Here is a 72,089-nt window from a genome sequence, read left to right as displayed (position 1 = left end):
ACCCTGGTCGGTCAAGATGGCATGCATGTGTTAACATGGTGTCCGTGTTTCCGTACTCAGAGTTTCAACATTTTCTGATGTGCGTTCGAGCAACATAGTGAATTTTCAGAAGAGTTTCATCTTGACTGGAAATTCTTGATTTTTGTTGGAATGAGCATGTATGCTCAATTGATCAATATTTTGTGAATATTAAAATAGAAATATTTTAGTATTTTTTTCGTGAGTAGCCTAGTCGGTCATGTGACCATGTTGACTTTTGGCTTTTTCATGGTTTGCGCAATATAGAGAAACCATGATTTTTGCTAAAACTGGGGAGTTTCACAAGATGAGAAAATAACAATTTATGAAAGATTAGGGATTGCGAGTGTGGGACCAGCCATGGCTAGGGCATGGCCGGCCGACTATGTTGCCCGGTCCCGCAACACCTTTCCCTATTTTTATTATTATTTTCGTGAAACTACAAAAAATTTGGGAAAACCACCAAAATATGGAGAAACCATGAGTTTTGCTCAAACAAGGAAAGTTGATGAGATGGAGGAGTCTTCATGAGTTTATGAAACAAAAAAATAAGGAAAAATAATGGAGGAAGCACGGGACCAGCCACAGCTAGGACACGGACGGCCGGCCCGGCCCATGGGCGCTTCTCCATTATTTTAATATTATTATTTTCTCTCTCTTGTTTTATGCGGGGTTCCTCATTTTTTCATATTTTGGATGTGCGTTTGTGCAGTTGGGTGCTCAGTCGTGCATCATTGTCGAGTACACTTGCACCATTTTGGTGGGGCTTACTCAGGGGTAGTCCAGACGCCCGGTTGTTGAGTATTTATTACTAATTTATGAAATTCGGTGGAGAATAATTCGTGAAATCAAGTAATAAAATGAATAATTGTTTATTATTAATTCATAGGATCAGCTGTGGATTCGACTACAAATTCAGGATAATAAAATAAGTATTACCACCCTATGGGATTGTAGATTCGACCATAGAATTGGAGTAATTTAAATTATCTATCACCCTTTCATAAGATCAGTCGTGGATTCGATCATGAAATCGAAGTAATGAGATAGTACATTTGTTTTATTTCCATTCTATGAGATCAAGTCGTGGATTCGATCATAGAATCAGAGTAATTGTTATTGCCATTCCATGAGATCAGGCCGTGGATTCGACCATGGAATCAGAGCAATTGTTATTGCCATTCCATGGGATCAGGTCGTGGATTCGATCATGGAATAGGAGAAATAATAGATTATTCTGGGAGTTCAGTACTGAATGTCACAACAGAATTAACCTATTGCAGAAAAATGTTAGCCAGTTAAAGCGTCACAACTATTCTGAATGGTACACGGTCAGGGAGTCACGATGTTGTTTATGACCTGAAGGCGTTAGTGTTCTCAATCTACGGAGAACCGCCTGTATCTATGCACAGTCTCTCCACATAATCAGGGAACGGTGAGTGTCACCGACGTCCTGAAGGCGTCCGCCGCCCAACTATTCTTCTATGTGGAGGTGGGTCTCTCTCATGCAGTCAGGGAATAGTGAGTATCACTGACGTCCTGAAGGCGTTAAGTTCTCAATCTACTAAGAACCTCCCAAATGCGTTATTCTGCATAGAGGTCATGACGAAATACCAGGGATCGAACGCTTAGCTAGTGGAGGCTTTTCGAAAACATATTCATCATGGCTTCGTAAAATATGAATCGTTGCATGCCTGAAAGCCGTGTCAAAAACATGCCTCATGATTTTATGGTTTTTCCCTTTGTTTAAAATCCACCATCTACACGTGGCCAAGTCTTGGCGCCGTGGAAGGATTTGGGCGTGGCCAAGTCTTGGCGCCGTTGGAAGGACTTGGCATGGCCAAGTCTTGGTGTCGTTGGAAGGACTTGGGCGTGGCCAAGTCTTGGCACCGTTGGAAGGATTTGGCGTGGCCAAGTCTTGGCGCCGTGGAAGGATTTGGGCGTGGCCAAGTCTTGGTGCCGTTGGAACTTGGGTGTGGCCAAGTCTTGGCGTCGTTGGAACTTGGGTGTGGCCAAGTCTTGGCGCCGTTGGAAGGATTTGGCGTGGCAAGCTTGGTGCCGTGGAAGGATTTTGGCGAGGCCAAGTCTTGGCGTCGTTGGAAGGACTTGGGCGTGGCCAAGTCTTGGCGCCGTGGAAGGATTTGGGCGTGGCCAAGTCTTGGCGCCGTTGGAAGGACTTGGGCGTGGCCAAGTCTTGGCTTCGTTGAAAGAATTCTTCGTGGAAGAATTAAGGTTTGGTGTGGCCAAGGCGTCGTGGAAGAATTTGGGATTGGCGTGGCCAAGGCGTCGTGGAGTCGGACCCACATGTGGCTTGAAAACATTGGCCTTTTTGCCACGCCAATCCCGTTGCTCTGGGAACGTTATTTGGCTTTGGTAGAAATTTGTTCAAATTAGGGTTTGCCGAATACTCTAATTAGTGCACGTGGCGTGCGGCTGCGGCATGGCGCTAATTTTGTGAGAATGGCGCCATGGCTATGCCAAAGGAACCATGGAAAGGCCATAATGTGGAAACGTCCACATGAGTTGGAATTGCCGTGTGGTGGCTATTTAAGGCAGGTTGCCACGAAGTTGGCATGTTGCGAAGTTGCCGCGGTAGGGTGCGTTTGGCCTTTAATGTATGGTGGCAAGTTTAGAATAACCTGATTGGACACAAAAGGGGGACGACCAAACATAAGGCGCGACCACACTTCTGGTGAGGGTGTGGCGCCTTTAGGGCGGCCTGATTGGTTAATGGGAAGTGGGGCCGGCAAGCTAGGGCATGGCCGCACTTCCAATGCGCTGCGGCGTATTTAATTAAATTTGACAAGCAAGGTCTGGCGCATTGGGCGAGGCGCGAAACCCTAACTTTTGCAAGTTAGTCAGTACGATTAACTGAATTCTATGTGTCGACACAGAGTTTTTATAAGTTCGTTGCTAGAGAGCAACATGTTTTTCTGATTGAATACCTTATGAAAAGATCTTATTCTTGATACTTGGAGATTCGTGCTACTCTGCTGTGAGTGAACACAAATCTTCATGCCATATCAACATTAAGAGTTCAGCCGTGAAACATAGCATATAAGGCATTCAGAGGAACTTATATTAAGTGAATATACGCGAGTCGCCGAAATTTACAGAACATCTGGGATTTTCCAGTCTTGATAAATTTCATGCAAGTATATTGAGCGGCTCAATTTTGCAAGTGGAGAGGTTAGCACATGTGGCTCTGTTTCCTTGCAGAGTGACGTCACATCAGATGCAAGGTTTTACGATTTTGACCCTAGGCTAAAAACCACCATCAACACCAACCTATAAGAATGAATCCAAAAGATGATTCAGTTAACGTAAGTCAAGATAATGAGAGTAAGATCTCAAGGAAAACCAATGGAAATTGGTCTCGAAAGTCTTTACGAAAATCAAAGAAAAAGTCTATGAGTAATAACTTGATTGCGAATCAGGTTCCTGATCAGAAAGGAATGAGTCCGAAACTCACGAAACTTGTTTTGGATCCGACTCCAATTCTTAGTGAAAAATTGTCTGAAAAGAGATTCGATTCACTGGCCTGCCCAAGCTCTGAATTTCGTAAGGTGGTGGAAAGATTTTTCAAGCATGCTGAAAACTATTCAGAAAAGGGAAAAACCATTGACTGTCTAGATGATGTCACAGAACTTATTGTTCAACTAAATATAATAATATGTGAAGGAAAGCGAGAAACACTCAGTCTTCAAAATAATCTGGCACATTATATGGAACAAAAATTGGCCTTGTGCAATGAATTTCATCAACAGACTACTGAGTGTGAAATCCTTACTCAATCGCTAGAACATTCACAGTTAAGGAATAAAGTCATTATTGAGAAACTTCTTACTATAATATGTCGAGAGGTATATCTAAACCAATGTTTAGAAAAACATTTCCAGCAAGGAATGGATACCTTAAGAGGACATATAGAGCGTCTTGAACAAGAGACATTAGCAAACTTCCGACTAGCAGATCTAGACAAATCGGGTTTAAGTTCAAGGAACATACCATCCTGGGCTCAAGATGTAATTGAGGATATTGCATCTCGCAATTTTCCTAACAAAGAGGATGGGTTCAGAACCCACGATGAAAAACATGATGATGTTCAAAAGGGAGGAAGATTTCCTCATGAGGTATATGATGAGGAATATCCTCATCTTAGTGCGTAACTGCATTGGACTGTGCATCCTTACAATGCCCAATCTTCGGATGTAAGGAAGCACATATACCTGGGTTGCTGGTATCCTACTAATATCTCTTATTCAACATAGAGATATTACACAATCTACCTTAAGGATATTTTAAACATCTTTATATGTAGAAAGGTTGTCTTACAACAACTTGTGTAAAAGGATAAGTTAATTATTTAAGTATCTCTTGATGACTATCTTGGAGATAATCTCTTTGGAGAATATTGTGTCTCTGTAACACATTAGATGCGAAAATATTTTCAAATCTTGTCAGAATTATTTATTTAAGGCTGATATCTATGTTTGGAATGTGTTAAATGTATTTCAAGTATTTGTACTCAACGTGTCTGAGAACTTATACAAAAGGATGTATTATCAAACCAGATCTCAAGCACAACTTCTGAAAGCCTTGAGTGGAATGACTTCTAAGGAAAGTGTTCATCTTGATAATACCTTCAAGAAATCTGGTTGTGAAAATATCGATAATGAAAAGGATGATATGAGTCATCTATTTGTCCAAAACAGTTCGGATGCTAAGGTTGATATTATCAAATTACGTCAAGTCCTCCTCAGTACCATCGAAACTCATCATAGACAGGAAGCATTACTAAGAACTGTTATCCGTAACCAAAGTAAAGTGATTAAACTTGGAATCGGTAATAGGGAGTATGATCGGAATATTAATCGAAAGGTTAATGCTTTAGCCTGTGAACATAACCAAGGTACTGTGTGCAGAATCTGAGATATCAGTCGAGATGTTGTTGATGAAGATCCTGAAAAATTTGAGGAAATTGAAGATGGTATTTGAAAAACACCTTTCTGAAGGTTAAATAGAGATTAAGTTATTTGCTGTATTACTTAATATAGAATAATAGACATAAATTTTTGATTTCTTTCATTGATTGTATTGGCCTATTATGAATAAAATTATTTGATTGGTAATTTTTCTTGTGATAGTTTTCGGTTTACATAGCCTGTGCTTGAATGCTTTTATCTTATTGCTATGTATGTTTATGGGATGTTTGATTTCGGTTTTACTACCTTAATATTCGATCTCATATATTGTGAACCCTTGTGGTTTGGGTGACTTTTTAATTTAGCAGGATTAAGTTCTAGCCCATGTTGGTAGGATTTATCAAAGAATCATGAGGGGTTCTGGTAGAAATAATATGTGAAAAAGTCACAATATGTTGAATCGGTTTTGGTTTAGCATAAAAGCATATGTGTTTCGACGGGTTTAAACTTTGCTTGCAATTGTTAAAACCTATTTTCAACCTTTCTCTAGTAAAGGTTGGTTGTTGTTATTCTTTTGTTTATGCCTAAGGATGACAACATGATGATATTTCGATATCAATTCTCCTTGAACGAAGATGCAAACATATTGGAGAAGTGGATGCGAAATTTGAGGTAACAATCTTGGTTAATTATTTTCCTGTTTAAGAAAAGCCTGAGTTTATATCATATATATTTATTGCTTTTGCTTAACAAAATTTCGGTACAATTGATGTTTCTCCATGATGTGTGTGTGGATGTGTGTGATTCAATTGGTTCCGGTTAAGAAAAACTATTCTTATCTTGCTTTATTGTGTGGTATCAATTGTTTAGGCTTACAAAATTTCGGTATATTGATGTTTTGTGTGATTCAATTGGTTCCGGTTAAGAAAAACTATTGTTATCTTGCGTTTGTATGGTATCAATTGTTTAGGCTTACAAAATTTCGGTGCAATTGTGGTGCTTTAAATGCCTATGTTGTTTCAATTGCTTCCAGTTGAGGTGAATAATTATGCAAGTTGATTTATGTTAGTTTGTATGAATTATTTATGGCTTAACGAAATAAAAGGTGTACGGGATGAGTTTTTTAGTCCAATTCGATTCCGGATAAGAGAAACTAAGTTAATTTTGATCTTAGTTAGACTTATCGAAGTAAGGTTTCGGTTATTCAAGTTTAATCGAATGCATTAACAAGAAATGCTAGTTAACTAACCTAGTACTTGTCTTGTTTAAAATTGAAAGGTCTAAGTTTATGGATAATTAGAACCTGGTGAGAAAAATAGAGTTATCTTTATTTTGGTCTTATCGAATTAAGCGGTTGTTTTTGAACAATCGGTTTAGCAAAGGGACTAAGATGCTTAGTTGATTTGTGTTTTTCTAAACTAAAGTGGAAAAAAAAATCGGACAATTGTTTCCTTGGTAACATATCAAAATAAAACTACTTGTAGTTTCGGTTTTGATATTGGTTATCAGAACATGATGTGTGGAACCCTCGTGCCTAACTCTAAAGGTTGCAAGTATATTGAGATTTGTAAGATTCTTTTCGTGTTGTCCTTTATTTTTTCGTTTCTTTGTCATTTTTGTGAAAAAAAGAGGGAGAAATATATGGAATAAATAGGTGATACTGGCATTGATTTTATATTGATTGGTATCACTAAGGAAAAGAACAATGGTGCTTGAACGTTTATCTAACGAAAGAGTGAAAGCACAGACTAAGGGGGAGTAACATGTCATATGAATTGGTATAACAAAGACGTGCGAATTGAATATCTACCTATCTTCCTTAGGGGGAGTAATAGCTTTGTTATTATAATGTCAACAACGGCATTTTCAAGGATTGAATGTAAGCAGTTTATTGGGATGTTGAATTCGGGAATCAAGCGTATGTGTAATGAATTCTTGTAAATTGTTTATCCATATGATGTAAGAGTTTTGTCACTAAAATTGACAAAGGGGGAGATTGTTAGAGCATTGCTCGGTTGAACCCACCAAGCGTTGGTATGTCAAGTTTGGTTGTCATATTTTAGTGAATCAAAACTCATGTTAAGAGTCGCTTGATTATGTACTAGAGTCAACTTCGTATAACTTAGCTTGAAAGTATACTTGAAGATGTGAAGAAGCAAGGAGTTAAAACGACAACAATCATCCTTCCACTTGAGGTTACTGATATTTGACTTCAACTGTTTCATTCCCTAACGTATCTTTCAAGTCGTGCATATTTAAAACATAACTGCGAAGCATATTTGAACTCTAGATAGACATAGTATTAAGGAATACAATATGAGGTTTATTTATTAACCATTAAACTTTGTAGATAAGACATCGCCATAATCATTTGAATGTCATTGTGATTATGTATGGGTATGAGGTGAGGATTTCATCCTAGGGAACAATGTTTACATGTGTTCTAAGGAAGTAAGTTCATAAACTTGTTTGTGAACTGAAAAGGAAATTGCCACGTGTTATTGGTTTTGTTATTCATTGCATATCTTATGAACAACCAATATGTGTGATTGAGTATAACCGCTCACAACTTGTTTGTGTTCTTGGTAGAACTATTCACAAAGGCCTGACTTATGTATTGGTATGACTTTTATTTGTGAAACCGATCTTAAGTAATCACCTGAGATGGTATGTCTGACCAAATTTGGGAAAGGGGAACCGATCCTAGTAAGAGGTGCAATACATCACAAAGGGGAACCGATCCTTGTATGAGGTGCAGCAAGGTTTATAGCAGAAAGGGGAACCGATCCTATGGACATGTGCAACAAGTTTTTAGGCAAAGGGGAACCGATCCTATGGACATGTGAAACACATATATGTTAGATACCATATATATGTGGGGAACCGATCCTAGTACCTAATCAACCGAATTTTTGGAAATCTAGTGTGACTAGGCACAGTGCTCACATGGAGGTAGAACCGAAACTTGTTTTGGTAGAACCGTTAAACCCATGATTGTGATTGAATGTTTGTTTGATCAATCACATAGTTCTTGAAAGTCAGATGAACCAATTCTAAACTTGTTTGGAAGTGTGGCAAATCAGTTTCAAGGTTGTAAGTGTGAAAGAGAACTTACAAAGTAAGGATGTCGACATACTTTGAACACGTGCTGTGAATTTTTATTTCTTTAATTGTTCAAAGTTATTCCTTAATAGCTAAAGGAAGAAAACCCCAGGATCGAAACATAAGTAAGTTAAGAATCTTTTAATTAAGGTTATTAATTTCATTTTATAGGGAAATATAAGAATTAGTAATGTGCATTTACTAATTAGATTTTCCGAGACATTTCGATCGTTATTTTTGGATAGAGCATTTCCAGGAATTATGGAAACCGAATTTGTTTTTTAATGAATATCTTGAGAATATTTTAGATGTTGGAAATTCCTTGGTGTCCAAACTTCCTTGTATATAAATGCTTGAAGTTTGCCTTTCTAGAAAACTAATCCTTCGTAACAACAAACTTCCTCTTTTGTTGTTGTTACTGGTGTAGCCGCCTATTCGGGGAGGAGAGTAACCTAATTAGGCGAAATATCTTACGGCCTCTCAGTTTAAAGTCTTCTTTGGGATTGAGAAGCTCTAGCGTGTACCGTTGGTGGGAAACTAGATAATTGTGGTTTATCTTTTGTTTTCGATTGATTTGATTGACTAACGGTGGTTGAAATATGATTGCACCTAGTTTGTTTATGCTTGAGGATCTTCTATTCTGATATAATATTCACTCAAACTAGTTCAGAGTTTCAACAAGGATCTTTAGACTGCTGTTAGTTCTAAAGACGATCTTGTGATAATCCATTGTTAACATACTCTGTTCTGCGTGATTGATCACAAGAGATTCAAGTGATTGTGTGCAGGTTTTTATTGAATATTTAAGAATATTTGAAGACAAAGAAGATATTGAAGATCTGACTTGGGTTTATAATCTTTGGTGTGCACAATACTTGTTTGGTAAAAGAGGATCCAATTAATAATCGATTTATCCTTGTGGTAGATTGGATTGATTAATTGAGTAGATCGGCATCAACACAATTCTTTGGATTAAGAGTGTTGTTGGATTAATCTTAAACGATTACTTCGGTAATTCAACATAAGATAGATCTAAGGACCTGACTAAGGAGTTTATGTTAAGATAAACGGAAGCGCCTTTGTCCGACTCATATCACTTGGTTGAATAGAGTTGATACCAAACAGATTTGTTGTTCCTTTACTGTTTGGAATACGAACCAAAGGAATTGTTCCAAGTACGTGACATATTTATAAGTTGGAGGCGTGGGAATACAGACGGAACTAGGTGAACTATAGGTTTAGTTGCTTGGTCTCAACTACACGAAGTTAGGTGTAATTTTGTGTAGAGGCTTAATCCTGAGAGTATTCAATTCTGGACAAGGTCCTTGGGTTTTTATGCATTTGCGGTTTCCTCGTTAACAAAATCTTGCTGTGTCATTTACTTTATATTTCCGTATTGTAATTGTTTTATTATAATCAAAGTAAATTACACAAACGTTAATTCTTATTTACTTGATAAGAACTATTGTGTTTGGTTAAGTCCGAACCTTTGTATCAAGTAAATATACTTCATTGTTGTATTGTATCGATCCCGTATCCATAGATGATCACACGAAGTGTGAACCGATTAGCTGTATTGTCTCGACTCAGTCCATAGACAATCACTTTCGGAGAAAGGACTTATAGGTAGGAAAAGTTTTATCTTGAGGTATATTTGGGTACCCTCGCCTTTTCAGACCATACTGTATATTCTATTATGTGATTCAAGTTGAATTTCACACATGCTTATGTGAAAACCTTAACCAGTGTTTCATCTAAACATAAAAAGTGTTTGCTTGATTCCCAAGCTTCCTTAGATTGAATTTTAAGCGACCTTCGATCATGAAATTCCTTAAAATAGAGAGACTCAAACAACAAAGAAATTCAATTAATCCCTGACACTTACGTGTGCCCTAGTTGTATGCTATAGTCGTCCTATACCAACTTACGTTTCCTATGAGAAACATATTTAGGTTAACGCGTGATTTAAAGAATTCACTTAGGGATTCGTGAAGCCAGGTCCGACTATCTTTTACCTTGATAGTTCGTGTATCTTGATCTAGATTTTATGTTATCAAGGTTTACATAATCTATTTCAAGCGAGATAGATAGAAATCGTAAAGTTCTCTCCATCTCAGACTTTGTGAATCCACAAAATAAATATCTAATAACGACTCCTAATTGAACTCCTTTAAGATTGTTAACGAGGAAACTGCAAATGCAGAAAAACCCTGGGACCTAGTCCAGGTTGAATACCAAAATGTATTAAGCCGCTACAGACACTAGCCTACTACCAATTAACTTTGGTATGTAATGTAGTTGAGCCCGAACTCAGTCTCACACCGATTCAGGTACATTCGCGCTCCTTACGCCTCTTGAATCCCAGCAGGACTCTTGGCAATTGATTCCCTTAGATGACGTCACATCAACTAAGAGTTGCTTCAACTCAATTGAAGACTTTAAACCAAATATGCCTCCCACATATTAGGAATATATAATTGATTTCCTGATTTACGATCGAAACGGATGACCAACTCAAACTTAGATCAAGGTGATAGCAACTTATAGAAATTTGATAAAATCCTAGATATCCTCAAAATCCAGACTTATGCAACCCGAAGTGCATCCTAGATTATTATTCACCTCACAAGTATAAAACTTGCGGAATCACAAAGTTGAGATGAAGATAACTTTGTGATTTCTATCTATCTTGTTCAGGTGATAAATCAACAATCGAAAAGATCAAGATACTCAAGTTATCAAGATAAAAGATAACTGGACTTGGCTTCACGAATCCCAATGAAGTCTTTGATAGTCGCTAAACCTAAAAAGGTTTCTGGAGAGGACGACTCTAGATACAACTAGGACATACCAAAAAGTAGTGTCAGGATCCAAGTTGCCAAGAGTGCACCTTATATATACATTCAAAGCATAGGTTGATTTAGGTTTAAGCTAAGATAGCTTTGGAACCAAGCAAACAATATTCACCGTTAGATGAAAACTTTGAATCTTATTCTTATAAACAAGATATACATTCTGGTTAGGTAAAATGTAACCGAACCGTGTATAAAGACTATGTCCAACATGGTTAGCCAAAAATAGACGGTTTGAACTTAATAGCTTAACACTCATTTTCATGAACACAAAGACATTGATCTTGAGTCACAATCATGTGATTAAATAAGTTTACAGTTTTTATAGAGAATTGATCAAATCAAAATTACCTCACAGAAATAATTTAATCGCAATTGAATCATAATAGATATAATTGGTAAATGCACAAAGTAAAAATACATGAGTCGTTTGTGAATCAGCTGAGTTATGGTACTCGGACTGGTTTGCATACTTATAAGTAAATCTGAGTTCCGGAGTTGACATAACTTTTTCAGTTCACGTACCAATTTTCAAATTAAGGTGCAAAAATGAGTTCCAGAGTTGACAAAACTTTTTCAGTTTGCAAACTGGTTTGGAAACCTTAAGACTTTACCGGTTTCGGAGTTCACATAACCTTTTCAGTTTGTGTACCAGTTTGGGTACTAAATTGGTTCAAGAACATAGCATTGTATTGGTTCGCATATCGGTTTGAACACTTAAACCCGGTTCCCTTACCAAAGTTCCAAAATGGTTTGCATAAGAATATGCGTACCTATCCGGATCACGAAACAAAAAGATTTTTCCATGATGTGCATACGAATATGCGTATAACACAAATCTGTAAGTCGATACATAGCTACTCTGCTACGTGTACGAGTACATGTAAGTCTTCAGGCGTATAAAAATTATCTCAGTTTGTAAGACTAATAACACTGTCTTGTATTCCGAACATAGTAGTTCTATATTTCTCTAAATCAATTCGAAACATTCCCGACTAACATCAATAACACATATCACTGTTCCAGGCTATTTTCGAATGATAAACTTAAATCATGATTTGGTTCTGAATAATAAATTGTTCTCCGCCGAAATTGATCAAGTATGAACACATGTTCATTAAGCTTAGTCATTATATTTCCAGAAATTCGTAAACTAAATAATTAAATTCTCGACTCTAAATTATTTTTTATGCAAGCTAGTCTAATTAGTTATATGACAAACGTCTCAAGGATAGAAAAGTGAATATAACTTGAGAAATAGGTGGTTTAGTCTTCACTTACCTTTTGTTAATGAAGTTCTCCAAAAGCTTCGGTTGATCTTCGCCTTAAAACGGTAGAACGCAAATGATGACTGGTTCGTTTCTCAACTACCTCTATCCTAGACCGAGACTTAACTAACTATAGACTAGAAATCAATATATAGTTTTGACAACTAAACTTGACAACAAGCTTGAGATATCAACACTTGTGAGTTCGACCGAGAAATGGTCTAACAATTATTATCAAAGTATCAAGGAATTATATTGAATTACGAAGTATAACGCTTATCTTTTGAACTTCGTAAATACGACAACAACCTAATCTATATTTATAGTTATTTGATTATGTGTGAGATATAGAAAACTATGTATTATTACATTGGTTTAAGGAAGTGGATGCATGAACTTGTTTCATAATCGAAAGGGAGATCACAAGTGTGTTGGTCCGGTTTTTTCATTGAATAATATTTGGATGACCAACGCAAAATGACAAGGTAGAACCAATTTCAACTTATGTTAAGAATCAAGGTAAAACCGGTCATAGTCTATATTGTGTGACAAGGTATAAGCGATCCTAACTAGTATTTTGAGACAAAGTATAACTGGCCATAGCCTATATTGAGTGACAACCTATATTAGGAGTCATGGTATAACCGATCATAACTTAGTTTGGGAGTCATGGTAGAACTGGTCTCAAGAACAAAATCAAGTTTCCAATATTCACATATTTCTTTATGTTGTGTGTGTAACTTTGGAATTAGGTTTGCTAAGGTTGAAAACTTCTGGATGTCTACATTATTTGAACATGTGCATAACTCTTATTATTAATTGTTCAAAGATATTCCTTAATTCTCAAGGTGATCCCAAACCAAAATATTGAAAAAATATTAATTATGATTTTCGATTATATATGTTTTAATTACCAGCAATTAAAGCATATACTCTAGAAAAGAATTATTGATTAATGTGCTAAACTAATAATAGGAGAGATTTTAGAAATATTGTTTGACATTAGTTGTAAATAGAAAAACCGAAATTAGGTACTTTATTGCATATTTTGAGAATATTTTCGGTTTTGGAATTTCCTTGTTGTCCAAACAACCTTGGTCTATAAATACTTGAGTTTGCATTTCTTGCAAACTATCCTAAGAGACCTGCAAAATTCATTCGTGTTGTTTCTGGCAGAGCCGTCTATCCGGAGAGTAAAGTATCCAAATTAGGCGAAATATTTTATGACCGCTCGTTTAAAGACTTCTGTGGGATCAAGAAGCTCTACGAATACCATTGGTGGGAAACTAATTTCATTGTTATTTTAGTTTTTGATTATTGATTTGACTGACTAACGGTTGTTGAAACTTTGATTGCACCTAGTTTGATTATCCTTGAGAGCATTCTCTTCTGACATAAGGGTCACTCAAACTAGATCAAAGTATCGACGGGATCTGTAGAACTGTTGTTAGATCGAAAAGCATCTCGTGATAATCTATTGTTAACAGAATCCGTTCTGTGCGTGATTGATCACAAGAGGATTAAAGTTTTTGTGTGCAGGTACTTTAAAGATAATCGAAGATTTGAAGACGAACAATATTTATCTAATTAGTTTTCTTATCTTGTGAATTTTGCGCAGACATCTTGATCGGCTGGGATCCAACTAGATATTGTTTGTATTTGATAAACTTGTGATTATCTAGTTGACAATATCATCATCACTTTATAGTTTTTCTTTGATTTGTATATTATTTGGTTGCGAATCCGAAAATTTATTATTTCGGTAATTAAGATTCAAATTGATCTAACCAGACAAAGGAGTTTATTAGATTAAACATAATAGCGTTTGTCGACGACTCAACATATCTTTTACCAAAGATTGAATAGAGTGATTGCCAAACAGAGTTGTTCCTTTACTGTTTGGAATACGATCAAAAGGAGTAAAGCAACTTGAGATAGTGATTTATGTCTTGAGATTCGGCGTGACCAAAAGGTCGAAGACGCAGGGATACTGAGGGAACTAAGTAACTAGGGCTAGTTTACATGGTCTCAACTATACGAAGTTAGATTTTTTTCTTTTTATAGCGGCTTAATTCTGAGAGTATTCAAACTGGTCTAGGTCCCGGGATTTTTTTGTATTTGACGTTTCCTCTTTAACAAAATCTTGTTGTGTTATTTGCTTTATTTCCACATTATAATTATCTTATTATAATAAAATAAATTTTACTTGTACACTAATCCTAATCACTTGACTTTGATCATATAGTCAATAGGTATTGAACTGCAACTATTGTCAAGTGAATATCAAGTTGTCGTATTGTCTCGACTTTGTCCATAAACGATCACACTTGGTATCGGAATTAGAGGTTGAATAAAAAAAATTGTGGTGTATTTGGGTTCCCTCGTCTTTTCACATTAAACTTACCAATAAGAGTATTAACTTTGTGTTTCAGCCTATTGACCTCGGAAGAAAGAATTCTAACATGTTTTAGAATCTCAACGCTTTCCTTGGCTGCTTCCCTTTCTAATTATGATCTAGACTCATAGATAAGATAGTAGGGACAACACTTGTCAATACCGGGTTGTTTTATGGGAACAAAATGTTCATTTACTTTTGGAGATGAAAGATTCGATCTCATTAATAGAATTCATAACAACGCTTCCAAACTGGTGGTACGTTTGTAGAGACCGTACTCTTATCCACAGATTCATATCTCCACAAACACCGACTTATTAGGTCTTAACGTGTTTGTTTGCTCTGATACCAATTATAAATGAGGGGGTACAAAGTACACCTACAACTTTTTGTTCGGAAACCTGTATGGACAAAACCTCAATAAAATTCCAAGTAGACCAACTTAATGATCCTTGAAGAAAATTGTATGAAGAATTTATATCTCTTTTGTTAGAGTATTGCTCGGTCGAACTCACAAGTGTTGTTATCTCAATATTTTTGTTAAATTAAGTTGATAAAAACTATATCTTGATTTCTAGTCTACATTTAGTCAAGTCTGGAATTAGGATTAGAAGTGTGTAGTTGAGTGTCACACATCACTGCATTCTACCGTTTGAAGGCGAAGATCAACTGAAGACATTTGGATAACTTCATCGACAAAAGGTATGTGAAGACTGAATCAACCTATTACTCAAGTATTCACCTTTATATATATGAGACTAAGCCGCTCGTGTGCATATTTGCACTTCATTTCATTTATCAAAAATGGAATTTTGCTTCCCATGTGGGAGTCCTTCCCCAGCACATGTGATTGTCATAATGGAAGATGAACTCCCAATATTCTTTATATATTTGTGAAAAGTATTCTCAAATCCAATCAACTCCGCATCACTACATGCATCAGTCATCACTTCACATGATTTTCTCATCCGAGTGCACAGATCGAACTGCCCAAACCCATCAAATTATGAAACCACTTCGGCCCATCGTCTCCTTAACATATTTCTGCCTCTTTATTTTTATCCCATTAAAATGTTGAGTAGTAGTTACTAGTTAGATATGAACCCATGTGAATAAGACATTCCACTGTACATCCGTATCTTGGGATAGTGGAGTGAGCAATTGAGACTAGCTTTCAATTTTCGTCCATTATACGAATTTTTTTTTTCGTATTTTAGTTCTTTGAGCATTATTTAAGAAAACTGCAAAACTAAACAAAACCATCAAATTTGTACAAAACAAAGAACTAATAAATATAAATTTTAGATGTAAAAATGATGTGTTTACACGCCATCATATAATGCACACATAATCAAATAATTATATATAATAGATTATGTCGATGACGTATTTACGAAGTTCCAAAAGATCATCGTTTATACTTCGTAATATGTTTCCTTGATACTTTAATCATATTATTATAACCAAGTATCATCACTAGAGTATTATATATAATATATACAACTTTGCTTGTTATGTTTTCAAAATAGCACGACTTGAAAGATACGTTAGGAATGGAAACAAGATCAAGTCAATATTACTAACCTCAAATGGAAGGATAATATAGTCGTTATGGTCGTTACTTCTTCACATTCTTTAGGTCTTCGGAGTAATACTTGTACGTCTCAACATTCCTAGACTTTCTAGTCTAACCTAAACGAAGTTGACTCTAATATTTTAATTAAGCGATTCTAGATGAGTATTGATACTAAAATATGACAACCAAACTTGACATACCAACGGTTGGTGAGTTCAACCGAGTTAGGATCTAAAAAAGTTTTCTCTTATCTCTTCTAAAAAAAATATGTCTAGACTAAGAAGTTCGTGAACCCGATTGTGTAGAAGAGTTTATGGACGATCTCACAGTTCAATGTCCAAGATCAATCTAGTCGTATCCAAATCAAAAGGATTTGAATTCTGACAAGTATGAAACTTGTAATTTAGCTATATTTCAAGATGCTAATTCAACAAGAACAAGTATCGCCAGAGATCACAATTAATAAATAATTAAACTATCTAGATTGGTTACGTGTTACTTGTGTTATTCCTATTATAAAGATAAAACAATATAAAACTGAATAGGAAAAACATAAGACACCATAAGTTTTGCTAACGAGGAAAACTACACCTGTACTAAAACACCGAGACCTCATCCAACGTTGAGCACCTAACTGTATTAAGTCGCTACAAACACTAACCTACCATCAGACTTCGGACTAGAATGTAGTTGAAACCGAACTAACCTTCCAAGAAATTCGGCTGCAGTCGTTCTCCTTACGTTTCTTGAACCTCGCAAGGCTCGACGCAATTGATACAGTCAGCTGGCGTTCCTTATAGTTTAATGTCATATCATGAGGGTTGCCTCATTTCAAATTGTGGGCGCTTATAGTAGTTAGTCGTACAGCTTAATTAGAAGCTAATCCAGTTATTTAATTAAGTAAGTAATAGTTACGTTAGTCATAACTATCTTTAGTAATAAACGACTAGGATGTAAGCGATCTTCTATTAGGGTTTTGTAGGAGTATTTATTGTATCCTTGTAACTCTTATCTGGGTATGAAAAATGAAAAGATAGAAAGAGGTTTCTCTCGAGTTGAGGCAGATTTGATTACTTTGTATTCATTAGGGTTCATATCAATTTTTCATCAGCACAATTGGTATCATAGAAATTTAGATCCATCATGACAGGACTTAGATTTAAAGATGTTGAGAAAAGTTTTGATAGCCACTCTAAGGAAATGAAATCTTTGTTTACAAAGATTATAGAGGAGGTGTCGTCACTATCAGATCTTGCTTCCAAGGACGTAGAAGAACGTACAACATCAATTAAGAGGATAGAGGAGATGATGAGTAGTATCAAAGAGATTGCTCAACAAAATAACACCATACAAACTGCCTTACCGCAATTATTGAACAGAGATAAGAATAAGGAGAGAGAGGTTGAGTCGGGAGAACATGACTACTCTGAAACACATGATAGAGAATCAAGATTTCACAACAGGAATTAATATCATACATATTTACACAGACCACCCAAGTTGGACTTTCCCGGGTTCGATGGAGACAACCCAAGAGGATGGATCAGGAAGTATGAGAGATTTTTCGCCATAAAGAATATTAAAGAGTCGTGGAAGGTTAATACAACTTCTCTTTGTCTAGAGAGTAAAACAAATTCTTGGTTATGAGACTACCCGATAGGTAAAGATTACATAACCTGGTCTCATTTTTCATTAGCTATTTGTTCTCGTTTTGAAGACTTAGCAAATGATAATTATGTGGGAATATTTAATAAGTTGATTCAAATACCTTCTATGGAAGAATATTTTGAAAATTTTGAATTCCTAAAGGCTATTATGCTTAGTAAAAATCCACATATCACTGAAGTTTACTTCGTATTGAGTTTCCTAAGTGGGTTAAAGGAATAGATTAAGAGTATCATTCAAATGTTCAAACCCACCACCTTATCAGAAGCCTTCCACTTAGCTAAGTGTCACACCTGCAAAGAACGCTAACACTAAGCTACAAGAACTTTCGGTTGATGGTCAGCAAATAAAGGGCAAACTCATTTTCAGATCTCAACCCACTACCACCCATTTTTCATCAAACCCCAAGAGTCAATCAGGTGTGCAAACCAAATCTCCATTCACTACGCCACATCTTCAACCAAGAAACTTCACTCAAAAGCCTAACTACCTACCAATCAAGAGATTGACTTATGAGCAGGTTTAAGAGAGTAGGAGAAAGGGACTATGTTTTAATTGTGATGATACTTACCATCCAGGATATAAGTATAAGCAGCTATTTATGTTATTAACTGAAGAAATGGAAGAGAATACTGAACCAGAGGCTGAACACAGTGATGAAGAGGATAGTGAAGACTCACCAGTTGAATATGACATGGAGAATTCCCTCCATGCCTTAACTGGTAGCACTAGCATTGAAACTATCAGGATTCTCGGCTGCATTAAAAAGAGGTTCATCTTCATCCTGATCGATACATGCAGCACCCATAACTTTATAGACACTAACCTGCCTCAAGAATTGGGATGTAGAGTTAAGCCCGCAACCTAACTTTTGGTAACAATGGCCAACGGGGACATGACCATTAGCTCAGGGGTGTGTAACCAACTTCAATGGTCAATGCAGCACCAAAAATTCAAGGGGGAACCGAGGCTATTACCTTTTGGAGGTTGTGATATGGTGTTAGGAGCAGAATGGCTCGGGACTTTGGGTGATGTAATGTTCAATTTTGAGAAATTGTGTATCATTTTCATGCATCGGGGTAAGAACGTTACTCTATCTGGGGATAAAGAGGATCCTACCTTAAAGACGATTAGTACTAAGGCAGTGAAGAGGTTCTTCAAGAAGGATTCCCATGGCTTAGTAGGGCAGCTATTTTCAATTAATGTAACCCTTACCCCAACTCCAATAACCCCTCCTATCAAACAGATCCTCCATGAATTTACTGATGTATTTCAAGAACCTAAAACCTTACCACCACAAAGGTCTCTTGACTACACCATTCCCTTGATTCATAATTCCTTACCCACTAACGAAAGGCCTTACAGATGCCCATATGTGCAATAGTCAGTGGTAGAATCTTTGGTTAAGGAGATGAAGACTGCTGGGATCATACAAAATAGTCACATCCCCTTTGTATCACTAATATTATTGGTTAAAAAGAAGGATAATTCATGGAGATTTTGTGTTGATTATAGGAAGTTAAATGAGATCACAATCAAGGATAAGTTCCCAATACCAGTTATAGATGAACTCTTAGATGAATTACATGGGTCAGTTGTGTTCACCAATCTAGATTTAAGGTCAGGGTACCATCAAATCAGAATGCATGGTCTTGACATTTACAAAATAACATTCAGAACTAGAGCGGGTAAACGAGCCAAAAACCCGCAAGTTGGATCGGCCCGACCCGTGAAAACCCACTCCCGGCTTGGTGGTTTCTAAACAAGTCAGGCGCGGGTTAGAGAAATGTTGGCTTGTGGAGAAATGGGTAAACCCGTCCCGTCCCGTAAAACCGCAGGTTAAACCCATAAACCCTCTAATATCAAAACTAGAGATGGCAAACGTGCTGTACGGGGATGGATTGTTATGGGTTACACGGGTTCGGGTTAACACGGGCCAAACCCCGCGGGTCGATATTCTTCACGGGTGGTCATTTATTCAACCCGCGTCCGTAACGGGTTAAGCTTGCGGGTTCACGGGTTAGCCTGTAGAATTGATGTTAAAAAATTAAAATTTAATTTATGACATAATTTATTTTCAACACAAAGATCTGTGACAGATCCATTCAATTTCAACAAAAAAATCAAACACAAAATCACAGATACAACACAAAAATCAAAACCCATCTTCAAACACCATTCAATTTCTGAAACTCCATCTTCTTCTTGGATGATGCACAGTCACAGAGCTTCAAACCACCACCTTATTTCCACCAACACCAACAGTTACAAATCCATGAGTCATGCCCATGACAATCGCCAACACCAACACCAGATCTCCATAACCTGCAACACCTCATGCCTGCTTCAAATACCCTAGCCCATTCAACCACCAACATACATACACAGCAACGACATATGTCATTCCATGAAATTCTTGTTCTCAGTTACAAGTATGATTCAACTTTCATTCGTGACCTAAACCATCAATAACATCTAATTTCTCTTACTGTAACTCAATTAAACCAAAAACCCTAATTACAAAGACCAATTCCCTTAATACTTTACTTCTAAAATCTACAATTTTATTCAATCATCAAGAACCCTAATTCTAATTTCGAGAAGAACAGAAAATCCCAATTCTTTTAACTTAAATTAGGAATAACAATCTTAAAATTCGTATAAGAAAAATTAATTCAAAACTCATTGATTTACCTTTCCCCGACTTCCAGATTTCAGAGTTCAATCAAACTAAACACCTCTTCTTCCAACTTTTCTCTGAAATCTTCAAGAAACCCTAAATCTTTGATTCGTCATCAAAACAACTCCACATCGTCAATCAAACATCAACCCTCTTGATCTTCATTCATCGAAAACTCAATATGCTTATCAAATCCAAATAATACTCAAAATTCAAATCTAAACCCTAATTTTTGATTCTCTCTGATCTATGACGAAACCCTAATAATCCTTAATTATTCTTCTTCTTCTTAATTCACCATCAACATCATCTCATTCTGTTGAAATATCTTCCTCAATAATTCCTCTAAAATCGTCAGAAACAGAAAGGGAAGAAGAAATAAGAGAAAATGAGAGAATAATGGAAATTCTCTAATCTTATCGATTTGGTTTTGATATTAGACGGGTTTACGGGTTTAACCTGTGGCTTTACGGGCTGGGACGGGTTTACCAGTTTCTCCACAAGCCAACATTTCTCTAACCCGCGCCCGGCTTGTTTAGAAACTAGCCAAGCCAGGCGCGGGTTTTCACGGGTCGGTCCGGTCCAACTTGCGGGTTTTTGGCTTGTTTGTCAGCTCTAATCAAAACCAAATCGATAAGATTAGAGAATTTCCATTATTCTCTCATTTTCTATTCTTTGTTCTTCCCTTTCTGTCTGTGATGATTTTAGAGGAATTATTGAGGAAGATATTTCGACAACGATTGAGATGATGTTGATGGTGAATTAATAAGAAGAAGAATTAAGGATTATTAGGGTTTCGTCATAGATCAGAGAGAATCATAAATTAGGGTTTAGATTTGAAGTTCAAGTATTATATGGATTTGATACGCATATTGAGTTTTCGATGGATGAAGATCAAGAGGGTTGATGTTTAAGTGAAGATGTGGAGTTGTTTTGATAACGAATCAAAGATTTAGGGTTTCTTGAAGATTTCAGAGAAAAGTTGGAAGAAGAGGTGTTGAGTTTGATTGAACTCTGAAATATGGAAGTCGGGGAAAGGTAAATCAATGAGTTTTGAATTAATTTTTCTTATATGAATTTTAAGTTTGTTATTCCTAATTTCAGTTAAAAGAATTGGGATTTTTTTGTTCTTCTCTAAATTAGAATTAGGGTTCTTGATGATTGAATAAATTGTAGATTTTTCGAAGTTAAGGATTATGGGAATTGGTCTTTGTAATTAGGGTTTTTGGTTTAATTGAGGTACAGTAAGATAAATTAGATGTTATTGATGGTTTAGGTCACAAATGAAAGTTGAATCATACTTGTAACTGAGAACAATAATTTCATGGAAGGACATATGCCGTTGCTGTGTATGTATGTTGGTGGTTGAATGGGCTAGGGTATTTGAAGCAGGCATGAGGTGTTGCAGGTTATGGAATAGAAGAATTGGTGTTGGTGTTGGCGATTTTCATGGGCATGACTCATGGGTTTGTAGCTATTGGTGTTGGTGGAAATAAGGTGGTGGTTTAAAGCTCTGTGACTGTGAATCATCCAAGAAAAAGATGGAGTTTCAGAAGTTGAATGGTGTTTGAAGATGGGTTTTGATTTTTGTGTTGTATCTGTGATTTTGTGTTTAATTTTTTTTGTTGAAATTGAATGGATCTGACACAGATCTTTGTGTTGAATAGAGATTATGTCATAAATTAAATTTTAATTTTTTAACATCAATTCTACGGGATAACCCGTGAACCCGCAAGCTTAACCCTTTACGGGCGCGGGTTGAAGAAATGACCACCCGTGAAGAATATCGACCCGCAGGTTTTGGCCCGCGTTAACCCGAATCCGTGTAACCCGTAACAAGCCAGCCCCGGTCCGCCCGTTTTCCAGCTCTATTCAGAACACATGAGGGACATTATGAATTTAAGGTGATTCCCTTTGGGATAACCAATGCTCGAGATACTTTCCAAGCTTTGATGAATGATATATTCAAGCCTTTTCTCAGAAAGTTTTTTTTTTTTTGATGATATATTGATATACAATAAATCAGTAGATGTGCATGAGAAGCACTTGTGAAAAGATGAGGGTACCCAAATACACCTCAATCTAAAACTTTTCCACCTATAAGTCCTTTCTCCGAAAGTGATTGTCTATGGACTGAGTCGAGACAATACAACTAATCGGTTCACACTTCGTGTGATCGTCTATGGATACGAGATCGAGACAATATGTCAACAAGATAACTTGTGTGATTGACTATGGATACAAGATCGAGACAATACAACAACGAAGTATGATTACTTGATAATAGGTTCGGACTTAACCAAACACAATAGTATTGCTATCAAGTAATTAGGAATTAATATTTGTGTATTTTACTTCTATTTATAATAAAAAAAATTATAAATGCGGAAATAGAAAAGTAAAAGACACATCAAGATTTTGTTAACGAGGAAACCGCAGATGCAGAAAAACCCCGGGACCTTATCCAAAATTGAATACTCCCAGGATTAAGCCACTATACAAAATCTAAACCAACTTCGTATAGTTGATACCAAGCAACTAAACCTATAGTTCACCTAGTTACGTTTGTATCCCTGCGCCTCCAACTTGCAATAAGTCACACACTTGGAACGATTCCTTTCCAAACAGTAAAGGAACAACAAATTTGTTCGGTAACAACTCTTTTCAAACAAGTGATATGAGTTTGACAAAAGGCTCTTCCGTTTATCCCAATAAACTTCTTTCTCAGGTTCTTATATCAATCTATTAAAACCTACCAAATTAATTGTCTAGACTATGCAATCAATACTTTGAATCACAAAGAAACGTATTGATGCCGATCTAGTCAACTAATCAATCAAGGTTATCACAAAGATAAACCGATTATAGTTGGATCCCCAGCCGATCAAGTTTCGTGCACACCAAAGATTATGAACTCAAATAAGAAATCTTCTTTGTCTTCAAATCTTCTTAGATCTTCAATAAACACCTGCACAAAAAACAACTTGAATCTCTTGTGATCAATCACACACAGAACGGAGTATGTTAACAATGGATTATCACAAGACGTCTTTAGATCTACAAACAGTTCTAAAGATCCCCGTCGAAACTTCGATCTAGTTTGAGTGAATCTTATATCAGAAGAGAATATTCTCAAGCATAAACAAACTAGGTGCAATCAAAGTTCAACAACCTTTAGTCAATCATATCAATCGAATACTAATAATAAACTGCAATTATCTAGTTTCCCACCAACGGTACTCGTAGAGCTTCCTCATTAGATTTCTCCTAATTAGGGTACTTTCCTCTCCGAATAGACGACTCCACCAGTAAAAACACAACTAGGTAGTTTTGCTGGCTCTGAGATTAGTTTTCTTGAAATGCAAACTTCAATATTTATAGACCAAGGAAGTTCGGACACCAAGGAATTTCCAAAATCGAAAATATTATCAAGATATGCAATATATTTCAAATTCGATTTCCATAATTCCTGGAAATGCTCTGTCCAAATATTGACCGAAATCTCAGTAGAAAATCTCCAATTAGTAAATGCACATTACCAATTTTTATTTTCTAAAGATATGCATTTTAGTTGCTGGAAATTAAAAGCATATAAAACTAAAAACCTTAATTAAAAGATTCTCAATTTATTTCAATCCGGGATTCTCCTTTAGTTATTAAGAAATATCTTTGAACAATAAAAGATAAAAATTACTGCACATGTTCAAAGTATGTCGACATCTTTACTTTGTAAATCCTTTTTCATATTTACAATCTTGGAACCGATTTTCCACACTTCCAAACGAGTTTTGAATAGGTTCATCTGACTTATAAGAACAATGTGATTGATTATCCTATCAAATCACCATTAATTGGTTTCACGGTTCTACCAAAAACACAAGGCTTCCCTCCATGTGGGTACTAGGATCTGTCACACTAGCTTTCCAAAAACTGGTTGACTAGGTACTAAGATCGGTTACCACATAATTATGGTATTTACTTTTAATCGTTTGCACAAGTCATAGGATCGGTTACCAATTAATAAGACTTATTATACCTCTTACAAGGATCGATTCCACATACTTGTGATCGGTTTCACCTCTTACTAGGATTGGTTCCCCAATGTCTAGAGTTGGTCATACCAATTACAATATATCATCATACCATCTCATGTAATTACTTAAGATCGGTTTCACTAATAAAAATCATACCAATACAAAAGTCAGGCATTGTGAATAGTTTTGCCAAGATACGTAAACAAGTTATGAGCGGTTATACCAAACACATATTGGTAATCCAAAGATTTGCAATGAATAACAACACCAATAAGCCTAGAGATTTCCCTTTCGATTCATAAAACAAGTTTATGAATTGTACTTCCTTTAAACGAATGTAAAACATTTTTTCCTATGACGAAATCTTCACCCATACCCATACACATAATCACAATAGCATTCATATGACTATGTCGATGTCTTATATACGAAGTTCAAAAGATATACGTTATACTTCGTATTATAATTCCTTAATACTATGTCTAACTAGAGTATAATCATTCACAGCTTCACAACTATGTTTTCAATATGCACGACTTGAAAGATACATCAGGAATGAAACAATTCAATTTAAATATTACTAACCTCAAGAGGAAGGATGATTTCGTCAATGTAGCTCTTTACTTCTTCATATTCTTCAAGTCTTCACGTAATACTTGTAAGTCTCATATCCTAGTAACTTTCTAGCTAACGTATAAGAAGTTGACTCTAGTAAATAATCAAGCAACTCTTTAAATGAGTTTTGATTCACTAAAATATGACAATTAAACTTGACATACCAATGCTTGGTGGGTTCAACCGAGCAATGCTCTAACAATCTCCTCCTTTGTCAATTTTAGTGACAAAACTCTTACATCATATGGATAAACAAATTACAAGAATTCATTACACATATGCTTGATTCCAAGTTTCAACAACACAATAACCTGTATACATTCAATCCATAAATGCCGCTGTTGACATTATAATAACAAAGCTAATACTCCCCGTAAAGGTAAGATAGGTAGATTTTTAATGCGCATGTCTTTGTTATTCCCTTTGTAGTTAAGATAACCACAAGTATCAATTTGATATGTTACTCCCCTTTAGTCTATGCTTTACTCTTTCATTAGATATTACGTTTAAGCACCATTGTCCTTTCCTTAGTGATACCAAATCACTTGTTTACTCCATATATTTCTCCCCCGTTTTGTCACAAAATGACAAAGGTACGAGCAAATAACGGATAAACCGAAAGGATCTTACAAATCTCAAATGACTTGCAACCTATAAGAGTTAAGCACGAGGGTTCCACACACCATTTTAGATAACCAATATCAAAACTGAAACTACAAAGTAATTTTGTTTTGATATGTTACCAAGGAAACAATTTCCCAAAGCAATTTTCCCTGATAGTTTAGCAAATCAAAAATTGACTAAGCATCTTAGTTCTTTTGCTAAACCGATTGCACAAATAAAATCGCTTGTTCGATAAGAGCAAAATAAAGATCAGAATTAACTCTATTTTTCTCATCAGGTTCTAATTATTCGAACAATAACTTAGACCTTTCACTTTTAAACAAGACAGGTACTAGGTTAGTGAACTAGCATTTTCTGTTAAGGCATTCGATTAGACTTGAATAACCGAAACCTCCACTTTGATAAGTCTAACTAAGATCAGAATTAACTTCGTTTTTCTTATCCGGAATCAAATTGGACTAAACAATTCATCCTGAAAACCTTTTTGTTAAGCCATAAACAATTCATACAAATCAAATAAATCAACTTGCATAATTATTTACCTCAACCGGAAGCAATTGAAACAAACATGGACATTATAGTACCGCAATTGCACCGAAATTTCGTTAGCCTAAACAATTGATACCAAATAATAAAGCAATATGACAATAGTTTTTCTTAACCGGAATTAATTGAATCACACACACAACCACACACAAATAATGGAATAAACATCAATTGTACCGAAATTTTGTTAAGCAAAAGCAATAAATATATGCAATAAAATCAGGCTTTTATTAAACATGAAAATAATTATCTAACAAATTCGTTACCTCAAATTCCGCATCTTCTTCTCCCCAGAAAGATATATCATTAAGCGCAAGTTCAAGTTAGACCTCTCCCCCGTTGTGTTTCCATCCTCTCGCAAGACAAAAGAACAACAACAACACAAACCAACCTTTACCAAAGAAAGGTTGAAAACCAGTTTTAACTAATGCGATGCAAAAGTTGAAAACCTCGAAACACATATGCTTTTATGCTAAACTAAACGATTCAACATATTGTGGCTTTTTCACACATGAGTTTCAATCGGAACCCCTTATGATCCTTTGATAAAGCCTACCAACATGGGCTAGAACTTAATCCTGCTAAACCAAAAATTTACCCAAACCATAAGGGTTCAAACCATATGAGATCGAATATTAAGGTTATGAAAACCGAAATCAAACATCCCATAAACACATAGCAAGAATATTAATGGTAATTTAAACCAAAGGAAGCACGGATAGACTGCATTGAAAGGATAAAGCATCTTACTATTACACAAAGGTTCTTAACAAGCAAACCACATTAAAGATTGTTTACCAGACAAACCTACAGTAATATCAAGAATATAAAACAAAGCGTGGACAATTTAGCCTAGATAAAGAGCGTTAACGATGCATTATGGGGAAAGCTAAATCCATGGTTACGGTTTGCTCTAATTAAAATTAATCATTATAAGTGTTATTAATTAGTGTCTCATTAATCTCCCATAATGAATAACTTATTAAATTTTCATCATTAAATGTCCTCTTAATTAATTTAATAAATCAATTTTTACATTTATAATGAAAGATAAATAACATATTTAATGATGTAAACAAAGCATGGACAACTTGGCTTAGTTAAAGGATGGCGAGGATTCAATTTTAGAATAACTAAATCTATGGCTATGGTTTTTTTTTTGAAGCATGAAACTTTTATTTAAATTAGGAAGAAATAACACGGGGCTATGGTTGTTTACATAATTATTGTATCATTAATTTCTCATAATAAATATTTTATTAATTTTACATCATAAATATCTTATACTATCTTCATAAATAAATATTCGTTAAATATTTTATTACTCTTTAATTATAAATATATTCTTACATCATAAATATCTTATAATTATCTTCCATTAAATATTTTATTAATTTTTCATTATAAATGTTTTACAATTATTTTGATAAATATACTTTCATCATTAAATATGTCATTAATCTTTCATTATAAATGTCTTACCATTGTCTTGATAAATATACTTTCATCATAAAATATTTTATTAATATTTCCTTAATTTTTTTTATGATTATCTTAATAAATACTTTCATTAAGTAAATAATAAATTGTACAGGATGACCGCAATTTTCCTTAATAACAACCCGAGAAAAACGATGATTGGGTAATGGATCTACTATTGGGATAATAACAGTTTTCAGTTAGTCCACTACATGTTTCACTCGGTTGGGTTTTCAGGTTGTCCCACTACATGTTTCACTAGGTAGGGCCGATTTTCAGTTGATCCCACTACATGTTTCACTTGGTGGTTTCTTCAAGACAACTATTACAGTCAACCTAGCAATTCTTAAAAGAAAATGAAAAAATTTGTCACTACATATAGAGCCAACAAAAAAGTGACAAGGATTAAAATTGACATAATTTTTCTTTTACTTATTATGATCCCCATACTGATTGGATGTTAATCATGTTAATCGAAAATTGAAGCACACTCGCGTTGACAAAAATACCTCAAATTGGTTGAAACATAAGGTAATTATCTAATTTAATGTACTGCTTTCTATTCTGAATGCCTTATCTGACTCCACCACGCTTATGTAACTCCCACACCTTATAATCATAATTGATATTTATATGACCATTTGGATTTTGAAACGGAAACATGCAGATACATCGTGGCCATTGAATGACTTTCCACTGTCCACATTAATATTAAAAGTTGTATTTAAAGGGATGGAAAGGCAGAGATACCACATGCGACGGATAAGTTTACCACACATTTAAAAATTTCAATATGACATCACAAATAAACTTCAGCACATTAAAATTCATCATGTCCTATCTTAAGAAACAATCACCAGGAAGAGCACAACTACCAGGTATAACAGTTGATCCAAAAAAATTACATTTGAGGATATTTTTACTAAATATTAATCTTCCAAGTGAAACCAAACAAAATTACTCAATATGGAACCTTCTATCTCATTTGCAGGGACAGGCTCCAATGAATCGAACAACAATAGCAACGTGACTACCATCCAAAGGGATCAGGCAATCCATTCAACATATGAACGAAGACACAGGATGTCAATAGCTATGCTATGTGAGAAAAAAATGAATTCTGAGATTGAGATATGAACTAATCTATTAATCTATTAGACGACTCCAAAAATTTGACATGATGTTATTACAGGCAGGAGATAAATTGACTATACTGGCGCAAATATCTCGCTTCGCAGATGATTGGTGTTGCATGTACTGTCCTGAATGCAGCAAGGAATTTGAGGAAACTAGCAACGGGAGACAGTGTCCAGAATCCTTCAAATACATTAGCTTAATCCCAATGTAATATTTATGTTCTTTTATTTTTGCTCATTATGTTTATTAGAAAAAAATTAACATTACATAATATAGACATAAAGGAATTGTTGTACTAATCAACACTTGGACAAACTGCGTTTAACAATGACGGTTACTGATGGGCCGGAATCAGCGATATTCCAAGCGAAAGGAAATGCGGTAAAGGAATTGTTGGGACATAAGGAGGATTACTTGATGTGGGTGAAAGAGGTATAAGTAATTCAATTGTAAATCACATAAACTTTGTTGTCGATCATACTAGCGTAGCTCAATGAAGAAAGCAAAAAGGAAACATAAACCTACAGTAACACAGTGATGTAAAGTTGGTGGGGAAAAATAAATTTGACCCTTAAAATAGAGCTTTTTGAAAAACTTTCAAACATTTTTGTTTCTAAATCACTTGCACGCCATGAGACTGGAAGAGGCCTATCTTGAAAAATACTATTTTAGAAAGCCACAATTCAAAATACCATGTTTGCATAATTTATTTTGAAAAATTATTAGATATTCAACATACAAATGACACATTTTGGCTTAAATGGTAAGGTTGATACTTAAAACATATTAATGTGAAACAGTAGAAGGGAGTTCAAACATGCATTCATGGTTATTTACCGAGTCCTGCGTCGCCAGATTGTATTTCAGGTGCAGCTAGGAACATATGGAGGTGCCAAGACTTTTAAAGTTATAAAAGTATTCGTTAAAAGGAACTGCTGGGCACAATACATTGTTGAGGATTTAATGGAAGAAGTTCTCATATATACTACACCCTCTAAAACGTAATGAGTACACATTTTTGAACACTTTTCAAACATTTCCATCTAATGGGTGTTATAAAAATTGCATGAACAACATGGTACGTCGGAGAGTTGAATCATCTGTTTGATGCCAAAAAATTGTATTATCCACCTATTTGGAGGATCGGCAACATGACAATAACGGATGAGTCAGGTGGAATGAAAGGTTTGACAGATGTAACAGGGAAATGTTTTATGAAAGAGGAGCATGGGGAGACTTCTATAGACGATATCGATTAGTTGATTTCAATGAGAAGTGAGCTGCTGAAAAAATATTTCCTAAAAATATTTAAACTTTCATGTTCATGTAGACCATTAGCTCATTATAACCAATGAACCTAAATAAAATAATGTCACGCAGTTAAGATTATATCTCTTCTTTTTACCATTTTTTCCGTATAGAACTGACGAATGCCTTGCGTCCGGATTGGTACGCGAAGAGTCTGCAATTTCTTTCTCTCAAAAACATACATACTGCAGTTGATCCCCAACCATAAAAATCCATGCAATGGTTATGCCAAACGGCTACCAAAGAGAGTAACGATTATGGAACTGACCAAGGACACTTATTGTCAGGTGTGGCCATAAGTTTTGAGCACACAATATTTCAAAGATGAACAAATTGTATAAGTGACTTGGAAAGGTAGAGAATGGTCTTACCAATTTTTGCGAAATATATTTCCATAACTAAAAATATATTTCAATAATAGAAATTTCATAAAATATATTTGCATGTGTAGAAAAATGTCGAGAATATATTTCCCATAATTTGGTGGAAATATATATTCTTTTATTGTGTTGGTATTTATTGCATTCGGTGGGAATATATTGGGAGACGCATAAGCCTATAAATACGTTTACAATATTAATTATAATTATAAAAAATATATGCAGATTTAATAAACCAGATATGGAGGCAATAATCACGGAGGTATAACTGATATTTTAGCGTAATCATAATTAAAAATGCTCTACAATCTGCTAACTATATAAACGCTGAATGTTAAGCAGAATTGACCATCAAATCTCTTGCACCCAATCTGGGAATAACAAAGAGTGTTCTCAAGGCATGAGGTATTGTGAATTATCTAAACAACTTATAACGAAAATAACACTATTGAATCAATGTGGCTAATGTCTTCCTTTTTTTGGGGAAATTTTGATGATGCAAGTGGGATTTTTTTTTTTAAAGTTATTAGGTTCATATTTCACTGGAGAATGATGGAATACTTTGTTACAAACATCAAACCAATTTGGTGTGGTTGTGCATCACTGTGATATCTTCGATTAGGATCAAGTCCAAACTTTCTCTTCAAACAGGTTTTGACTTGATACTATCGATGATAAACGTAAGTGTTCGTATACAGAACACAAACATAAGAGGGAAAAGTGCTATATGTATTTTTTCTTGCAGAAAACTTACAAAAAAAAAAAATTGTATCAATATCGCTAAGGTCTTTCTTTAAATAATTCTTAGGATTTTTTAATGATACAAACATGTTTTTTTCCCCTTTAATTTTTGGGTTAATAGGTTCATATTTCACTAGAGGATGATGTTCATATTTCACTAGGAGGTGATGGTGTACGCTGTGAGAAACATCAAACCAATTTGGTGTGGTCGTGCATCACTATGACATCTTTGATTATCATCGATTAAGATCAAGTCCAAATTGTCTCTTCAAACAGATTTGAACTTAATATTATCAATGATAAACGTAAGGGTTCATATACAGAAGTATGGGTTGGAAATATCTTCACGGGGATTGAAGATCAGGAATAGAATAGCAACGCCAATATGATTTCGAAAACACAACAAACTATATTTGTAATATTCACAAAACTAAAATAAAATGTATATATATGTAATATATATTTTCTGGAATTGGTTGGAGAGAATAAAAACCTTAGTTGTTTACCGAGAAGATGAAATTTGAGCAAATCTACGTGGTAGAAGGACTGCGGTTTAGCTGCGCTGCCATAATGAAGTTCGATTCATTGTATTTGGTCCCTGCAAATTGGACATAACTTTTCAGGTTAAAACGTGTATATATCTTCTTTGGCCGCTATTTCTCCTAGAATATTAAAATCTAGTGAAAAAGGCCCTCATTTCTAATTTTTTGGGATCAATGGTTATACCCGTTGTTTCTTGAGATATGCCATCATGTTTTTAGCAATGGTGCAGTTTAGCTGCGCTGACACAATGAAGTTGGATGATATGGTATAGGTATGTGTTGCAGGTGATTGTATGAGCGACTTTGCAAGTGAAGTGTATGGTCTCACAAATTGATTACTTAACAAAAATATGATTGAATATGTACGATTTTAGAAATTAACCAACGTCAAGGCCCGTGCCGTTACGGCACGGGTTAAAGTCTAGTACATAATATTATACAATAACAGTTGTAGAAGCTAATCCGAGATGTCCAAGTCAGTATCTTCTTCTGAAGAAGTATCTTGATACTTGTCTGAAATGCTACTCAAGGCTTCATTAAGATCTGGATAGATGTTTCTAGTATGGTCAATCAGTTCGACAATGCAGTCATTCTTCCTTTGTAGTATTCTCTTAAGAGTTTGTGGATCTCCTTCAACTCGTATAGGAGGAGGAGCATTGAAAACTTGTCCTCTCATTTTGTTGAGAATTCCTTCTCCTAATTTCTTTGGAATTTTTTCCCTGGCGTTTGGCCAGGAAATTCCAAAAGAGATGCATATTCTTGTAATCAAACAAGCAAAGCCAGGAGTTCTTCTTTTACCTCTTCGAATTGTGATCATTTGTCTGATCATTAAACCACAGAAATCAAAATTTTTGATTCCTCCGACAAGATGATATACAAGTTTAGCAACATCTCTAGTCCATTTAGTCTTGTGCATATTGCTAGGACACAGGTTTGCACAAGCTAGTTTTCCAAAAACTTTGAGATGAAATTCAATATTGCGAATAAGAAAGGAGTTACCTGACCATGCTCCACCAATTACTGATGAGATAGTATTGTTGTCAACTCTATACCTTTCATCCGAACATGGTAAGAATGTATTTATGTAGGGATAGAGAATCAATTCCGAAATCACTTGTTTGTTAACCTCAAACGATCTTATACCAATCATAGTACGAAAATTATATCCTTCAAAGTTCATTTCATGCATATTAGCATAAAATAGCTTCACAAGGTCCGGAGTAGCCTTGAAAGAGCTTTCATGAATGATGCCCCATTCACGATGATTCACAAACTTCAAATATTTCATATCTGAAACTTTGATAAAAATCATTTCCATAATGGGTTCTTTGATTGAACCGAATTTCATAAGACATTCATTATTCCCAAAATAATTTTGAGAACCAACATCATAGGTGAGACTAGGCATGTTTTCGTAATTGATATTGAAGGTTGAGTAGAGCATAAAATTTCTATTTGATCCTTCTCCTATAATAAATTTTCTACTACTTCTACCTCTATTTGCCATTAAATCAACAAGAAGAGTGAAAAACCACTTACAATTGATCACAATTGGTAATCCAAAGATTTGCAATGAATAACAACACCAATAAGCCTAGCGATTTCCCTTTCGATTCATAAAATAAGTTTATGAATTATACTTCCTTTAAACGAATGTAAAACATTATTTCCTATGGCGAAATCTTCACCCATACCCATACACATAATCACAATAGCATTCATACGATTATGTCGATGTCTTATATGCGAAGTTCAAAAGATAGACTTTATACTTTGTATTATAATTCCTTAATACTATGTCTAACTAGAGTATAATCATCCACAGCTTCGCAATTATGTTTTTAATATGCACGACTTGAAAGATATATTAGGAATGAAATAGTGCAAGTCAAATATTACTAACCTCAATACGAAGGATGATGTCGTCGATGTAGCTCTTTACTTCTTCACATTCTTCACATTCTTCAAGTCTTCATGTAATACTTGTAAGTCTCATATCCTAGTAACTTTCTATATGAAGTTGACTCTAGTAAATAATCAAGCGACTCTTCAAATGAGTTTTGATTCACTAAGATATGACAACCAAACTTGACATACCAACACTTGGTGGGTTCAACCGAGCAATGCTCTAACAACTTGAAGAAAGTCTTGAGTCTTCTAAGGCAACATGAGCTATTTACTAAGAAGTCCAAATGTTGCTTTGCACAAGAGAATCCAGAGTATTTGGGACAGCTCATCACCCTAGAAGGAGTGTCTGCTGACCATCCAAGATTGATAGCATGGTATCCTAGCCAACCCCAACAACTTTGAAGGAATTAAGAGGATTCCTAGGCTTAACTGGTTATTATAGAAAGTTTGTGAGGGGGTATGAGAGCATTTGTAAACCCCTGGCTGACTTATTAAATAAGAATGCATTTGTGTGGTCAAGTGCAGCTGATAAGGCTTTTGCATAACTTAAAAGAGCCATGAGTAGCACCATGTGCTGAAACTACCAGACTTCTACAAACCCTTCATCCTAGAAACGGATGCTTGTGCCAGGGGAGTTGTAGTTATTCTCATGAAAGATGGTAAGTGTCACATGACCATCTAATCGCATAAATTTTCATGGGACATGACCGGAAATACTCTGTGGTTCAGTGAATCAACTTCACCCACAAGTACTCAGACTTTCATACTTGCATCAAAGTATGCATCTTCCTTCACTCTTAAGGAAATACGCAACAAAAGTCTTTTCTTCTTTCTCTCTAACTCTTCATGTCCCCATAAGCATAAGAGGTTGTCATACATAAATGTACTTCAGAAGATAAGGAATATAGTGAACACAAAGATATAACACAATAAACCCATTGTATTTCATTAAGGAAGATTACATAAAAAAGTCCACCACATGGACCAAAACAGGCCATTCACCCTCTTTGGTGAATGCGTAACACTCTCTACAATAATTGGTTCTTATCTCAAATGAGCAACACCAACCTTATTAATCTCTAGGCTATTTATAATGCTAAATATCAGGATAAAACTTATCAACGTTCTTATGCAACTCCCATAACGAAGCACAATATACTTGACACTTAGTTGAATACTTCTTCAAACTGAGGCTATCATGTTTCTTTAGATTTCATGAAGATTTTCTTCAAGATTGACCACATACCATTCTTATGCCTCACCACTACTTTGTCCTTCCTTCTTCATGCATCTACAATTCGCCTATCTTTTATCTCCAATTGCATCATGCATCTTAGTAATGCCCAAATCCTATTTGGCGCATGCGCATATCTTCCATGAAAGTTAACGCCCAAATTCTTGACACAAACTTGTGCACCTTTGCACAACTGGAACAGACTTAACTTGGTGATTCTAAGCATCACCATAAAGTTCAGCAAGCCATATTACTCCATGACTTTCGCTGATAAATCCCTTGGACAATCTTAACAAGGACATAATCCTTGCAAGAGAGAATGAAGTACTTTGCATACATGAAGATGATGGACAGAAGCTTCAGGTTGGATGATATGGTTTACCTTAAACTTCAATCCTACCGGAAACTTCAATGGATGTAAGAAGAAATCAAATACTCTCTGCAAGGTACTATGGGCCCTTTAGGGTCATTGAGAAGATTGTCACTATGGCCTATAAGCTACAACTTCTAGTTGAATCCAAAATACACCCGGTCTTTCACATTTCTCAACTGGAGAAAAAGATTGGTGCTGCTGTTATCCATGCCCCTCTATTATCATTGGTCAATCAGCAAGGTCAAATTATCATGAAGCCAATTGTTCTTTTAGGAGAAAGAGTTGTCATCCGCAACAACTTCTCAGTTCCACAGTTTCTTATATAGTGGTCAAACTCACCCCTGAAGACAGTAAATGGGAAGACGCTAGCAACATCAAGTCTCATTTTCCTGATTTTCATCCTTGAGGACAAGGATGTTGTTTAAGGGGAAAGTATAGTCATATCGCGGGGTTGCCTCATTTCAAATTATGGGCGCCTATAGTAATTTAGTCCGTACAGCTTAATTAGAAGCTAATCCAGTTATTTAATTAAGGAAGTAGCAATTACTTAGTCATAACTATCTTCAGTAATAAACATCTCGGATGTAAGTGATTTTCTATTAGGGTTTTGTAGGAGTATTTATTGTGTCCTTGTAACTCTTCTTTGGGTATGAAAAATGAAAAGATAGAAAGAGAATGTTCTCGAGTTAAGGAAGATTCAGTTACTTTGTGTTCATTAGGGTTCATATCAATTGTTCATCAGGCATCTAAGTGAAGACTTTTGATACCAATATTTCTCTAACAAATAAACCTATTTGATTTCCCTTTTGTTCTTTAAATCAAGGTTTGGAAATCTGTTTGCAATAGATCCAAAACATTATGATTTTGGATTTGCAAGCATGTAAGACGAATGTTAAAGACACAAACAATTTTACGGGGTTCGGTGTTAAAACCTACATCCACAGGGATGATTTCACTATGTGTAGAAGATGATTACAAGTCTTTTATCTCTGTTACAAGAATGCTCTTTCTTTCAAGGCTCAAACTCTCTTTTAAACCCTAAAAACTCTGCCCTCGTTACATTGTCGCTCTTTTTTTTATAGGCGAATTTCAGTAATGGTTTACAGCTCACTTCGCTCGTTGAAGATTCGAATGTATTTCATGAAAGCTTATTCCAATGATATTATATGCGATAGGGTTCATCTTTGTATCACTTCTAGTAATTACATGTGACGAAGATATAAATAATTTAGCACGAACAGTCCCCGAATATACTTAAAAACCGTTATGTGAGTGGGAGAAGTAGGACTCCCTTTGGGAATTGGCAGTGGGGGCATTTAAAGGTGATTTAGGTCCACCTCATGTGTCAACAACGGTTTTGGGGGTAGTTCATGCCTTCATGGGGGCGGTCTGTACAAAACTTTTGCGAAGATATTTTTTGCCTCACGCATTCACGCTGATTTTGACTCTGTGAGTGACAGTGAGTGCAGAGTAGTGAAATACTACAGATACACGTATCAACATTCCCTTCAGTTTCTTCTTCCACAATTTTCTCGGATCTATAAAATCCCGTCTCAAGAATTCATTTACTCCTCTTTGGAAAGCTCTAGAAAGCCTCCTCCTTCTTTCCAAAGAGCCCAAGGCTAACAAGAAAACTTCACAGGTAATTTCTTCTTGAATCAGTCTCAACACATTTCATTTGCTTGATTTCCCTAAAACCAGCAGCAATTCTTCTTGATTTTGTCAAATGGTACATATGCAGAGTTGCAGTTCCATCGATTCTCTTGGAAAGCCAGCAAAACTTCTCCCAGGTAATTACTTAAAACCAGAGCAATAATTTAGGGTTTATGTTTATCTATGTTAAATTTTCTTAGTTTCTGTCTTCATCCCCGCAGCATTTTATGGGTTAAGTTTGTCTTTCTTTGATCTTTAATAGGTATATTTCTTCTTCTTTTTTGGTACATGTTTATATGGAAACCCTGGTCATTGCATTATTAAGCATGTGGACATGGGTCTTAGTTAAACTTAAGAAGTTCGTATTAAGTTTCATACATTTATACCTATCGGCTGTCTTGATTGAATTTAAGTGCATTCCATGCGTTTGGCACTTATGGGTGTTGCTAAAAAAATATGGATCCAGATGCATTATCATATCTTTTTATTTTCTACTTAATGCTCTGTCTACAAAATCTCTAATTACCTTGTGAATTTTTTATTTATCTTATGTTACTACTTGCGATTTCTCAAGATTGAAGATCGATCTTTTAAAAAAAAAATCCTGCTTTTTGGGGTGTTTCTGGTCTGCCCTTTGATGGTGGCCTTTGTTTCGCTGACAAGTAATTTTTCACTGCTGGATTTTAAAGGCTATTACAAGGCGGCCTTAGTTTAGTTGGAAATACGAGTTTAACAAACACTAATACTCAGTGTTGCCTATGTCACCCTGTGGATGAAACATTCAATTCTTGTAGAGAAGGATGATTGAATCTTATTGTTATTTAGCTAATTTTTTATCTCTTTTTATGGTGAAACGCTTATGATTCCATGGAAAATCCTGGGGATGATTAAAGATATTAGAACTGACTCAAGTTTCTTTACCTTCGTGCAGTTTTAGCTTTGTGCATTTCTGCCCAATTTAGTGTCAAATTTTCAATGGACGAATACTCGGTTTCCGCTTTCTTAAAATTCAAGACATATACAGTCAAGCTCCATAGTGGTTGCGTTTTTCCTAATCGATAGTGGCTCTGATCGCAATTTTGGACTTCTCCATCCAAATATGGCTGCTGCCATCTGCCAGCATACAAAACCAGCAACCTAAAGTATACACCATGCCTAGATGAAACATAACAGAACCTAGAATTAAATAATAACCTAAATGTGATTCCTCCTCGCAATAAAATGTTGCGAGCCTTTGTCAACTCCTAATACTACTAATATAATCATATTATATTTCGTATGTATATCTTTATCAGATTCAAGTTGGCTTCGAGTTAGAAAGACAGGAATTCTTTGTGAGATCAGAAGAATAGCATACTGACAGCTTTCATCCAAATAATTTATCAAAGTGAAACACAGAGATAACCAGATACCAGTTTGAGTATTTTAGCAATTGCATAGTCTACTATTCTGAGTAAAAATCTTCACGAAATAAATAAAAAGTAAATAGTACCGCCGTTAATTGAGTCAAATAACAACAGAACAAACTAAACATAAATATAATATTTCAGTATTGATCGATCTTTTCCCGTACACAGCCATCCTGTGGGGATATTATGTTCCACATAAGTTTGAAAACCGTGGTAACCATCCACCAACTTACATGTTCCTCCTTCGGGAATGAAGGTTTTCAGTGAAAGGATGTTTTCAACTTGAGCGTGCAGCTGATAATCCATGTATGGGCAATAAATACGATCATCCTCACCAATCCTGCGTCTTCCAGGGATTCCTTTCATCTTAACTTCAAAAACGGCACGATTTTCCTCATTACAGCAATTTACCACCTCGAAATGTTTCATTTGCAAATTGTAGAAGACAAGATATGTCCCATTAAACCAATACAGTATCACCTGATCAGAGAAACTCAACATTCGTGTAGGAGGGATAGTAGTAGTAGCATCAGTAGCAGTAGTAGAAGAAGCAGTAGTGCCACAGTAACAGCAAAAGGGAACTGGTAGTGATCCTTCCTCCATCTGAATGTCGAAAGACTCCTCCTTTTCCCACACTTGCTGGAGCTTGTTCTTCAAGACATACAGATGAACCTTAAAACAACAACGACAAAACCTCCTCTGAGCAATACATTGATGGTGATGATACCTGTTGTTTATTATTATCTTTTCCGAGCGTGCAACACAAGGATATCCTTTAAATTCCAGAAGATGATGATCAACTTCGACATATTGATGTTCATTCATCGGGACCTGAGTGCATTCAATTGGGAGGTGAATGAAATGAAGCTTCTCATTGTGGATATCAAATGAGAGTAACATTTCAGTCTTATCATCATTACTTGTATTATTAGTTATCCTCCAAAAAAGATTATCCCCACAACGGGTGGCTTCTCTCTGATAATCTCTCGAAGTTCTTGTAATCATCCGCCTAGGAAAAGGAGAGCAACCTGGTGGTGGTGACATTTCAGCAGTACTAGCAACTATCGTTCTCCATGAATTAGTTCCAAGTGTTACGACCAAGCAAATAAACTCATCGTTGTCTTCTGAAGCATGAATAACTACAATCTTATATGCTTGTGATAATGAATCAAAACCAAAACCATGACACAAATATCTGCATGATCCCCCACTAGGTGTGAAATATGGGAGATTAAGTGTTTCACCACGGTTCGGATTAATGACCTTTACTACACCCAAAATATCACCATCTTCACTCACTCCTTTAAAACAGGATAAACCATTACAATAACCTACTAGTTCAATTGTGTTTTTGATGCATAAGGCCATTAGTAATTTATAATCAAACCCATCACTATTCTTTTGTAAATTGAAAAGGTAAGCATTTTCCCAGTTGTTTTGGTTTACATTAATGAGGTTAAAGACTAGATTATAATTATTTTTATTTTGGAAAAAATGTGCCGCAGCAAATCGAGAATCATTAGAAATCAAATTGTACCGTACCTTACTGACGCAGCTGAACACGCCTAGAATCCGAGCTGGTAATCTGGTGAGAATATTTTCGATAATCAATTCCTGAGGAAGATGTGGTTCATCATCTATTTCTTTCACTATTTTCTTACTCTCGTTCTGTTCTTCATCGATATTTACATTTCCTTTCTCTCTCGACATCATCATTTTGTGGAAATCAGTAGTCGATTTTCCAATAGCTCATCTTATAATGAACCTCAAAGAAGAAGATAAGAAAATTGAATCGAGGATATAATTTACGGGCCTAATTAGATAACCAATCAGTGACAAAAAAAAATGGAGGAGAAGGAGAAGAGGAAAACCCAATCTAGAAGTGAATTTGGGAATCACATGAACTAGATCTGAAAAGTAACAATTACAACAACATTCTGTTTAAGTCCACCTGCACCCGTGCAAAACTCTCCTTGTGTCAGAACTCTTTTGTTCGTGATAAATGGTGCTATATTATTCACCGTTCGTAGTGAGCAAGAACGAACTGGTTATCAAAGCGGTCTCCATATATACCGTGCGCATCCCTAGCTAAGGCTGTGTTTGACGTATAGGAAAGTTTCCTGGGAGAGCAAGGAAAAACGTTCCATCGAATCCGATGAAATTAAGTTTAAAACATATTTTGGACTATGTCCGATACATTTTGGACTATGTTTATTTTACAATTTTATGGAAACAGAATTACTCAAACGAAGGTAAACACATTATTTTCATCGAAAGATCGCTAATGCCATAAAATTAATTTCTATCAAACACAGTCTAAGAATCCATGGAAGTCATTTTTTTTATTTTTCTTTCCCTAGAATCTTTATCTGCCAGTTAGTCAACTCACTGATCATGATACCAACCAGGTGGGGTAGGTGCAAGGTTTTTAAATCCTGAATCGTTTTTTGAAATTTCAGAATCGAATCTTATGTTAAATCGTGAATTGTAGATTCATGGTTGATTATTAAATTTTATATTTTCTTTTAAATAATACTAAACTATGCGGAGTATTTAGCAAAGATGGAGGTTTTTGCGAAGTTTTTTAGTCTTTGATATAATATATACTAATAAAGTTCGTTAAACATAAAAAAAAAACAAAGTAGAACAGTGGTTAGAGGGCACTCGTATGACTCAGGAGGTCGCGTATTCGAAGCTTCACATTCAAATTTTTGCTTTAAGAATATAATCAAGAATAGTAGTCAACTTTGTTTGGACTGCACGATTCATGGTCAAAACGATTCGTACGAGCGATTTGAATCGTTTATGAAGAAAATGAGCGGATTTGAATCGTTTATGAAGAAAATGAAGCGAATCGTCCGATTTAAATCGTGAATCGGACGATTTTCAATACCATCGGTAGGTTTATATTAGTTGCATTATTCGACGAGAACACGGTGAATGAAATTCTGATTGAAGCGGATTTGAATCGTTTATGAAGAAAATGAAGTGAATCGTCCGAGTCAAATTGTGAATCGGACGATTTTCAATACCATGGATAGGTGTATATTAGTTGCCTTATTTGACGAGAATACGGTGAATGAAATTCTGAAAATCAAAATTTCATACGATGGTAAGGATAAAGTTAGATGGAAACATACTAAAGACGGAAACTTTTCTGTCAAAACGGCTTACAAGTGTATCCAAGATCAGAGTGGAGGTGTTATTACAAGAATTGGAAAGTTTTTTAGAAAGTTAAGATTCCACCGAAAATTGCTCACTTTCTTTAGAACTGTATGCAAAAATATCTACTAACCAGGGATAAGCTCTGCCGGATTGTTTCTAATATAGATAGCAAATGTCCTTTTTGTTTGACTATTGTTGAATCCATGCAACATCTGTTTTGCGACTGCATTGTCATAAAAGGTATATGGCAAGCAGGTGTTTGGAAATGATGTTTTGAATGCGGTGGATGAGATATATTTTATTGATTGGATTGTGGATGATTTTCTTGTTGTCCATAACACCTCTATGGTGAATGTTAACCTAAGAGATAAAACTGTTTTTGGTTTTTGGATGATTTGGAAATCAGGTTGTTCGCTAATATTTGAGAATGTGCACGCTAATGCGGGTGTGATTGCAAGGAAAATTACCGCATTCTATATCGAATGTAATAACATTATACATAAGTTTGATTTTATATAAAATCATGTTAGAAATCTTCCAAAATGGTCCAGCCCACTAGGAGAAAATCTGAAAATTAACTTCGTTGCAGCATTTTTTATAAATACTGAATTATCAGGAATTGGAAAAATAAGTAGAGATTATGCAGGTACTTGCTATGAAGCTCGATGTCGTATTTCCGAAGGTTGTAGACCGGTACAGGCGGAAGCTATGCTTATGTTTGATGCGATAAAATGGGAAAGAGATATTGGGTTTCAGAAGATTCACTTGGAGGAGATTGCAAAATGTTGACTTAACGTTGAGTATAAACAGGGGAGCGGTGAAATGGATTCACAATAACACAATAGAAGACAATATTTATTTTTTAAATGATTTTATCTCTTGGAAATGTTCGTTTACGCCAAGAGAGGCAAATAACACGGATCATGTATTAGCGAAGCATGTAATAGTTAATTCTTGTAACACAAATTAGAATACTTCATTGCCACTATGGTTAAAGGAATGTATTCAGTCAGACAATTATGGTCCTTAATTAAATAAACTGTTCTATTTTCGTATTAAAAAATAATATTATAAATTAAAACCAAACCTGATTTGAGCCCAAAAATAGAGGACACTACTTCACGTATTACTTTTTTTAATAGGAAATGAGGATTTTATTATCTTAAGAAAAACATACATAATGTTTCTCTTTCTCTTATAGGAGAAATCAAATTCATTGTCATTCCATAACAGGGTAATATTACCACTGCTTAAATCAGTTAGCATGCAAAATGCCCCTTTAGTACTTCATTTAGCTCCCTTGAGACACGAGTACATATCCATGAGATAAATGATTTAAGCAGCAGCCTATGATCGCCAATAATATTATTGTTTGTCCATTTAACACTTCCTAAACTGTCATTAATGGCCTTTATTACATTTAAACTACCCCTTCCAAATGCATTTTTTGCACTCTTTTTTATTTAGCCATCTTGATTTCCTCAAGAGTTGTTATGGCTTCTGTTTGTTCTTTGTCCTGCGTTATTCCTAGCATGCAAAATGCCCCTTCACATGTTCCTGCAGCATTGGAAGTTATAGTCCACAACCCATTGCATTTGTTTCTTTAATAAAAGATGCATCAAAATTGAATTTTATGAAGCTTGTTACTGGTAAAGTCCATTGCTCCTCATTTATAATTTGTCGTTGCAAGTCTACTAGATATTTTCACGTTGGCAACTCTAACCCAATCTTCAATTGATTGTTGTACCTTCCGTTTGAAAACTTCCAACCTGCAACTGAACATTCTAAAAAACTACGACACATCGCAATTTCCAAATGTGCCCTAACATGAATCCAGCACAATAAATAAGATTTAAACCTAATGGTCTGCTTATACTATCGTTAACAAACAAACTAGTTACCCAGTACTTTAGACTGCTTCCATTAACCGTCCTATAAAATCATTGTTCACAACATTCCATAAAGATTTAGAAACCTAATAGTGTAACAAAAGATGAGTAACAAATTCGGAACAACTATTACATAAAGGGCAGTTTGGGTTTATATTTTGAACATACCTTGAGATTGTACCTCTCAGAGGCAAACAATCATTGATGCGTTTCCATAGGAAGTGCTTAACTTTTGGAGGGAGTTTAACCTTCCAGAAAGCTTTCCAGTTATTAGTGCATTGCTCGGTCGAACTTACAAGTATTGCTATCTCAAGCTTATTGTCAAATTTAGTTGTCAAAACTATATCTTGATTTCTAGTCCACAATTAGTTAAGTCTCGGATCAGGATAGAAGTGTGGTTAAGAAACGGACATCACGGCAGTCATAATTGCGTTATACCGTTTGAAGGCAAAGATCAACCGAATCTTATGGTGAACTTCTTCAACAAAAGGTAAGTGAAGACTGAAACACATATTTCTCAAGTTATATTCATCTTATTATCTATGAGACGTTGTTGCATAACCAATTAGACTATCCTAAGAATATCAAGAATTTCGAGTCAAGTTTATCTTCGTAATTAGTTCTCGAAATATATATGACTAAGCTTAATGAATATTTGTTCATACTTAATGAATTTCAGTTAAGGACAATTTATTGTTTGTAATCAAAATTATAATTAAAGATTATCATTCGAAAATAGCCTGGAACAGTGATATGTGTCATTGATGTTATTTGGGAATATTTCGAATTGATCTAGAGAGAAATATAGAACTACTGAAAATCAGGATACAAGACAGTATGCATACCAGTTTCACAAACTGGAAAAACTGTTATAGGTTCGGAACCATAGTACATGTACTCAGTACAAGTACCAGCGTAGCTATGGTTCGGCAGCAACTTAGTGGAACGCATGCCCGGTATCCATAACACAAAAAATACTGTGAACTCGTGAACTCGAAACGGTACGCAAACCAGTATGCATACTGAAAAAGAACTGTCGGTTTTGGAATCGGTGTGGTATCCATACCCGGTACGCATACCGGAAAAGTTCTGTATGTTCCGGAACTTATATTTTTCGTAAGGGTACACATACCCGGTACATGTACCATGACAGATATATTCGCGAACAAGGTTGAGTACACGTACTTGCACTGTCGAATATTTTCAGATGCACATAAAATTATTTTTGTGTTATAATTAGCATTTGAATAAATCTCTAAGAACACTATATAGACATGATTGATCACATTATAACTTATGATTGTGATTCAAACTTAAAGTCTTAAGTGTTTATGAAAAATTAAGCTTATGGTTCAATCATCTAGTTTAGGCTAACCGTTTATGAACAATGTCTTTGTAGACGGTTCAGTTACGGTTCATCCTAACCAGAGTGTATATATTGTTATGTAAATCAGATTCAAAGATTCATCTAATGGTGGATATTATTTGTTTAGTTCGAAAGATATCTTAGCTTAAACCTAAAACTATGCTTTGAAAGCTTATAAAATGGGAACCTCAAACCATTGGGATCTTTGAATACTGACACTATCTTTGTGTGTCCTAGTTGTAAACTATATTCTTCCTCTTCCTAAAACCCTTTTAGGTACATGGAAGCTAGATTCACCATCTGAGGGTCTGACATATTATGTATGATAAAGAATTTTCTACACTTACGGACCCATGATCTGGGGTTTGTACCATCAAATATAGGAAATTCTACCTTAGGCCTAGGTTGTTGAAATTGATTTTTCTTATAACAGAATAATTAGGTTGAATAATATTTTCACTTGGATTAATTTGGTTTCCGTTTGGTGCAGAACCCAAAATTTTGTTGTTATTTCCAAGATGATTGTCTCGATTTGAGATCCTTCCACCTGAAGCTCAATGTAACGGTCCATCTGAGATTCAAAAGCAGCATTAATTACACTCATGAATTCCGCCGTTGGTCTACCCTGAGCTTCTTTTATTTCAGCAACCGATTTCGAAACTGCATCGTATTTAACTGGAGAATCACTCTGAGACTTGGTAAGCTCATACATCTTCTTATTAGAATCTGCCTGATCCCTAGCAAGCTCATCGATTTTCCATGTAAGTTCTTCAACAGCAGCTTTGTTAGCCATAACAGGTCCAAGTTCGAGATGCTCCTGATACCAATTTGTAGTGATCTACACTACAAAGGAAGTGAAATAGACGAATTGAGATGAGATCTAGAAGAAAAAGAGAGGAAGAACACAGAAGAAGGGATAAGAAGAGAGATATTTGATAAAGGAAGTAATTGGTTAATTCGTTTTTTGTCGTTACCCAATGGGAGACAGGCTACATATACCACTCTCTTTGTCACACCTACCACATGACTAAGATTAATACACCCCAGTTAGGATAAGGGCGCCCGACTAACAAGAGTCATCTACACTACAAAGTTTTTGTAGTGATCTACACTACAAAGGAAGTGAAATAGACGAATTGAGATGAGATCTAGAAGAAAAAGAGAGGAAGAACACAAAAGAAGGGATAAGAAGAGAGATATTTGATAAAGGAAGTAATTGGTTAATTCATTTTTTGTCGTTACCCAATGGGAGACAGGATACATATACCACTCTCTTTGTCACACATACCACATGACTAAGATTAATGCACCCCAGTTAGGATAAGGGCGCCCGACTAACAAGAGTCATGGGTTTATATGGGATTATAACAAATTGGGTTTATGACAAATACCCACTACTCAATATGATTCTTTTCCTCAAGAATCATCTTTGGAAACTGCTTTCTGATAGAAGCCTTGTCTTCCCAAGTGGCATCAGCAGCTGTTGAGTGTGCCCATTGCACCAAAACCTGCTCCAAAAGTTCTTGATGTTTCTTCACATTTCTAGTAGACAAAACTTGGAGTGGGGTGACCTTCATATATCCGTTGGAATCTAATGATGGCAGTGTGGTCTGTGGAAGTAACACTTCTCCCAGCTTTGGCTTCAACTGTGATACATGGAACACTGGATGAATTTTTGAAGTAAAAGGTAAATAGATCTTGTAGGCTACCTTCCCCATTCTTGCAGTGAATTGATAGAGACCAAAGAATTTGGCTGACAGTTTCAGACTCCTTCTGAGTTGCACAGATGTTTGCCTGTAAGGTTGTAACCTCAAATAAACCCATTCCCCTACCTGGAATTCTCTTTCAGTCCTATTCTTATCAGCTTGTTGTTTGATTCTGTTTTGTGCCTCTTCAAGAGTGGATTTGAGTATAACCCCCATAGCTTGTCTTTTCTGCAGAAAATTTTCCACAGAAGCATTGAGGCTGGTGAGAGAAGATGACAAAATGTTGTGGACTGTAACCATAAAGAGATTGAAAGAGAGTAGTCTTAAGTCTTGTGTGATAAGTGGAATTAAACCACCATTCATCTAATGATAGCCTACTCACCAATTTGGTAGGTCTGTAACTGGTCATGCATCTTAAATAAGATTTTAAACATGCATTGACTCTCTCAGTCTTCCCATCTGTTTGTGGATGGTAAGTTGAGCTCATAAGTAATGTTGTACCCATTCTAGTAAATATCTCATGCCAAAAATTGTTGAGGAATATACTGTCCATATCTGTTACTATGGTAGCAAGCGATCCATGCAGTTTAAAAATATTATCAAGAAATACCTTGGCTACATATGCAGCTGTAGATGGATGGCCGAGTGGAAGGAAGTGATTGTACTTGGTGAACCTATCCACCACCACCATTATGACTTCTCTGCCTCTGACTTTGGAAGACCAGTGATAAAGTCCATGGAAATATGATTTCATGCTTGTGCTGGTATTGGTAATGGTTGCAGAAAACCCCCAGGAGAAGTATGTGAAATTTTGTGTTGTTGAAAAATGTCACATTCCTTGATAAACTGTATCAAGTCTTTCTTCATTTCTATCCAATGGAAATCCTCCTTTGCCCTTTGGTAGCTTGCCTGGTTGCCTGAATTTCCCCCTACAGATGAAGAATGGACTGCAGCCATCACTTGCTGTCTTAATGTCCCATATGAACCAATGTATACCCTATGCTTATACCTTAGAATCCCTTGTAGAAGTGTGTATGGACTTCTGCTAGAAGGAGAGATTGTCAGCTATGGAATCAATTCAGTAGCCACATTATCTGAGTTGTATCTAGCTTGCACTTCATTAAACCAAGTAGATTGAAACTGAGAAATGAGTTGACATTATGGTGAGGAAGTGGGAGGAATTCTGGACAAAGCATCAGCCACTTTATTCTCAATACCTATTTTGTAAACAACAACATAATCATAGCCTAGCAGCTTGGAAAGCCATTTTTGCTGCACCATAGTGTGAAGCCTCTGCTCCATGAAGAACTCCAGGCTTTGATGGTCAGTGAAAATAGTAAAGTGACTTCCCATCTAGTAGGGTATCCACTTTGAAACTGCCATAACTATTGCAAGTAACTCCTTCTCATAAGTGGACATGGACAGAAATCTTGTGCCCATGCCTTTGGTGAAATAATCAAGTGGCCTCCTGTTCTGCATCAGTACAACCCCTACTCCTGTATCACAAGCATCAATCTCGACTTCAAATGGTAAATTGAAGTCAGGCAGTGCTAGCAATCCAATGCAGCTTGCTTGAGAGCTTCAAATGCAGCTTGAGAAGAAGCATTCCAATGGAAGTTATCCTTTTTGAGTAATTCTTTTAAGGGTTGGCATATAGTGTATGTTGTTGTAGAGTTTTGAGAGTAATTTCTAAATGCTCCAAATGGGATTCCATGTCAGGGTTGTATACCAATATGTCGTCGAAGAATACCAATATAAATTTCCTCAAATGAGGCTGAAAAACATCATTCATGAGTGCTTGAAAAGAGGCTGGGGAATTGGTTAAACCAAAGGGCATTACCATGAACTCATAGTGCCCTTGATGTGTTTTGAATGCAGTTTTGTTTGTATCTGGAGGAAAAACTCGAATTTGATGAAGGGGGAGATTATTAGAGCATTGCTCGGTCGAACTCGCATGTGTTTCTATCTTAAGTATGGTTGTAAATATTAGTCATCAAAACTATAAGTCTTAATTCTAGTCTATTATAGCTAAGTCTCGGACTAGGATAGAAAGTGTAGTTGAGCTCAAGGACTTCATGGAGATTCATCATACAAGAAGAAGAACTACTCAAGGAACCGGTGGAACTTCTCGACAAAAAGGTATGTGAAGACTTGAACTTATCTGTCACTCAAAAGTCTATCTACTCTATCTCCTACTCTTTGAGATAAGAAGTCGTATGCTATATATATAGACTTGGATTATACACATTTGGTATTTCGATCTGAGTATACCTCGCCTATCTATATCTCGAAATATGTGTTGGTAAGATTTTCGCTTCGATCAAGTTTATCTTTACCTAGTGACGAAAGTCATGATATGTTTCAATCACTTTGAAAATTGCTTTGACGAGAAATGGTGTAACAACTATATAACGTCCTCTAAGAATGTTTCAATGATTGAAATGAGAGTTTAGATTACATAACCAATGGTGGACATAAATATTTTTGTGGAAACACATTTATGTATAAGTCGTATTCCTTGAACCAAAGTTTGCCAACTTTGTTAATCAAGAGAAACCGGAAAATGGCATGATCCAAGTCCGCGAACTGCCGAACTTCTCATCCCGAGAAATTCTGCTAGAGTTGACGAACTAGCTCCGTCCGCGAACCCAGTCCGCGAACCGGCGGAAGGTCTTTGCCGAGATTTTATGATGGAGATTGTAAACTCTATCGGTTTCTTAAGTCCGCAAACCTAGTCTGCGAACTTGAGAAAGCTTATATATCTGAAGATGATTTCTGAACTTAAACTTAAAATCTAAGGAATGAAGTTTGCAAACCGTGGATATAAAAGTTCATGAACCGATCCGAGTGAATCAAATCATCTTTGCTTCAATTGTGTCTTGTGTAGTACATAAGATTTCCTTGCAGTTGAATAACTCTCTAACTAGTTCATTTGAGTCATTTGAAATAGTTATGGTGAAGAAGAACATGGTTGATATGAAATGCTCATATGGCTAACCTTTTGGTTAACTATTGTTGAACCAACAAGTGCATACGTTTGGGTACGGTTAACAAACCTAGAAGTGTGCATTGGCAAGTGTGCATAATAAGCTAAGTTTTCGATCTAACGGCTGAGAAATATTAGCTTGAATGTAAATAAGATTTTCATCTAATGGTGAATATTGAATGCTTTGTTACTAAGCTAATATTGATTGCAAACCCTGATTTGAAAGACTATATAAAGGAGACATCTAGTATTGTGCAAAACTAATCCCCACACCTTACGTGTGATACTAGTTTGCATACTAGAGTCGATTTTCCTTTAACCTCTGGTTTTCTTTTCTCAAACCGGGTTAACGACTTAAAGACTTCATTGGGATTGTGAAGCCAGACCGATATTACTTTTATCGTAGTTGTGTGATCTGATCTTGCATATTATATCGTACGAGTACAATCAGATTGATTGGCTTGAGATTGATATCTCCGATAAGCAAGATATAAAAAGTAATCACAAACTTCTTCGTCTCATCGTTTGTGATTCCACAACATCTTGTTTCGCTACCGTACGATTAAGATTGTTGTGAGGTGATTGATTAATCTAGACTGTTCTTCGGGAATATAAGACCGGATTATCAATTGGTTCCTGTTCACCTTAATTATTATCAAAAGACGGAACAAAACCTTTAGGGTTTATCTGTGGGAGACAGATTGATCCTTTGATAGACTTGTCTGTGTGAGACATATTTGTTTATTGTCAAAGCCTGCGATTTTGGGTCGTAGCAACTCTTAGTTATGGGTGAGATCATCTAAGGGAATCAAGTGCACAGTATTCTGCTGGGATCAGAGGCGTAGGAGCATAATTGTACCTTGGATCAGTGGGAGATTGATTGGGGTTCAACTACAATCCAGTCTGAAGTTAGCTTGGATTAGGCTAGTGTCTGTAGCGGCTTAATACAGTGTGTGTTTAATCTGGACTAGGTCCCGAGGTTTTTCTGCATTTGCGATTTCCTCGTTAACAAAATTTCTGGTGTCTGTGTTATTTCAATTTCCGCATTATATTGTTTTATCTTTATAATTTAAATAATACAGGTTGTGCGTTAGATCATCAATTAGAGTAATCCAACCCTTGGTTGTTGATTGTCATTGATTGATCCTTGGATATTGGTCTTTGGTACCATCCAAGTTATTCCTTGTATTTGATTACTCGCAGTGTTGCTTGAGTAAATCAAATCAAGAGAGAGATATAAACTCGTTGATGTATGAGTCTTGTTTATTCTCTTAAAAGTATATTCGAGTTTGTCCATACAGATTTCTAAGCGAAATATTGGGTGGTGGTCTTAGACCCCCGCTTTTTCAATTGGTATCATAGCAGGCAAACACGTTCAGGACCTTACAAGTCTGTGTTTGTAGCAATCTGAGTCCGCGGACCGAATCTCTTACGCATACCTAGATGCCTCCTAAACTTTCAACTATGTCAGCTGTCTCGAAAATACCTCAAAGGATTGCTCATTAGTTGATTCTTCCGAATCCCGAGGTATGAAGATTGTCTCATCTTGTGTTGATCACTCTTCTTCCAATGAGACACTGGACATAATAGAAAAAGCTGAAATGAAGCTCACCAGAATCGCAAAAAATTCTACTGAGTTTGTTGATCTTTAGAATCATAATCAACTCATCGATGAATTTGAAAAGTCTATTGATCGAGAACGTGTACTCTATAACATTATTGAGTCTTTATCAAAGGATATTGAAAAACTTCTTCAAGAGAATAATCTACAACGTGAAAAGATTTGTGATCTCGAAAAGGTTATCAAAGAAGGCTCGATTAGAGGAAAAACGTTTGATCAAGACGCATTCATCTGATCTTAACAGACTTCGTGTTGAAAACGAGAAGTTAGAAGCATCACTTTCACTAGCTCATGAACAGTGTATAACCTTGGAAAAGGAAAACTTTGTCTTAAGGAAAAATTCTTCTGTTCCTCTTGACATACAGTACATGAAAAAATATCCTTAAAAAGAAGATTGTGTCGAGAAAAGTTTTTATAACTTACAATCTTCTCACCTGGCTGTAAAGTTAAAACAGATGCCTTTTGTTGCGTCTTCTCCACGAACCTGTATCTTCTGTGGAAAAAGAAATCACTATGTTATCCGTTGTTTTGCCAGGAAGAAACAAATTTCTAAACTTCGTAATTTGCTTCTTTCCACTGTCAATGGGGTTAATAGTCAGTCGACTACAGCAGTGAATCTTATTCCACGGGAAACCAGACAACTTACAAGAATGATCTCTTCCCTAGAAATCATTACAGGACCTTTGTGCATTCTAGTGATACAAATTCTCGTGTTGCTAATGAAAGCATGTCCTATGCTTATAAGCACAACTCTGGTAAATCTAAGTCTAGAGTATGGAGACCCATTTCGGAAAATCCTCTAGAACCGATTTCTAGAGGTCCTAGACTCAGTAATCAGAAAGCTTCTTCTCCTAAGCTTTCAGGAAGGGCTGTGAGAAATTTCTCTAAATTTGAAAACATCCAAGGGAAGATAAGAAATATTGAGGTCAGACATCCAGGTGAAAAACACAATTATTCTCTCAATACCTATGGTGAGACTATGTCTCCCTATGCTACCTAGTAGTAAAAAGTTCCATTCTCGTATCTAACTTGAGAGATACAAGGATGATGATTGAGAGATGCTCAAGTATTTAGTTGTTTTTTTATGTGTCTGATTGATAGCTTCTTTGTGAGTTTTAGTATTTCTTCATTGTGACTCTTCTAACTTGTTCATAAGTATTGGAAATATCACAATGTGTAGTTTTCCCTGTTTGGTCCATTCTTCTTGTTCATACGTTCGGGTTAGCCCACGGACGTCCAGGGTTTCTATCTAGGGTATACTACTTAATATATATATATATATATATCTCATATATGTGTTCTTAATCTTCGAAAAGGATGTCTATGGAAACTCTTCCTAAAGAAGAAGTAAACCCTACAATGGAAGAAGACCTAAAAGGATGTGATCCAGCTCAAGATTTTGTTCTGAAGAAGATGCTCGAAAGAAAAGAATATAACTCTTGGATTGGAGAATCTGTCAAGGATTTAATTCTCTTTCAAAGTGAGGTCAAGAACGAACTTGCTAACCTTCAATTGCAGATAAACCAGCTTATTGATGGACAGGAAAAAATCCTTGGTAATCAGAATATATTAATCAGGAATCAGAAGAAAGTTATCCTTGACTGCGCCAAAGCTAGACATCTTGCTCGCATTGTTGACCGAAAAACTAATGTTTTAACTCTTGAACCTGGTGTTTCGACAGTCAAGAAGATCAAGGATATCAGCGATACTTACTTTCATGGTCCGTTTCAAAGGTATGAAGTGGTCAAAGAAATCTGATTCAATTGTTGCCTAGTATGTCTTCTTTTTGGTTTAGTTGGAAGAATAACTAGTGCTTGAATAGCAATGATTGTGACTACACATAGCTATTATTTTTCATCTTCTTGTTTTTTAGGTTTATTTGGTATTTAGATTCTAAAAATATTTGGAGGATGATGTTTTTGCAGTATTAATCTTTGTGATTTGTTATATTGCAACTTGTTATGGGACATGTATGTTTGCGTCCGTGAACTTGAAGGTCCCATATATTGTCAAAAGTAAAGTCGTTTGTGATCTATATTCTCGTACTGGTAAAAGAATGAATAGACTTTTGACAAATACAAAATTTAAGCCTATATTGTCAATTCTTTGATGGAAGATAGGTTAAAATCTTTTGTTTTCAAGGATTATGCCTACTAATATCATTATGAGAATAGTGATTGAAAATAGAATGAATCGTTGTGTATTCCGCAGTATTGGTCATCCCTGATCCATATTTTATGTATTACTGTGAGGCTCCATAATGTCTCTTATGTTGAGCACGATACAACCAAGTTGATTAATTTTTGATTAGCTTTGTTGGTTGTTCCGTAAGGTACTTTATGTTGAGCATATTAAACTAAGTTAATCATCTTGTCTGGTTATTTAGTTATTGCTCCATAAGTCTTTTTATGTTGAGCAAAACAAATGACAATTGAATTTATTACTTTGGTAATTAGTTTGGTTGTGTATTCCAATTAGATTAATTATGGGTTCTCATGTAATTAATCTAGTTGAGTATCTTCATACTCCGTAAGATTTCTCTTATGTTGAGTATATGAACGACTATCCTACTCATTTTCTAATGGTTATGTTAGTCGTATGCTCCTTAAGTTCTCTTATGTCGAGCATAATCAATTAAGTTGATCACTTTTTATGTTTAATTTGATTGAGTATTACGATTAAATTAATCATGGGTTTACTTGTGATTAATTTGATTGTGTTTTTCGGATATAGAAAATCATTCTCATGGTTTTTGGTGTCCAATAAAATCCTTCTTTTCTTTTGAAATTAAGGTCGCTCTTGTTGTTCTTTCGAGAATGATATAAAATGGGGGAGAGTTCTTTTGAACTTGTGCTTAATGGTAATATCTTGAGGGGAATGCAGTTGTGGAATATTAGAGGGGTTATCTTGTATCTTTAAACTCCTTGATGAATGCTATTGGCTTCGGCTATATGATTGCATCCAAATAAGATGGTATGTATTTTCTTTTAGTCATGAAATATCTCTTACAGAAATTTCATTATGATCCCGTTCTTGTACCTTTCCCAATTTTATTGACAAAAAGGGGGGAGAATTAATATGTAGTTCACACTACAAATACATATGGTTTTCGGATCATTGTGTAAGGGGGAGTGGTTTCCATGGGAGATGGAGTATTGAAAAAGGGGGAGTGATACATATCACCATAGTATTATTGTTGAAGTTGTGATATAATTGGACTTTGACACTGTGTAATAATACTATGACACTGTATAACAATGATCGAGACCGATGCTTTCGCATTGTTATAGCTACGGATCTTCAACAACGGTGATACTAAACTTACAACCTTTGGGATCATTGGAGCACTTGGAAGTGACGAAGATTTCTAGGAATGTTGAAGATTAGACATGTGGAATAGGAGATACTAAAGTATCTTTATCTTTTTTTGTATTCCATATGTATTGATAGTTTTGTCACTAAAATTGACAAAGGGGAAGATTATTAGAGAATTGCTCAGTCGAACTCGAATGCTTTTCTATCTCAAGCATGTTTGTCAATATTAGTGATCAAAACTATGTCTTAATTCTAGTCTATTATAGATAAGTCTCGGACTAGGATAGAAAGTGTATTTGATCTCAAGGACTTCATGGAGATTCATCATACAAGAAGAAGAACTACTCAAGGAACCGGTGGAACTTCTCGACAAAAAGGTATGTGGAGACTTGAACTTATCTGTCACTCAAAAGTGTATCTACTCTATCTCCTACTCTTTGAGACAAGAAGTCGTATGATATATATATAGACTTGGATTATACAAATTTGGTATTTCGAGCTGAGTATACCTCGCCTATCTATATCTCGAAATATGTGTTGGTAAGCTTTTCGCTTCGATCAAGTTTATCTTTACCTAGTGACGAAAGTCATGATATTTTTCAATCACTTCGAAAATTGCTTTGACGAGAAATGGTGTAACAACTATATAACGTCCTCTAAGAATGTTTCAATGATTGAAATGAGAGTTTAGATTACATAACCAATGGTGTACATAAATATTGTTGTGGAAACACATTTATGTATAAGTCGTATTCCTTGAACCAAAGTTTGCGAACTTTGTTAATCAAGAGAAACCGGAAAATGGCGTGATCCAAGTCCGCGAACTCAGTCCGCGAACTGCCGAACTTCTCATCCCGAGAAATTCTGCTGGAGTTGACGAACTAGCTGCGTCCGCGAACCCAGTCCGCGAACCTGCGGAAGATCTTTTCCGAGATTTTCTACTGGAGTTTGTAAACTCTACCGGTTGCTTAATTCCGCGAACCTAGTCTGCGAACTTGAGAAAGGTTATATATCTGAAGATGATTTCTGAACTTAAACTTATAAAGACTAAGGAATGAAGTTTGCAAACCGTGGCTATAAAAGTTCATGAACCGATTCGAGTGAATCAAATCATCTTTTCTTCAATTGTGTCTTGTGTAGTACATAATATTTCCTTGCAATTGAACAACTCTCTAACTCATTTGAGTCATTTGAACTAGTTATGGTGAAGAAGAACATGGTTGATATGAAATGCTCATATGGCTAACCTTTTGGTTAACTATTGTTGAACCAACAAGTGCATACGTTTGGGTACGGTTAAAAAACCTAGAAGTGTGCATTGTCAAGTATGTGTAACAAGCTAAGTTTTCGATCTAACGGTTGAGAAATATTAGCTTGAATATAAATCAGGTTTTCATCTAACGGTAAATATTGAATGCTTTGTTACTAAGCTAACATTGATTGCAAACCCTGATTTCAAAGACTGTATAAAGGAGACATCTAGTATTGTGCAAAACTAATCCCCACACCTTATGTGTGATACTAGTTTGCATACTAGAGTCGATTCTCCTTTAACCTTTGGTTTTCTTTTCTCAAACCGGGTTAACGACTGAAAGACTTCATTGGGATTGTTAAGCCAGACCGATACTACTTTTATCGTAGTGGTGTGATCTGATCTTGCATATTCTATCGTACGAGTACAATCAGATTGATTGGCTTGAGATTGATATCTCCGATAGGCAAGATATAAAAATTAATCACAAACGTCTTCGTCTCATCGTTTGTGATTCCACAACATCTTGTTTCGCTACCATACGATTAAGATTGTTGTGAGGTGATTGATTAATATAGGCTGTTCTTCGGGAATATAAGACCGGATTATCAATTGGTTCCTCTTCACCTTGTTATCAAAAGACGGAACAAAACTTTTAGAGGTTTATCTGTGGGAAACAAATTGATCCTTTGAGAGACTTGTCTGTGTGAGACAGATTTTTTTATTGTCAAAGCCTGAGATTTTGGGTCGTAACAACTCTTAGTTGTGGGTGAGATCATCTAAGGGAATCAAGTGCGCAGTATCCTGCTGGGATCAGAGGCGTAGGAGCATAATTGTACCTTGAATCAGTGGGAGATTGATTGGGGTTCAACTACAGTCCAGTATGAAGTTAGCTTGGAGTAGGCTAGTGTCTGTAGCGGCTTAATACAGTGTTTGTTCAATCTGGACTAGGTCCCGAGGTTTTTCTGCATTTGCGGTTTCCTCGTTAACAAAATTTCTAGTGTCTGTGTTATTTCAATTTCTGCATTATATTGTTTTATCTTTATAATTTAAATAACACAGGTTGTGCGTTAGATCATCAATTAGAGTAATCCAACCTTTGGTTGTTGATTTTCATTGATTGATCCTTGGATATTGGTCTTTGGTACCATCCAAGTTATTCCTTGTATTTGATTACTCGCAGTGTTGCTTGAGTAAATCAAATAAAGAGAGAGATATAAACTCGTTGATGTACTTTAATTGATTGAGTCTTGTTGATTCTCTTCAAAGTATATTCGAGTTTGTCCATACAGATTGCTAAGCGAAATATTGGGTGTTGTTGTTAGACCCCGCTTTTTCAGCAGGGTCTAAGAAACTATGTGTACTGCCACTGTCAATAAGGATGGTCAATGGTTGTTTCTTAGAAGCTCCATCTATGCGAATGGTGTTGTGGGAAACATTGCCAGCTAGAGCATGTACTGAAATTTCAACTTCCTCTTCTCGGGGAGGAGATAATGGAGTTTCAAATAATTTTCTCCAGATTGTGTTGATTCTTCATCATCAGCAGCTAAAATATAAATCTGTTGTTTGATGCACTTATGGCATGATTGGAATACTTCATCATAGTTATAACAAAGTCCTTTCTCTTTACGCTTCCGCATTTATGCATATGACAGTTTTTTTATGGGTGGTGGGGAACTTGCAAGAGAGGGAGAAAAAAAATTGGTGAAAGTTTTAGGACTTGTAACTGGAGAAGTAGTATTTCTTTAAGAATAGCTGTTTGAAACATAAAATGGTGAGGGTTTGTATTGGGATCTAGTTTTCTTAGTTGCATTCTCAAGGAGTGCCTCTTGCATTCTATCCAAATAGACAACATTAGTAAGTATCTTAGGTGAGAACATTTGAACATGTAGTCTAAGCTCATCCTTAAGGCCACTAATGAAGCTGGAAGTGAAACATTCTCCAGTGAGTTGTGGGTTTTTGGCTAACATTAAGGCCTTCAGTTCCTCAAAAATTTCCTAGTAATCAAGGACAGAACCAATTTGGCTGAGCTTGTCAAACTCTCCCACACCATCATCATGACCAAGCTCTTGAAAACGCCAACAAATATCTCTAATGAAATCTTTCCATGTTATCACTTGTTTACCAATCTGGTAATCTTGAAACCAGGTATCATCCTTCCCTTCTAGGTACATGGAAGCTAGATTCATCATCTGAGGGTCTGACATATTATGTATGATAAAGAATTTTCTACACTTACGGACCCATGATCTGGGGTTTGTACCATCAAATCTAGGAAATTCTAACTTAGGCCTAGGTTGTTGAAATTGATTTTGCTTATAACAGAATAATGAGGTTGAATAATATTTTCACTTGGATTAATTTGGTTTCCGTTTGGTGCAGAACCCAAAATTTTGTTGTTATTTCCAAGATGACTGTCTCGATTTGAGCTCCTTCCACCTGAAGCTTCAATGTAACGGTCCATCTGAGATTCAAAATCAGCATTAATTACACTCATGAATTCCGCCGTTGGTCTACCCTGAGCTTCTTTTATTTCAGCAACCGATTTCGAAACTGCATCGTATTTAACTGGAGAATCACTCTGAGACTTGGTAAGCTCATCCATCTTCTTATTAGAATCTGCCTGATCCCTAGCAAGCTCATCGATTTTCCATATAAGTTCTTCAACAACAGCTTTGTTAGCCATAACAGGTCCAAGTTCGAGATGCTCCTGATACCAATTTGTAGTGATCTACACTACAAAGGAAGTGAAATAGACGAATTGAGATGAGATCTAGAAGAAAAAGAGAGGAAGAACACAGAAGAAGGGATAAGAAGAGAGATATTTGATAATGGAAGTAATTGGTTAATTCATTTGTTGTCTTTACCCAATGGGAGATAGGATACATATACCACTCTCTTGGTCACACCTACCACATGACTAAGATTAATACACCCCAACTAGGATAAGGGCGCCCGACTAACAAGACTCATGGGCTTATAATAAATTGGATCTATGACAGTTTTCAATTGGGTTGAAGCAACTCTTAGGCTGTAAAGGATGCCAGCTAAAAGAATCATTTGCGCCGAGTCCCGCTGAGATTCAAGAGGCGTAAGGAATACGACTGCAACTGAATAACTGTGAGGGTTTAATTCGGTCTCAACTACATTCCAGTCCAAATTTAATTGGTAATAGGCTAGTGTCTGTAGAGGCTTAATACAATTTGGTGTTCAATCTAGACTAGGTCCCGGGGTTATTCTGCATTTGCGGTTTCCTCGTTAACAAAGTTTCTGGTGCCTGTGTTATTTCTTTTTCTGCATTATATTGTTTATCTTTATAATTGAAATATCACAGGTTGTACGTAAATCAATCAAAGTAGATACATCCATCCTTGTTTTTTAGATATGACTTGATTGATTCTTGGATATTGATTTTTGAGATCGTCCAAGAACTCTTACACATAATTAGGTTCACGGATTTGATTTTGTAGACATTCTAATTGTGAGAGAAAAGAGATACAACTCTAAATAGTATTCCTTGATTGAGATTCATTAAGTTGAACTCTTAGAATTGTATTTAAGTTTGTCCATACATGTTGCCTAAGAAAACGTTGGTGGTGTATTATGGCATCCCCCGCATTTTCACTAGTTAAATCTATTTTGGTTATGGCCATTCATCCTGTCTGCCACCATTCTATAGGAAGTGTTGACAGTGAAGTCACCATTGAGAGTTGGAGTCCATCTAATCTCATCCTTATTTTCCATTGGTATTATAATCTGACAAATATTCCTAACTATTTCAGCATCAAAAATGGCCTCAAGCATATTAACATTCCAAGCACCCGTGTTTTGGTAAATTAATTGATCCACAATTTTGATATTAGATGAAACAAAATTATACCTTAACAGATTGTTTTTTTTTGTTGGCATGTATCTATTCTTCCATATGTGAATATCTCTACCATTCCCAACCTTCCAACAACGATTCTCCCTTATTATCTCTAATACCCTACAGATTCCTCTCCAAACCCATGACCCAGACTTATCATATTATTGAGTCGTTATCTTTGCCCTTTTTTTTCGTGATTGTTTTTGCATATTTTTTTTCTACCACAAGGTCCATATAATTGGAAAGGCTATAATTGACCGTTTACTCTCTTTGTATTAGCCAAAGCTAGCACTAGACTGGCCACAATGCTGGACAAATATAATATTATAATAACAACACATGTATATCGAATCGTGTTTTTAATTGGAGTTATGGATAAGATACATGTTCTTGCAAAAGTAAGGGGCATGTATGCCAGTGATTATCGTAATCACAAGGGAATATAATCTCAAAACATTTTAGCTGCATGCAATTCTAAATTGATACATGTTGAATTAAATAAAATTGTCTCTATAAATCATAATGATTCTCAAAAAATCAATTATTTTTTCTCTGTAGTTCAAATTGACTCTCTAAAATACTCTCATAAAATCCCTGAAATCCCTCAATTTCTAGAAAATCTCTTGGAGTCACTGAAATCAGGACTCTTCGAATATCCTTGGGATTCTCATTTGCCTACCTCCCTATATCCCCTTGTAATTATATGAAAAAAATCAATTGGATTATCTACATCCAATCTATACATCCACGCGTCCAATGAATGCAAATATGTTGGATGTTGGATTGGATGCGCTTATCAAACTTGAAATCCGCCATGTATTGGACCGGATGCAGACGAGGCTAAAACAGGTTCAATATGGACCATGCTCAACCTAAATTGTATAATAGTTTCCAAATGATCAAGCAAAAGACCCTAACTCGAACCCGAGTACCTGACCAAAAAAAAGGGTACTTCGAACCTGACTGAAATCATTGGGGTAAAATATTCATCCCTAGAAATGTTTTCCAACCCATACTTGTTAGAGCATTGCTCGGTTGAACTCGTAATCGTTGCTATCTCAAGCTTATTGTCAAGTTTAGTTGCCAAAAATATAAGTCTTGATTTCTAGTCTACTTATAGCAAAGTATCAACCAAGTTCATCTTATATTCTTGACGAAAGTCAAAAGATGATCATGTGAAAATCACCTGGTAACATCTTACATGATTTGTGTGAGACAATCATTTGATGTAGACTTGGAATGTTTCGTATTGATTGTTCGATCACTTGAAAATTGCTTTGAAGCTAATAGTTTGTGTGAGACAACTATTATCGTCTTCTAAGAATGTTTCAATGATTGAAATGGGAGTTTATAACACTTAACCATAATTGGACTATAAGCACAGTATGCGTACTTTCATATGTGTTGATCCAAGACCGAAATGTAGTATGCATACCCGTATGCGTACTGGCGAGGTCAGGTAAAGTTCGGGAGCTAGAGTATGCGTTTTTGTACGCATACAAGCGAAGTCAGTTGAAGTATGGTACTATAGTATGCATACATGTACGCGTATTGGATTCGACTGAAGTTTGGAAGTGTACGACAGTATGCGTACCCGTTTGCATACTGGCGAACACAGTCCAAGTACGGCTACTTAGGTATGCATACCCGTTTGCATACTTGAGTGGGTAATTTTCTAAAATCAGTATGTTCAGGAACTAATACATTTATATAATAAGGAATGCAATCTTTTCAAAACAGTGGCTACAATGTTCATGAATTGATTCGAGTGAATCAAAATCGATTTTTCTTCAATTGTGTCTTGTATACTTCTATGAGAATATAAACAATTGAACAACTCTAGAACTAGTTTCATTTGATATATTTGAACTAGTTATGGCTAAGATGAATAAGGTTGATATGGAAGTGTTCATATGGCTAACTCGGTTAAGTATTGTTGAGCTAACAAAGGTGTACATGTTTAGGTACGGTTACTCATATCTAAATGAAGTCACTTTTCATTTGTGTGTAACAAGCTAAGTTCAATCTAACGATTGAAAGATATTACCTAGAGTCTAATCATGTTTTCATCTAACGGTGAATATTGAATGCTTTGTTACCAAGGTAACATTGATTGCAAACCCTGATTTGAAGACTATATAAGGGAGAACTCTAACAACTGGGAAACCTAATCCCCATACCTCATGTGTGATACTAGTTGCGATTAGAGTCGATTCTCTTTTAACCTTAGGTTTTTTTAAAACCATGTAGGTGTTGTATTTTCAAAAGTTGTTGTAGATTGTAGTAAAAGGGGTTTTTTTCGAACTTGTGAAGGTAACTCTTTTTTTTTTAGATTTAATAAAAATAAAGCAAATTAATTTTCAAAGAGTGATGTCAAGATTTAAAATGGACTAAGGCTCCGGATTCACTATTACTTCAAGTTGATTGGTTACAAAAATATTTCATAATTATTATCTAGCTCTTTTTCCATTAAATCACTTATTAATCTATAAGGTGTCCAAATATTAAATTGTAATCCTTAAGCATGCTTTATCAAAGAATTAATTCTAAGCATAAAACATCAAACTGATTCACAACTAATTAAGAAAACCATTTTTATCTCTTTTTTTTATTGATCCAAGTGAATTAAATAAAATAAATAATTAAGAAATTATAAAAAGAATTTACTAATCAAACATGAGTGAATAGCTCCTCCGTCGCCTCAGTCACCAGGTATTTTAGCCGCTCATCATGTTGGAAAACCTCTCAAAATATTTCATTGATGTTCAAAAGTGTTTTACAATGAAGAGAAAGACAAGAAAATGATATAAAACAGGATTATGCGACCCACAGAAGGCGTCCAGAGTCAACGACAAAGCTGAAGTGTTGTTGTCGTTGGGAAACTACGACCCACAGATGACAGTCGATGTCACTGTTGATAAACGACTGTCCCTGAGGGTATTATGTTCTTCGTGTTCTTCCTTGCACCAGCAGCAAGCTTCTCTTCTCTGCATGATTTTCTTTTGATTCTCTCGACTCCTAAAATTTCCCCAAGACTCTCCAAACTTGCTAGATTCAATTGTACGTGTATTTATAGTGAATTGAGGCCAAAAATCCGACCATTGATTGCGTATATACTCTCTTTAATTCGATTATTCCTTGCTGCCAAAAATAACGATAATTTCCATTTTTAAGCCCATGCACGCGTTAGATTTGATCCTGCACGCTCTAGTTAGCCTTATCCACGTCTCAGCACTCTTCCAACGCTATTAGAACTCCTCCATGCACACAAGAACTTCAATTTTGCTCGTGTTACAGTACACTGCTCTGTTTTGGGTGTGTGAATCATCACGCGTTTTCCAGCCAATTCCGATCGAACCCACTGCCCAAAATATGTTCCTTAACCTATATCACATCTCTCTATCAAATATCAGCCATTGAATCGACCCGTAACCCCTTCATTTTTGTGATCAAACTTCTGCCAGTTGAGAATTTAATTTCCCGCCAAAAAACGAATTTGAATGTTGAAGATGATATGCCCCCTATCCTGAACTGGGGTGCGAATAGCAGATGCCTTGGGGGTGACCTGGGGGTGCCCCTTAGTAATTAGGTTACCCCTTATCCAAAAGCGAGAGTCCGAATAACACTTGTCCTCCGGGTGCCAAAATCAACTTTTCGAGCCGAATTTTCCAAAAATGTTTATTTCCTAAAAATACATAAAAACACAATATTAGTACAAAAATAGAGTTCCAACAATACGGACATTGAGGACAAATTAGACACAAAAATGCGTCTATCAAATACCCCCAAACCTATTATTTGCTAGTCCTCGAGCAAATCTAATCTAAAAAATAAAATGACTACACTTAGCACGTGCAGCAAGCCGTTAAACCACTAGGTGGCCCTAGTGGCGGAGTGTTGTCTCCGGAGGGTTTACCAGAGGTGTACCCACAAAACCTTTATACTCCAGACCCTAGCTATCTACAACGAACCTTGGAAGGCACTAAAGAATCTCCTTGGTTGGCATACTTATTGACTACAAGAGGAAGTACCCTGATGCGAAATTCCAATTGATGTACACGAGTTTGCACTCAAGCATACTAAAATTCATATATAAGTGACAGAGCTCTACTAAGATAGTTTCACGATGGACATCATACTCGGAGTCAGACTAATCACATAAAAAGATTAAGAAGATGGAAAAATAAAAATGTAGATGGTTGAAAAGTGAACGGTGTTTCCCATATCTGTCTGAAGGCCTCTTCCAAGGTGAACCTAACCTAAATGACTGAGATACCAGTCTGACTAATATTAACACACTGGCATATACAAGGGAACCATCAGCCAATAACTTAAATCTAGATCAACAAACTGGCAAATACAAGGGAACCAGCAGTTGACTACACAGAACAATAACCATTTTTTTTTAACTTAACGGCATGAATAAATCTTTTTGATCCAAGCGCATGCTTCTTGTCAGCAGATTACACGATATTTCCCACGGGTCCTGCATTCCACGCTTTCTTAGGCGACGGAAACAGGGAGAACACACACATATTGCTATCCAAGTGTTAGTATTTATTCCGATTGGTCTACTGGTCTGGTCTAATTTTTTTTTTTTGAAAAGGTAACTCAATCACTCTATTTCACCCTAGCAAAGGTAACAACTTGAATCGTGTGCCCCACCAAATCACTTGAAATAAAAGAAAACTTAAAATGGAAAGTAAAAAGGACTCGACGAGATATGGAGAAACTATCATGTTAATTCCAACACCTGAGCTCTGTGCTTTTATGAATAGACTCTATAGATGTTTCCATCTAGTCAGATTGGTTCCTCAACTCCTAAAACAAAAATGTTTCCATCCACTTAGATTGGTTAGTGCCATCCTAAATACGCATAAATTTCTAGGCTCTGGAGTTTATTTACTGCAACTAAAAAGTTTCTCCCATACCCCCAAACTTAAATCTAACATTGTCCTCAATGTTTCTAATGAAAGAGCAGTACCAAAAGTAACATAACACGAGGAGAAGTTGGAAAGATAGTACCTGGGTGAAGAAAATCAAAAACTAATATACAACATACAATCCGCCTCGATGGTCAATCAAGGGTAAACAGGGTCCTCCATAGGGACCTCCTCAACATCACCTGTAGGCAAGGGCTCTAAAAAGGGTTTCAATCTCTGACCGTTACCCTTCGAAGAACTACTACCATCCGGTGACTTAATTTCAACAGCTCCATGAGGAAAAACAGTGCGAACAATAAAAGGACCCGTCCACCGAGAACGCAACTTCCCAGGGAAAAGATGTAAGCGGGTATCATACAGAAGAACTTTTTGACCTGGAGAAAATGTCTTTCTTAGAATATTCCTATCATGCACAAGTTTCATTTTGTTCTTATACTCCTTCGCACTATCATACGCATCTCTACGAATCTCTTCCAACTCATTGAGCTGGAGTTTCCTATGGGCTCCTGCCTTGTCGAGTGAAAAATTTAGCTGCTTAACAGCCCAATAAGCTCTATGTTCTAACTCAACAGGTAATGACATGCCTTGCCATAAACAAGCCGATAAGGCGACATTCCAATAGGGTCTTAAACGCAGTACGGTAAGCCCATAAGGCATCAGTAAGCCTAGACGACCAGTCTTTCCGATTAGGATTAACTGTTTTCTCTAATATACGTTTTATCTCCCTATTGGAAACCTCAACTTGACCACTAGTCTGTGGATGATACGGGGTAGCTACCTTATGAGTAATACCATATTTCTTCTTAAAAGCCTAAAAGGTCCATTACAAAAGTGCGACCCTCCATCACTAATTATAGCTCGCGGTGTACCAAAACGTGTAAGTATATTTTTCAAGAACTCAATCACAACCCTATGGTCATTGGTTTTACACGCAACCGCTCAATCCACTTAGAGACATAGTCTACAGCGACAAGGATGTATAGGTTACCAAAAGAATTAGGGAACGGACCCATAAAGTCAATACCCCACACATCAAAGACCTCAACAATCAAAGGGTTCAAGGGCATCATGTTCCTACGGGAAATGGTTCCTAATTTCTGGCAATTCACAAGTAACACAGTAACTGTGGGAGTCTTTAAACAACGAAGGCCAATAGAATCCACACTGCAATATCTTAGCAGCAGTTTCTTAGCACTAAAGTGACCCCCACAAGCATGATCATGACAAAAGGAAATAATACTGGACTGGTCACTCTCAGGTATACATCTCCTAATAATCTGGTCTGGACAATACTTAAACAAATAAGGATCATCCCAAAAGAAGTGCTTAACCTCAGCTAAAAATCTAGAACGATCTTGTTTACCCCAATGTTGGGGCATTCGACCAGTAACAAGATAGTTCACTATATTCGCATACCAAGGTAATTGGGTAACAAAGAACAATTGTTCATCAGGAAAGCTATCCCTTATAGGAAGGGAATCATCTGGGGAACTAACAACTAGCCTAGACAAGTGATCTGCTACAACATTTTCGGCACCCTTTTTGTCTCTAATGTCTGGAGAAAACTCTTGCAACAACAGAATCCACCTAATCAATCTAGGTTTAGTATCCTTCTTAGACAAAAGATATTTTAAAGCAGCATGATCAGTATATATGATCTTAGAACCTAAGAGATAGGGTCTAAACTTGTCTAAGGCAAACACAATGGCTAATAGTTCCTTCTCGGTAGTGGTATAGTTCAACTGGGCATCATTCAGAGTTTTGCTAGCATAGTAAATCACATGAAGTAACTTATTTTCTCGCTGACCTAGCACAACACCAATAGCATAATCTGAAGCATCACACATGATCTCAAAGGGTAGGTTCCAGTTGGGTGCCTGGACTATGGGGGCGGTAGTGAGTAATGACTTAAGCTTCTCAAAAGCCTCTAAACAAGCATCATCAAAGACAAACTTAACATCTTTTGCAAGCAAATTGCAAAGAGGTCTAGACATCAAGCTAAAATCCTTAATGAAACGACGATAAAAACCAGCATGCCCTAAGAATGACCTAATATCTCTTACGGTTTTTGGGACCGGTAAAGTTTTAATAAGGTCAACTTTGGCTCTATCTACCTCTATACCCTTTGAAGATACAATATGCCCTAGAACAATTCCTGAACGAACCAGTGACATTTCTCCCAATTAAGCACTAAATTCTTTTCCTTACACCTAGTCAAAACTAATGACAAATGATGCAAGCACTCATCGAAAGACGAACCAAACACTGAAAAATCATCCATAAAGACCTCTAAGAACCGTTCTACCATGTCAGAAAATATGCTCATCATGCAACGCTGAAAAGTCGCAGGGGCATTACATAGCCCGAAAGGCATGCGTCTATACGCAAAGGTACCAAAGGGACAGGTAAAAGTGGTTTTCTCCTGGTCTTCTGGGGCAATAACGATCTGATTATATCCAGAGTAGCCATCTAAAAAGCAGTAGTGACTATGTCCAGCTAATCTCTCTAGCATCTGGTCGATGAAGGGAAGGGGAAAGTGGTCCTTCCTAGTGACCTTGTTCAATTTCCTATAGTCAATACAAACACGCCAACCCGTGGTCACTCGGGTCGGGATTAACTCATTGTTATCATTCTGGACTACAGTAATACCAGATTTCTTGGGAACAACCTGAACGGGGCTGACCCACTTACTGTCTGAAATAGGGTAGATAATGCCTGCATCTAATAGCTTAAGAACCTCAGTTCGAACTACTTCTTTCATATTGGGGTTTAGTCGACGTTGCATCTCCCTAGAAGGTTTGGTGTCTTCCTCTAAATAGATCTGATGCATACAAACAGTAGGACTTATACCCTTAATGTCTGCTATGGTCCACCCTAAAGCTTCCTTGTTGTTTTGAAGGACGGTTACTAGCCTACTTTCCTGATCTCTATCCAAGTCGGAAGAAACAATCACAGGTAAAGTCTCAGACGGGCCTAAAAACACATACTTCAGGGTATCTGGCAATGGTTTTAGGTCCAACTTAGGAGGCTCTTCTAAAGAAGGAACTAGGGTAGACTTAGAAACTGGTAGTGGTTCGAACTTAGGTTTCCATCCATTACTAGTATCTAACAAAGGGGTTGAATCTAACAAAGCATTCACCTCATTAATCACATTATCATCATCAAAATCAATCCCAAAGTGAGCTAGGCATTTTTCAATGGATCTTCTAACAAAGTGTTTGGTAATGACTCGTCGACTAATGTTCCTATCATGTTCACCTCTTCTATATTCGAGTCATCTAGTTCAGAGGGTAGCTTACTAATATTAAAAATGTTCAGCTCAATAGTCATATTACCAAAAGACAAATTCATAATACCATTTCGACAGTTAATGATCGCATTGGATGTAGCTAAAAACGGGCGACCTAAAATCACTGGTATTTGGTTCTCTGGGTCAGGGACAGGTTGGGTATCTAGGATAACAAAATCCACTGGATAAATAAACTTGTCAACCTCTATGAGAACATCCTCAATCACACCACGAGGAATTTTAACGGACCTATCAGCTAACTGAAGTGTCATCTGGGTAGGTTTCATCTCACCAAGTCCTAGCTTAAGGTACACATGGTATGGACAGTAAGTTCACACTGGCTCCTAAGTCAAGCAATGCTTTCTCAACACGGTACTTACCTATTGTACAAGCAATGGTAGGGGACCCTGGGTCTTTATACTTAGGAGTAGTGGTATTCTGAATAATAGAACTCACATGACTATCTATGAAGGCTTTCTTCTGGACACTGAGCTTACGCTTTCGCGTACATAAGTCCTTAAGGAACTTGGCATAAGAGGGAATCTGCCTAATTGCATCTAATAATGGAAGGTTGATATTAACCTGCTTAAAAACCTCCAATATATCATTAAAGTTGGACTCCCTCCTAGTCGGAACTAGAAGTTGTGGGAATGGGGCTCTGGGAACAAAATCAGACTCAACATGACCCTCATTGGTCTCTTTAGAGACTCTATCAGTCTCTTCATTCTCTGGTTCAGACGGGTGAACTACAGCATGTTCACTTTCAGGTATGTCGACCTTATTATCAACTTTCCTTCCACTCCTAAGGGTCGTAACAGAGTTAACATGACTGTACGATTTCTCTCCTCTAGGGTTAGGATCAGTATGACTAGGGAACCTTCCTTTCTCTCTCATTAATATACTTAGCTATTTGGCCGACTTGAAGTTCTAATTTAGCAAAAGACTGGGCACTATTCTTAAAATTCTGTTTGGTTTCCTCTTGAAAATTACCCTGGCTTTTTACTAACATTTCCTGGCTTTGTGATAGCATTTCCTGGCTCTTCCTTAATATACTAAGGGTTTCCTCTAAGCTAGTTATTCTATTCTCAGATGGGTTCTGGGTCTGTCCTGAAGGGTTCTTAGTATAACCAAAACCTGGGGGAGGCTGAGAATTACTAGACTGGCCTTGATTCTGGCCCTTAGACCAAGAGAAATTAGGATGGTTTCTCCAACCAGGGTTGTAGGTCTCTGAGTAGGGGTCAAACTTCTGACGGTTCTCAAACCTAGCATTGTTATAGACAGCATGAGCTTGCTCTTCACTAACCTGACCTTCCCAAAATGAGTTATCGGGCTCTATTCCACAACTAGAGATTTGAGAGGCTCTATTAGGTTCAACAAGGGACTTATTTTTAGGTTGACCCATTTCCAACGCTTCTAACCTTCTAGATAAAGCAGCAAACTTAGCATCAGACGCAAAACTCGTATCTACCATATTGGTGCTACTTTTATTGACCAAGAGTCTTTTAGGGGGTTCACACAAGATTCCCACTGTTGGGATTTTTCAGCGATAACTTCTAAGAAGGTAAAAGCATCATCAGCATTTTTACTAGTGAACTCACCAGCGCACATAGACTCAACCATGGCTTTGGTCGAATAGTCTAAACCATCATAAATAATTTGTACAGTTTCATCTTATCAAATCCATGGTGAGGACACTGAGATAGGAGATCATTGAATCTCTCTAAAAATCTATAAAGAGACTCTCCCTCTTGTTGCACACTAGCTAATTTCTGCCTAACAGTTTTATGCTTAGGGTAGAACTTCATATAGAAGGCAGCGATAAGTTCCTGCCATGTTTCTATGGATTCAGATGGTAGGTTGTTCAGCCAGGTCTTGGCTTTATCTCTCAAGGAAAAGGGAAACATCTTAAGTTTCAAGACTTCATCAGTAAGGTCTTTTATTCTAATTGTCCCAAATTTCCTCAAAGTCCCTAATATGGAAATAAGGGTTCTCATCATCTTTTCCTAAGAATATAGGGATCATCTGAAAATAGGTTTTATCTCGAAATTAGCCGTAGTGGCTGGCAATTTAATGCACGAAGCTCGGTTGGACCTAGTTGGGAACATGTAATCTTTCAAAGTTGCCATCGCTGGCAAAACAGAAGTACTAGGGGTACTTTCCTCACGAAGAGACAGATTCTTAAAACTGAAGTTTCCAAAAACAGGGCTCTCAAAAGAAAAATCTTCGAGCTCCCTGCTTAAATCAGAAGAACTACTAGGTTTTTCGCTAATCAATCGACCTAGAGTATCTCTTTTCCAAGCCCTATTAACAAAATCGGGCATACACTAAAAAAAATCAAAAAGAAATCAAAATCCTAACAGGAAGGTTCTAGCAATCACATAGTAGGCTGACTCGACTTTACCACAGAAAACCTAGAGATTTCTAGCAAACAACAAGCATGATGGCTCACTTAGATTGTTTCTAGACCAGCTTCTATCTTTCGAAGGGGAATTCGTTACAATTTAAGCAAACCCCTCTGGAATCAATCCGAGTCAAAGTAAGTTGAATTGAGACGAGGGAAGCTCAGTGGAGCTTTGATACCTAAGGCCTCACCGTAGTACAAGGCGGCGCAGTCACGCATTCAACTCACAGAAACCGTCATGAACTTCGAAGTATGATAAAAGAATAACCAATATCCTTCGAAATTTTTTCCTAACAAGCTCGATACCCTATAGGTCTCTTTCTAATCAGATTTTAAAGCTTGGGTTCGCGTTAGGTTTTGTTCTCCTAAAGCGGGCAAGAAGGGAACGGTGATGAAATCCGAACCCTTATCTTGTTTAGGCCAGGCCTTGCCCTTTACTAGGAAAATAAAGACAGTCCAAATTCGTCCTCAATAAATGATCACCTTAAGGAATACAGTAACTCGCTTACATGAGATTCGCGAGTGTTTCGATTGGACTTACCTCCCGTACCAGACGGGGGATGAACCGTTGTCGTCGACTCGGGCCACGACTCCTATGCCGTGTGCGAACCCGAGGGGCCGAGGTGATATTGTAATCACCGTCCTTCCCTGCACACAGTTTGTATTTAACTACCCTTCCGTAGGGTTTAAAAAAAAATAATAATAAAGTCCAAGAGTCCAGTCCAAAGTCCAAATAAAGTAAAGTGCAAAAGAAAAAGAAAAATAACCTAAAAAGATATAAAAATCTCTCTTTTTTTTTTTCTCTCTTTTCTATATATAAAACAAAAAAAAAATTCCTCTTTCGCTCCTTTCGCTTTAAGCTTTTCCTTCCAAGGTCCCTAGTACTCCACTTCTAGCCTGCAAATCAAAGACAAAAAGAAACGTAAAAAGGAAAAAAAATAATAAACCTAAAAAAAAAAAAATCTACCTAAGCACGAGTCCGCGTCGGCGGCGCCAAAAATTTGTTGTATTTTCAAAAGTTGTTGTAGATTGTGGTAAAAGGGGTTCTTTTCGAACTTGTGAAGGTAACTCTTTTTTTTTTTAGATTTAATAAAAATAAAGCAAATTAATTTTCAAAGAGTGATGTCAAGATTTAAAATGGACTAAGGCTCCGAATTCACTATTACTTCAAGTTGATTGGTTACAAAAATATTTCATAATTATTATCTAGATCTTTTTCCATTAAATCACTTATTAATCTATAAGGTGTCCAAATCTTAAATTGTAATCCTTAAGCATGATTTATCAAAGAATTAATTCTAAGCATAAAACATCAAACTGATTCACAACTAATTAAGAAAACCATTTTTATCTCTTTTTTTTATTGATCCAAGTGAATTAAATAAAATAAATAATTAAGAAATTATAAAAAGAATTTACCAATCAAACATGAGTGAATAGCTCCTCCGTCGCCTCAGTCACCAGGTATTTTAGCCGCTCATCATGTTGGAAAACCTCTCAAAATATTTCATTGATGCTCAAAAGTGTTTTACAATGAAGAGAAAGACAAGAAAATAATATAAAACAGGATTCTGCGACCCACAGAAGGCGTCCAGAGTCAACGACAAAGCTGAAGTGTTGTTGTCGTTGGGAAACTACGACCCACAGATGACAGTCGATGTCACTGTTGATAAACGACTGTCCCTGAGGGTATTATGTTCTTCGTGTTCTTCCTTGCACCAGCAGCAAGCTTCTCTTTTCTGCGTGATTTTCTTTTGATTCTCTCGACTCCAAAAATTTCCCGAAGACTCTCCAAACTTGCTAGCTTCAATTGTACGTGTATTT

General features: G+C 36.2%; 3 protein-coding genes across 4 annotated transcripts; 1 reads left to right on the top strand and 2 right to left on the bottom strand.

Moving 5' to 3' along the window:
- Positions 1 to 35,440: 35,440 nt before the first annotated feature.
- Positions 35,441 to 38,290, top strand: LOC113305527. Its single transcript, XM_026554549.1, has 4 exons — positions 35,441 to 35,642; positions 36,890 to 37,044; positions 37,144 to 37,192; positions 37,987 to 38,290. Exons 1-4 carry the CDS (start codon positions 35,441 to 35,443, stop codon positions 38,115 to 38,117), a joined length of 537 nt encoding a protein of 178 aa, XP_026410334.1. The 3' UTR covers positions 38,118 to 38,290.
- Positions 38,291 to 38,459: 169 nt separating this feature from the next.
- On the bottom strand, positions 38,460 to 40,485 carry LOC113301217. 2 transcript variants are annotated; one of them, XM_026549965.1, is made up of 2 exons: positions 40,007 to 40,485; positions 38,460 to 39,588 (listed from the first exon to the last, which is right to left on the bottom strand). In XM_026549965.1, exon 2 carries the CDS (start codon positions 39,506 to 39,508, stop codon positions 38,582 to 38,584), a length of 927 nt encoding a protein of 308 aa, XP_026405750.1. In that variant the 5' UTR covers positions 39,509 to 39,588; positions 40,007 to 40,485; the 3' UTR covers positions 38,460 to 38,581. The 2 variants fall into 2 exon arrangements, with proteins under 2 accessions (XP_026405750.1, XP_026405751.1); XM_026549966.1 differs by having other exon boundaries at positions 38,460 to 39,295.
- A 5,793-nt stretch (positions 40,486 to 46,278) lies between these two features.
- LOC113305526 lies at positions 46,279 to 47,095 on the bottom strand. Its single transcript, XM_026554548.1, has 2 exons — positions 46,973 to 47,095; positions 46,279 to 46,818 (listed from the first exon to the last, which is right to left on the bottom strand). The coding sequence occupies exons 1-2, from the start codon at positions 47,093 to 47,095 to the stop codon at positions 46,279 to 46,281; spliced, it is 663 nt and encodes a 220-aa protein (XP_026410333.1).
- Positions 47,096 to 72,089: the final 24,994 nt, after the last annotated feature.

Source organism: Papaver somniferum, chromosome 8 (genome assembly GCF_003573695.1).
Source record: "Papaver somniferum cultivar HN1 chromosome 8, ASM357369v1, whole genome shotgun sequence".
Taxonomy (NCBI): Eukaryota; Viridiplantae; Streptophyta; class Magnoliopsida; order Ranunculales; family Papaveraceae; genus Papaver; species Papaver somniferum.
This window is presented reverse-complemented; position numbering and strand designations above follow the sequence as displayed.

Bases quoted from the DNA above. Each gene is read 5' to 3' on its own strand.
- LOC113301217 (XM_026549965.1), bottom strand. From the start codon at position 39,508: ATGTCACCACCACCAGGTTGCTCTCCTTTTCCTAGGCGGATGATTACA.
- LOC113305527 (XM_026554549.1), top strand. From the start codon at position 35,441: ATGGATGTAAGAAGAAATCAAATACTCTCTGCAAGGTACTATGGGCCC. The intron at 35,643-36,889 runs GTCAAATTATCA...GAAATACTACAG, and splicing joins ATCATTGGTCAATCAGCAAG to ATACACGTATCAACATTCCC. The intron at 37,045-37,143 runs GTAATTTCTTCT...GTACATATGCAG, and splicing joins CTAACAAGAAAACTTCACAG to AGTTGCAGTTCCATCGATTC.
- LOC113305526 (XM_026554548.1), bottom strand. From the start codon at position 47,095: ATGGGTACAACATTACTTATGAGCTCAACTTACCATCCACAAACAGAT. The intron at 46,819-46,972 runs GTGAGTAGGCTA...AATTTTCTGCAG, and splicing joins GTTACAGACCTACCAAATTG to AAAAGACAAGCTATGGGGGT.